The sequence below is a fragment of the Oncorhynchus tshawytscha genome, linkage group LG09, assembly GCF_018296145.1.
Source record: "Oncorhynchus tshawytscha isolate Ot180627B linkage group LG09, Otsh_v2.0, whole genome shotgun sequence".
Taxonomy (NCBI): domain Eukaryota; kingdom Metazoa; phylum Chordata; class Actinopteri; order Salmoniformes; family Salmonidae; genus Oncorhynchus; species Oncorhynchus tshawytscha.
Window position 1 is genome coordinate 45,016,179 of NC_056437.1, and position 60,948 is coordinate 45,077,126.

The following is a 60,948-nucleotide window of genomic DNA, read 5'->3' on the forward strand; positions in this document are numbered from 1 at the left end:
TCTGTACAAACAATAGTGCGCAAGTATAAACACCATGGGACAACACAGTCATAATACCGCTCAGGAAGGAGACGCGTTCTGTCTCCTAGAGATGAACGTACTTTGGTGCGGAAAGTGCAAATCAATCCCAGAACAACAGCAAAGGACCTTGTGAAGATGCTGGAGGAAACAGGTACAAAAGTATCTATATTCACAGTAAAATTAGTCCTATATCGATAAAACCTGAAAAGCTGCTCAGCAAGGAAGAAGCCACTGCTCCAAAACCGCCAAAACAAAGCCAGACTACGGTTTGCAACTGAACATGGGGACAAAGATTGTACTTTTTGGAGAAATGTCCTCTGGTCTGATGAAACAAAAATAGAACTGTTTGGCCATAATGACCATCGTTATGTTCGGAGGAAAAAAGGGGAGGCTTGCAAGCCAAAGAATACCATCCCAACCGTGAAGCACGGGGGTGGCAGCATCATGTTGTGGGGATGCGTTGCTGCAGGAGGGACTGGTGCACTTCACAAAATAGATGGCATCATGAGGAAAATGATGTGGATATATTGACGCAACATCTCAAGACATCAGTCAGGAAGTTAAAGCTTGGTCACAAATGGGTCTTCCAAATGAACAATGACCCCAAGCATACTTCCAAAGTTGTGGCAAAATGCCTTAAGGACATCAAATTCAAGGTATTGGAGTGGCCATCACAAAGCCCTGACCTCAGTCTTATAGAAAGTTATTGGGCATAACTGAAAACGCGTGTGCGAGCAAGGAGGCCTTACAACCCTGACTCAGTTACACCAGCTCTGTCAGGAGTTACGGGCCAAAATTCACCCAACTTATTGTGGGAAGCTTGTGGAAGGCTACCCAAAATGTTTGACCAAAGTTAAACAATTTAAAGGCAATGCTACCAAATACTAATTGAGTGTATGTAAACTTCTGAACCACTAGGAATGTGATGAAAGAAATAAAACCTGAAATAAAATCACTCTACTATTATTCTGACATTTCACATTGTTAAAATTAAGTGGTGCTCCTAACTGACCTAAGACAAGGAATTCTTACTTGGATTAAATGTCAGGAATTGTGAAAAACTGAGTTTATTGTATTTGGCTAAGGTGTATGTAAACATCCGACTTCAACATACTGTATGACTGAACACATTTAAAATCTTTTTACTGTACATGTCTATGTACTGTACTCTATGTGCGAGCGCTCCAACAAAGAATTACAACTACTTTAATACCTACAAATAAACTATAAACTTCAATTTGAGCTTGATCCATTGCAGTCAGACTCACCATTCAGACAGGGGCTGTTGCTGCAGCGGTCCAGTTTCTTCTCGCAGTTGGAGCCAGTGTAGGTGGGAGGGCAACGGCAGGAATAGCCCCCCGTCAGCATCTCCATGCAGGTGCCTCCATTGAAACAGGGCCCATCGGCACACGTCATGGCGATGATCTCACAGTTCTTCCCATAGAAGCCCTGGGGGCAGGTGCATGAGTAGTCGTTCTCCAGGTCCTAAAGAGAGAGATGATTGTCATTAGAGTATTTTTGATAATGTTGAGAGAATTGTCGTTAGACAGACACCTTGACCGAGCTTTGGCTTTCTACAATCCATAGATGAACCATGATTACTGATCATGTTTCTGACATTGTGTCTTATTTAAACATGTTTATTACTGTGTTATGTTACACTGCGTTTGTACCTTGGACACATTTCCATTTTACCTTCAAATGGAAGATTAAGAAAAAAAACAATATAACATGGAATGCCAAATTAACCGAAATACAAAATTGTTTAATTAACACCCAATTGAACATATAAAAAAAAAAATTCTGAGCCAATATTTAACTATCCCTATTTCCTGTAAGCTGTAATATTACTCACATTGCAGCTGCCTCCGTTCTTGCAGGGGTTGCTGTCACACTCGTTGGTCTCCAGCTCACAGTTGGTGCCACCGTAGCCCGGGCGGCAGATACAGGTGAAGCTGCCCTGGCCTGTGTTGGTACAGGTGGCACCATTGGCACACGGCCGATGGTTGGTGCAGTAGTTTAGGTCCTGGTCGCAGAAGAGGCCGCCCCAGCCCTCCTTGCAGTCACACTGCCACGGCTGGACGCAGGTGCCATGGAGGCAGCCCGGGTAGCGCACACACTCATTGCAAGAGGGCCCCTGCCAACCCATTCTGCACTTGCAGTCCCCAGGGGCCTCGCAGTAGCCATGCCTCGCGCTGCAGTCTGCCGAACAGATGGCTGGTGGGAGGGGGGAGGGTGATTACAATGAATGGGCAGATTGGGCACGCTTGCACCCACCCACCCACCAACTCTGTCTGAGCCCCCCCACTGCCGGCCCTCCCAACTGTTTGTTAAGTATTAAACCAAGCAGCTGGTGAGCACTCGACCGTAGGAACAGAAGCCAGGACTTTCTTTTCGCCCTCTGCCTCACACACACACAGCATCTCCAACATGTGTCCCTGGTGAGGCATGGTTCTTTCTCCCTTTGTTATAGGGGAACAAAGGGCAGATCGAACTCCACAAGCCTTCCTTACTATAAAGTCTACAAAGCAACAGGAGGCTTTCTGAGATAAAAGTACATACTTAAGGCTCATGCAATTATGCCTGTCTAAAATAGTAGAGTGGCTGGTTATGGGATTAAATTGAAATCATTGAGGCAGAAGAGTAATCTTAGTTTAGAAATAACTTGGCACAAACATTTTCATAAAATTTACAATTAAAATGTGTTGCACATGCTTAATTATTGGTGTGATTATATGTAAGCCTGTATGTACACATTTTTGCCACCAATCATTCAGGTCTATATACTGCCCCTGTGACACCTTCAAAGAGCATTCATTGTTTTCACTAAGGAGAATGCCAAAATTAACATTTGCCTCATTTATCAATGAATCCTTGTGTGCACTGTGCAGTCTAATTACAATAGGCCTATACAGTGCAGACTGAGACAACCTGGTTGACAGAATCTGAGTCTGGACAGTAATGTAGCCTAAAGTCATTGACGTTAACCAAGTAGATTGAACTTACGATCAGAACAGTAGTTGCCCTTCCAGCCCTCCAGACATTGTTTGTTTCCCTCCACGTCACAGTTGTAGTGGCCCAGAGTGTCATCGCGGGGTCTGCAGTATTCGGCGCAGCTGTCGCCAAAGTAGTACTCGTCACAGAATGCGTGATAGGAGTAGCGCAGCTCGCTCTGCTCTCCGAAGTGGACGTCTTGAGACCAGTCCTCGCCTATGGCCAGTCTTCTTCTGGTAGCCAAGCGGCTGACCAGGTTGTTTTGGTTGTCTGAAAAAATATAAGAAAAGTAGTATTGTAGTAGCCTATTGGCATACTGATTTTTTTTAAAGTAACAGGAAGGCTGTTTAAAAAAGTGCTATAATAAGCCTACTGCAACAACACCTTACCTGTGTATTCTGTAGGGATTTCTGCGTTCCATGCTTCAATGATCAGCGAAAATGTTCCCTGTAATAGAGGTAAATCCTGTATTAAAACGTTTATGCAAGAATGATAGAGTAACATAACATTTATATTTCCTTGTGTAGCAGTATTTATGAATAAAATATGATTTACCGGCCACTTAAAATGGAACGGTATTCTAATAGGAGCGCTGCTGGAAATTGAGGTCTGATCTGCGCTTATGACGTTGGTGTGTCCTGTTCCAAAAGTGCATGGTGGCTCCGCATGGATGACGTCCTCTGAGTGTTTGAGACAAATTCTGAAAAAGATGTGACAGTCCCTATGCCTTCTGCATATGCGCTGAGCAGTGTTGAACGAATGGACTTTCAGCTCGAACACACCAGAAGATGATACCTGCCAAGAGAAGAGCGAATTGGACATTAGAGATATGCTGTGCATAAAGCACGGCAATATTGAATGTTTCCTTATTGTTACACTTCGTACTTACCACTTGCACTACAGCCAAAGCAAAGACACATCTAAGAGGTAGCGAGGCCATTTCCGCCAGGTGTTTGGTTGGTAGCTATACAACAATCCGCAGGTGTTTGCATTCGTTGTGTCCAATAGAAATGTGACAGGCGCGTATTCCCAAAAACTAGGATAGAACAAAAATCCTTGCAGTCACACCATAAAATTAGTATGAAAAGGTATAGCCGTCCAGGCAAAGTCCTCGCTCTTCCCTATGTCCTGGACGCTGGTCTTCACTTGTTTTGGTTCTGGTGGTTAATGAGAGTGAATGAATTTTATACCCCTGATGCGCGCCCCTGTCACGCGTCAGGAGGCGGGGCACGGTAAGACCCAAGGGACAACCACGACGCGTCGGAACATGTGTGTGGATTTGGTGCTGATTAAATTTATCAGCAAAAATAACATAAGGCCTATACTTAGAGCATAATCATATTTGAAGTGTGATTGGCACAATACATATTTTATACAGTTATAGAGCTGCAACAAGCTGCAACAAACACTCAAACGGGACAGTTTTATTTCAATCTCTTCATTTAAAAACTCAATCATGGACACTCTTACTGACTGTTGTGGCTGCTTTGTGTGATGTATTGTTGTCTCTACCTTCTTGTCCTTTGTGCTGTTGTCTGTGCCCATTAATCTTTGTACCATGTTTTGTGCTGCTACCATGTTGTGTTGCTACCATGCTGTGTTGTCATGTGTTTCTGCCTTCCTATGATGTTGTCTTAGGTCTCTCTTTATGTAGTGTTGTGTTGTGTCTCTTGTGGTGATGTGTGTTTTGTCATATATTTATATTTAATTTATGCATTGTTTTTAATTCCAGCCCCCGTCCCCGCAGGAGGCCTTTTGCCTTTTGGTAGGCCATCATTGTAAATAAGAATGTGTTCTTAACTGCCTTGCCTAGTTAAATAACGGTTAAATAAATAAATAAATAAATAAATACAACTAACTAGCCAAATGTCCACGATTTTGGAGTCGAGCTAGGAAATGTGTGACACAAGCATCGAAAACTGAATTGTTAGGCCTACATATTTAATTATTCAACTTCAATCAGACACATAATAATATAGGCCTACAAAAGCATACGATTTTCAACCAGTATAGTGAATAGGCTTATCCAGCCTAACAGCTCTACAGTATCTATACCTACTGGAAACATGTAACAGAAAAAAGTTGTTAATTTATTAAGCACTTTAGCCTACCGGCACAATGATGGTAAATTAAGTGTTAGACGGCATCACATGACAATAAACATTTGGGTTATGAGTGGTTATAACCTAGGCTACTATTCGATATCACCTATTCTTAGGTCTTTCAATTATATTCCAAATAAGTTGTTTTCACAAAACGTTGGCATAAGAACATGTATTGTTCAGTGTCAATTCATTGTTCAGTATTAATTAATTTGTGGTAAATATCGATCTGAAGGAAGTTGGGAAGAATAGCATGATCCGCCCTTCAGTCACAAAATTGTAATTGCTCAGACGCGTGCGGGCAGGTTATGGATGAGACCTTTCATTGTGCGCTTCAGGGATATTCGGGGGTCTATTGTTGAGGTTGAGTCAGGGGAGGGGCACTCTCTCTGGACCCTGCAGCGGGCTAGAGTTTTTGCCTTTGTGTGAACAGCTGTATGGTAATCAATGGCACATGATCTACCGTGCGGTCCTTCTCAATGTGTCCTTCCCAACTGCACACAACGTTCTTAATGCACATTGATTTAGGGGGCATCAACAGGGGTATTTCCAGCATATGTCGTGCTTATTGCAATTATAGCCTACACACTGTTAGAAAAAAAGGTGCTATCTAGAAGTAGTTTAGTTATAGGACTAGGCTACCTTACACCATGCACTTTAAGATCTTTGACCACTTTCAGATCATATGTCTTTCCTGTATTATTAAAATTAACTCTAATAAACCCAAACAATTACTATTGGATATTGGACTACAGTCAATTTAAAATATTACTATAAAATCCAACCAATCAAGTCTTAACAATATGGGTAGCCTGCTGAGTGCACTGTCGTTTTACGCAGAGTAGACTCATTATTCATGGTTTTAAAGTGCGAAGAGATGTAGAAGTCTCCTGATTATTGAGAACAAAACCTTCTATCAAGCAGCACCACTTGAAAAAAAAGTGCTTCACGCGAAAGTGTGTGTGTGTGTGAGAGATTTAGAGGGGAAGGGCCACCACTGCTTCTCGTTCGTGCATTGATATTCTAATGAGCGAGGGGCGCGTGCCGTCACTGACCCACACATCATTCCTGGCACACTTCTCTGCTACAACAGTAAATCAAATAATTCCATGAAGTTGCGCACAAATAAGTCACAAGTAGAGCATAATGAAAGAAGTCCTCAATGGCAAAAAAATATAGAGAAATGTTCAACTGAACTATGTAAAATATAAAGGACACCATGTAAACTTGACACAACTGTTCAAAAGCATTGGAGTCAATATTGGGCAACTCAACAGTAGGAAGGTTTTCCCAATGTTTGGTATACTCAGTGTATATCTATTTATTATGCATGGGAATAGTTTGGAACAGATTTCGAAAATTAAAATCACTTGGAGCTAATTTGCATGGTGTATTTACATTATTTGTTAAATTTGACTAGGCAAGTCAGTTTAGAACAAATTCTTATTTTCAATCACGGCCTAGGAACAGTGGGTTAACTGCCTTGTTCAGGAGCAGAACGGCAGATTTTTACCTATTCAGCTCTGGGTTTCGATCTTGCAACTTTTCGGTTACTAGTCCAATGCTCTAATCACTCGGCTACCTGCCGTCCCATTTTATGTCAAAAAATAAAACAAATGTATACAAAAACACTACCATTCAAATGTTTCGGTCACTTAGAAATGTCCTTGTTTTTGAAAGAAAATTTTAAAAAATGTCCATTAAAATTTTATCAAATTGATCAGAAATACAGTGTAGACATTGTTGATGTTGTAAATGACTATTGTAGCTGGAAACGGCAGATTTTTTATTCAATATCTACATAGCCGTACAGAGGCCCATTATCAGCAACCATCACTCCTGTGTTCCAATGGCATGTTGTGTTAGCTAATCCAAGTTTATAATTTTAAAAGGCTAATTGATCATTAGAAAACCCTTTTGTAATTATTAAACTTCCGACTTCAACTGTACATGTGTAGTGGGGTGCACAGTGTGTTCTTTTACATGTTCTTCACAGAAAATGAGCTAAGGCCAATGAGTCTCAGGATGAAAAAATAATTAATTGTATCATTTTTCTTTTATCAAACATTGAAAATGGGTCCCACAACCCGGACATCACACAAGGGTTAATCTAACACTGCATTTAATGTAAAAATAAATTGGCAGTTGTAGTGTAATGTGTCTAGGTGAAGCAGGTAAGGCGGAGTCAGGCGCAGGACACAGAGATGAGTAGTATTCGTAACTTTCCTCAAACAAAACAACAAAATATTCCAAGAAGGAAAATATACCAGCTCACAATACAATACTTCTTACAATGAACAAACACGCACAAAACCATGGGGAGCCAGAGGGTTAAATAGGGAACATATAATTAAGGAATGGAAACCAGGTGTGTACAATGAAGACAAAACAAATGGAAAATGAAAAGTGGATCGGTGGTGACTAGAAAACCGGTGACGTCTACCGCCGAATGCCGCCCGAACAAGGAGAGGGACCAACTTCGGCGGAAGTCGTGACGTGTAGCCTACCATCCAATGAGGCCTATGCACTGTCATGACGTTGGCCTGGGGGTAGGTTTATGACAGTCATAAATACCTCTTCCCCTCTTTTTCCTCTCTCTACCCTACTGAGGTTACATTTGCAAAACCCTTGGTTAACACAGAGATTCTGGGAACATCAGAAGGTGGGGGGAAATGGACTATATTCTGGCAATCGGATCAATTGAACATATGCGGTGGTACTTAATGAACATGATGTCAGTTCGGTTGTCCTCTGAGACATTCTCATCAATGATAAGATGACATAAACTCTCAATTGGAAAGTCTACACATCAGAGCTATCTGATTCACATGGAATTGTTGTTCAATTTAAATGTTTGAATATGAAATTATTTGTGATGGGATGAAATGTGATTTTAGCTTCTAAAATGTGAGATTTTCATAAGATAAGGGGTTTTCATAAGATAGGGCTCTGCTCAATCAGTGGCCCGCCTCTGTGAAGGGACATGGGCTATAAAACTTTTCAAACACGCCCTCCTCTCCCTTCCTATATAAGCCCTTGACGACAATATAACCTCCTGTTCCGAGGACTTGAGGTCGGCGGTCCTATGTCAGAATGGTTCAGATAATAACTACAGAACAAAGCCAACATCAGCGTGAGCTTTGGTTGCGAATGGTATGAACTTTGAACTCTTATTCACTACAGAAGTGATACCTCCTAGCCGTTGAGTTAGCAACAGCAGATGCAAACGAGGGTTAGGAAGGAACAGACAGAGTATTCCGTCTATCACCCAACGACGTTACTACAACGTACCCAAATGACAACCTGAGACACTCTTCAAAGGACTCGGTTGGGCAACACGGCCTTCCATCTACCACCAACCTACCAAAGCGCAGCTCAGAGTAAATATTTATTGCATTTTCCTTTTCCAAGTGGGCGGTAATTTAGAATGCATAAGATACTGTATTTACGATAGCACAGCTCCTTCCCTTTGTTCCTCAGTCTTCCCGCTCTTTCACTCAAACCCAGCCCCTTTTCTTGTGTGTAACCTGCTGTCATAACTGTTCCGCCCGCTAGGACGTTTTCCTTTATGACATAATGCATAATCAAGTTATGATTTAATTATGTGTATGTGTAATTCTGTGTGATTAGTTAGGTGTTTAGTAAATAACTGGACCAAGGTGCAGCATGGTAAGCGTACATTTTCTCTTTATTCAAAAAATGGCTCCGACAAAACGAAGAACAAAAACCAAACCGTGAAGCTTTGGGCTATGTGCCCTGAACAAAGACAAAGTTAACTTCCCACAAAACGGGTGGGGGAAAAGGGTACCTAAGTATGGTTCTCAATCAGAGACAATAATAGACATCTGCCTCTGATTGAGAACCACACCAGGCCAAGACATAGAAATACAAAACATAGAAAAAATGACATAGAATGCCCACCCTAGTCACACCCTGGCCTAACCAAAATAGAGAATAAAAAGCCTCTCTATTGCTTACCTTTGATGATCTTTGGATGTTTGCACTCACGAGGCTCCCAGTTACACAATAAATGTTCCTTTTGTTCCATAAAGATAATTTTTATATCCAAAATACCTCCAATTGTTTGGCGCGTTATGTCCAGAAATCCAAAGGCTCGAGCGGTCACGACATCGCAGACGAAAATTCCAAATAGTATCCGTAATGTCCAGAGAAACATGTCAAACATTTTTCATAATCAAACCTCAGGTTGTTTTTAAAATATATAATCGATAAAATATATATTTTCAATAGGAGAGGGAGAGACAATGGCTACCCCACTCTGGTGCGCAAGCAAAACTCTGCGAACACCCAGCTATCCACTGACGCGATGTTATATTTCTCGCTCATTTTTTCAAAATAAAAGCCTGAAACTATGTCTAAAGACTGTTGACACCTTGAGGAAGCCATAGGAAAAGGAATCTGGTTAATATCCCTTTAAATGGAGGCAAGGCATCCAATGGAACAGAGAGCTTTCAGGAAAAAATTTTTTTCTCATTTTGTCTGTCATAGTTGAAGTGTACCTATGATGAAAATTACAGGCCTCTCTCATCTTTTTAAGTGGGAGAACTTGCACAATTGGTGGCTGACTAAATACTGTTTTGCCCCACTGTATATAGTCTTTGTATCTCAAAATCGTTGCAATGTGGTTAACCTTCAAAATCTAATTGAAAGTTATGAAAAACTAAAAGATAAAACTCAACCAGAGAGCGACTTTAGATCATGGGAAGTGGCCACACTTGATCGCTGCACTTGAATGATTCCCACTGTGATTGGCTAGGCCCGCTACGCTATGAAACCTCACACAATTGCAGAGACTTTGATATTACCGGCCACAATTAATATTGTGAAAGCTGGCTTTTTCTATAGGAGGCGGACACTAACAACAATCATTTGGGCAAAAGTGAAAGAACTGACCATTTGTAATGGCTTCAAGCTAGCTAGTGAATATTGTTAATTACTGGATAACATACTACTGTGATACAGTGGGGGAAATACAATTATTTTATATGTTCTAACTTAGCAATCTTGTAGCTAGCTAGGTAAGTTAACTAGCTAAACAACTACCAGTAGCCACATCCCATGATGAAAAATAGAAGAGGTTTTACAATCTGAGATCTCGATTGTAAAACCTCTTCTCTTTTTAGTCATAGATACGGCTAGCTACTAAACAGAAAGCTACAACATTATAACCAGCCACCTAAAGCTCGGTTTATCAGCAAATGATAGAACATGACGGGGGTTGGCTAGCTAGTTAGGCTGACGCCTGCTAACTTACGCACCATGCCTCACATTTGTAACTTGTTAGCAAACGTGTAACTTGTTAGCAAACGTTGTTAGCAAACTGTATATAATTTTACTAGCTAGTTACAGTTGAAGTCGGAAGTTTACATACACCTTAGCCAAATACATTAAACTCTGTTTTTCACAATTCCGGACATTTAATCCTATTAAAAAAATCCTGTCGTAGGTCAGTTAGGATCACCACTTTATTTTAAGAATGTGAAATGTCAGAATAATAGTAGAGAGAATGATTTATTTCAGCTTTTATTTCCCAGTGGGTTAGAAGTTTACATACACTCAATTTGGTAGCATTACCTTTCAATTGTTTAACTTGGGTCTACAGTTTTCGTTCAGCCTTCCACAAACTTCCCACAATAAGTTGGGTGAATTTTGGCCAATTCCCCCTGACAGAGCTGGTGTAACTGAGTCAGATTTGTAGGCCTCCTTGCTCGCACATGTTTTTTCAGTTCTGCTCACAATTTTCTATAGGATTGAGGTCAGGACTTTGTGATGGCCATTCCAATACCTTGACTTTGTTGTCCTTAAGCCATTTTTCCACAACATTGGAAGTATGCTTGGGGTCATTGTCCATTTGGAAGACCCATTTGCGACCAAGCTTTAACTTCCTGACTGATGTCTTGAGATGTTGCTTAAATATATCCACGTAATTTTCCTGCCTCATGAAGCAATCTATTTTGTGAAGTGCACCAGTCCCTCATGCAGCAAAGCACTCCCACAACATGATGCACCGCCCCCATGCTTCACGGTTGGGATGGTGTTTTTCGGCTTGCAAGCCTCCCCCTTTTTCCTCCAAACATAATGATGGTCATTATGGCCAAACAGTTCTATTTTTGTTTCATCAGACAAGAGGACATTTCTCCAAAAAGTACAATCTTTGTCCCCATGTGCAGTTGCAAACCGTAGTCTGGCTTTGTTATGGTGGTTTTGGAGCAGTGGCTACTTCCTTGCTGAGCGGCCTTCAGGTTATGTCAATATAGGACTCGTTTTACTGTGGATATAGATACTTTTCTAACTGTTCCCTCCAGCATCTTCACAAGGTCTTTTGCTGTTGTTCTGGGATTGATTTGCACTTTTCGCACCAAAGTACGTTTATGTCTAGGAGACAGAGAGCATTTCCTTCCTGAGCAGTATGATGGTTGCGTGGTCCCATAGTGTTTATACTTGCCTACTATTGTTTGTACAGATGAACGTGGTACCTGCAGGCGTTTGGAAATTGCTCCCAACGTTGAAGCACACTTATGGAGGTCTACAATTTATTTTCTGAGGTCTTGGCTGATTTCTTTTTATTTTCCCATGATGTCAAGGAAAGAGGCACTGAGTTTGAAGGTAGGCCTTGAAATACATCCACAGATACACCTCCAATTGACTAAAATGATGTCAATTAGCCTATCAGAAGTTTCTAAAGCCATGACATAATTTTCTGGAATTTTCCAAGCTGTTTAAAGGCACAGTCAACAAAGTCACAGTATATGTAAACTTCTGACCCACTGAAATTATGATACAGTGGGAAAGTAAAATAATCTGTCTGTAAACAATGGTTGGAAAAATTACTTGTGTCATGCACAAAGTAGATGTCCTAACCGACTTGCCAAAACTATAATTTGTTAACAAGAAATTTGTGGAGTGGTTGAAAAACGAGTTTTAATGACTCCAACCTAACTGCATGTAAACTTACGACTTCAACTGTATGTAACATATTGACGAGGGTTGACATTGGTTATGATTATGAACTTGCATGCATTTCAGTCTCACAAAATTATATGACACAAGATAGGACTCCAAACTGATGTAAATAACAAGTATTGCATATCCAGCAAGCTAGCTAGCTAAGTTTACTAGTAAACAGTGAGGAGAAACAACAATACAACTATATACTGTTGTATATCTCTAAAACTGAAGCTGGTTTTACTGTAAAAAAATATTTGCCTACGCATGCCTGATACATATGGCTGTAGGGGAAATGCTGTCTGCCTTCCTACCTAGGCTCATTTGTAAGGTCTGGTCACTGTGCAAAGGTTGAGGGTTCTGCCATATTTCTTTCTATTTGTCTAGATTTTGTTGTACATATAATCTCTGTCCCTGTGCCCATGTATGCATGTTCAACTAGGCTACTCTAATGTTGATGTTATGCTGACACGGTTAAACTGTTGTTTTTATGTCTTACAGACAATACCATGTGATGCCTGGGCTTCTTCATGGAGTGGATTCTAGATACAGAAACCGACTTCCTTTGCCTGCGTGTGGCATTGTAGTAGAACTGTATCCCATGAACTGTATTCTTCTCGAGGGATTCGATATTATGCTGGATTTCAAGCAGATGACTCACAAGGAGCTGAATGGCAGTTTGATCATGACAACACTTCTTCCTCAACATTACAAGTATTCGCTGAACTTACTGTATGTTTCTTTGGAATGGCATTTTCATTATGATCACCTCCCCCATCATCTGCTGATCGCCAGTTCTCCTAGCTACAGGTTGTTACAAAAGATGTGATTTAAACAAAGATTTTTAGAATCCTTTACTGGAAGTTACTGTATAGGGGTACTCAATCAAATGTATTTATAAAGCCCTTTTTACATCAGCCGATGTCACAAAGTGCAAGACAGAAACCCAGCCTAAAACCCCAAACAGCAAGCAATGCAGATGTAGAAGCATGGTGGCTAGGAAAAACGCTCTAGAAAGGCAGGAACCTAGGAAGAAACCTAGAGAGGAACCAGGCTCTGAGGGGTGGCCAGTCCTCTTCTGACTGTGCCGGGTGGAAATTATAACGGTACATGAACAAGATGCTCAAACATTCACAGATGACCAGCAGGGTCAAATAGTAATAATTACAGTAGTTGTAGAGAGTGCAACAGGTCAGTTTAGTGTAGTTTAGTTTTCGACCAACCTTAGAGATGCCGTCTTCATCATCGCCTCGGGGAAACGGAAGTCTCATAAAAAGTCTGTGTCCAGTTGCAGGAGGTCCATTTGAATTTAGAAAATGCTCCGCTATTAAAATAAATACTTTTTTGCTCCATAAAGTAATCAAACTGTCCCGCCTGCCCCCGCGCTTCCCCCCTGGCGCTCATGGGCGACAGGCTCCCCAGCATTACGCACTCCTGCCTTACCCCGTCAAGAGCATCAGCGATTATTGGACTCACCTGGATTCAATCACCTCTGTCATTATCTTCCCTATATCTGCCTGTTCCCCTGCTGTTCCCCACTTCAGCATTGATTGTCTTATACCCGTGTGTATACCCGTGTGCTGATGCTATTCCTGTCTTGTTCCATGCCTGTTCCGATTAAATTTTGACTCCCCGTACCTGCTTCTCTACTCCAGCGCCGGTCCTTACACAAACAATATGTGCCTCGCCATCATGTCTATTTCAAGTCTTCTCACTCATTGATTGAGACAGGACTCTGTCATCATGACATGCAGCGCCTTGGTGTGAACACCCACCTGTCTCGATGAGGGAAGATTTGAAATCGATAAGATGTCGGCAAAAATCATTGGGTAAATCCCTTTATCTGGTGTAACAATCTGTAACTACAGTTCTCTGCACTTATGAGTCTCTACACATCTGAGACACTGTACTACACTGTTCAAAAAAATTGTTTTGGTATGTATATTTTACCATATAATGTTGTTGAATACCCAGTTATTTTGAGTTAGCATTAAATAGTGTACACTATTTTAGATTTTGACAAATTAACAAACATTCTTTGGATATCTGAATGTCTAGCATCTGTTGACCCATAAATATTTTATGGTGGTTCAACATCATGGCTCTCCAACCCTGTTCCTGGAGAGCTACCATCCTGTAGGTTTTCATTCCAACCCTACTCTAGCACTGTAACATGTGCGCTGGGAGTTGGGAAGCAAGTTCAGGGAGTGCATAAATAAGTTGTGAAAAGTCTTAGGAAAGCAGTTCTTACAGCATGAATTGTTGTGTATTGGACATTGAGGAGAAATTGCACCTCAATCGCTCTCATACACAACAATACATTTACTGTCTAAGCACAACCCTGCACAACCAAAACCCCCTTCCTCATCTCAAAATACTGCATGTTAACCTCCCCCAGCCTGTAGACTTTGACAGATCATTCTTGTCAATAGTAGCCCCTTGCAGGGGAATTTTCTAGCCATTTCTTTGTATTGTGTTTTGAGAATCTGCAGAGAGAATGAGTTGGTTGTGTCATTACTGTTGTAGTCTTGATTTTATACTTTTCAGTGTCCCACACAATCTTGTTGTGCTCCATAACTGGAAGTTGTGTCTGCTCCCTCATACTTGTGTACCCAAAATGCCCCCGCTTTTGGGAATTTTTCAGCAGGGCACTGTGGAATGACTCCAGATAACCTGAGTTTTACAAAAAGAAAAGGTAAAAAGAAAAGGGATAGACTAAATTGATTACATGGTCTGGAAGGTACTCTGTGGTCCTCAGACTACCTCTAACCACCTGCTACCCCATAACACAAACCATACAAACACTACCCAATTCATGTTTATACCATAGTTACTGTCAATTGAGCTAACTTAGCCATCAGCTTGTGAATATTTTGTCCAACCTACCTTCACCTTGTGCAGAACTAGGGGTTGGAAGTGGTGGAATCAGATTCTGTACCACCTACAACTTAACAGACAACAATACACAATTGAATCACCCCTAATTGTATTGTTTGGTTGATTTTATTAGACAATTGTTTTAATACATAAATAAGAGCGCTCCAGCCGGTGACGCCTCCACGTAAAATTTAAGAAAATCATCAAGGATAACACAATAAAGCTTATTTCCATTGTGTTCCTTTTGAAGAGGGAAGAGGTAAGAGGGAATGCAACATGGTTAGGCGGCAATTGTAGTGGCAACAGACAATGACAGACAAAATTGTTGTTGGTTTCATAACATGAGACAATTAGTACAATTCCCTTTCCTAATAAACAACTATGGCATGATGAAGCAGTTTTTCAGTGGCAGGAACAGGAAGACTATGATTTGAGTGGCCCCGCCAGAGCCCGGACTTGAACGAGATCGAACATTTCTGGAAAGATCTAAAAATAGCTGTGGAGCAACGCTCACTATCCAACCTGACAGAGCTTGAGAGGATCTGCAGAGAAGAATGGGAGAAACTCCTCAAATAAGGGTGTGCCAAGTTTGTCGTGTCATACCCAAGAAGGCTCAAGGCTGTAATCGCTGCCAAAGGTGCGTCAACAGAGTACTAAGTAAAGGGTCTGAATACTTATGTAAATGTGATATTTCCGTTTTTTAATTGTTTAAAATTAGGAAAAAAATTCTAAACCAATTTTTCCCCATACCACTTTTATATCTAAAAGGAACAACGTCAGTTTCACTACTTCTAGTGGAATAGTTATGGTTATCCCATACAAGTTAAAGTTACATAGGATAGGATAGGATAGATAACGACTTCACAAAAATCTTGCCTAGAGAAGTTCTGAGGTTACTGTGTGTTTGTTGGTATTTTGAAGTAAACAATGCCATTATTCAAGTTTGAGGGCACTACCTGGCAGGCTGTATCAGCATTCACTGAATGCCAAACTTGCTGGTTCACTATGAGCAGACCAATACAGAATGAAATGTGCTAGTTTTAGCTTGTGGTTTGGATAATTGTGATGTTTATGATAAAAACGTAATGTTGACAATATAGCAATGGCAATATGCTGTGGCAGAGCCAGGGTGAAATTCCCCTTTTAACTCAAGGTTTTAATATATAACCATTACTTTTGAATGTTCTATATTTTCTCTGGTTATTGTTTTTATCGTCCTATGGTCTTTAAATACAGTAATGATGTTTTTATTTTAATCTACGTCTCATACTGTGTATTATACCTTTTCATAGTATAATAGGTCAAATAATCTTATCTCAATATCTCACTCTGTTCCCCAGTTGTTAGCATACCCGTTGTCTTTGTATGCGAACCAATGCGGTGCATATCAATAGGTATATCTGAGAGGTCTTTGTGTCAAGGAGCAGATGGACTCTGTGCCTGGTCTCTCTCCCTCTCTGATGTTGTTTCATCTGTATCCCCTTGAGTGGTGTGACACAAGCCTGCCACAGGGCATGGGAACCTGGGAAGAGGAGTCACGCAGTCACCCAGTCCCTCCCATCACTCCCATTAAAATGACCAGCATCTGTTTGGTTCACAATACAGCCATCCAGAGACCATTACCCCCGCGAGGGAGAGGGGAGAGCTGGGGGAGAATCAGGCCCAGAGCCCCAGACCCTCAGGGGAAAAGCCAGGCTGCTTCGGCCACTGCTCCTAGCCCCTCCTACCCCCCAGCCTGCAGTCTGACTGTGGTACAGGACAAAAGGAGGAGTGGGGATTGTACTGGAGCATGTGGCTGGGTGTGGTCGGTTGTGCAATTGATATGCTGCTCATGTGTCAACGTGTGGATTAAGTATGTGTGCGTGTCTGTTATAGCTATTTTTGTATGTGCGTGTGTAAGGACATGGTACATGTCTTATGACACTGTAATGAAACGAGTGAGAAGTACAAGGTCCCTAACTGGCCACAAACTCTGGTCGCCTGGCCCTAAGACAACTGCCTTAACCACAATCCCAATAAGGATATCTCTTTTGTCAAAGATTGTAAGTCGTGTATCAACTAGGGTCATTACAATACGTGCGTGGATGTGTTTAATAAGTCCCCACAATAATCATAAATGAACAAAAATTTGACCGACTGGGGACATTTTGTTAGTTCCCACAAGGTCAAATGCTATTTCCAGGGGGTTTAGGGTTAAGGTTAGAATTAGTGTTGGGGTTAGAATTACGTTAGGGTTAGGAGCTAGGGTTAGGGTTAAGGTTAGGGTAAGAGTACGGTTTAGGGGAAAGTGTATTTTCAATGGGACTGAGTTGTGTGTCCCTACAAGGTTAGCTGTACAAGACTGTGTGTGTGCAATGCTTAATTTGTAAATGAGCCCGAGAGGGAGGTGACCCGGGGTGCTCTGAGGTACAGGAACGCTTGAAAGAAAAATCACCTTTTATTATAAAGCATTGAATCATGCTTAATCATGTTTTTGCGTAGTAGCATAGATCACTAGAGTAGAGGCGCTTGCAAAAGTTGTGCGCACACATATGGGGAACATGTTTTGTAGCCTAGGGTTCGGGAAAAATGTTGCCTTTATAAACACATTTCATGCAATTCTATTATACCTCACAAAGGCCTGATTTTGCTGTATGATATTCACTGACAGATTTGCCACGCATTCCCGACTGAAGGCATGCCTCGTGATTGGGCTACACACAATCTACAGCTAGGCAATTTTTTAAAATAAACTATTGATAATCTGTGGCTAAATTATAGGCCTGTTCCTGGTGTAGTATTAAGAATAATTTAATTTATTTCTGAACAGACAGCAGTAATTCTATAACTTTGGCAAATGTAGGCTATTTCAATGTATGCGGCACCTCCAGAACCATTTGCTCAGATATGATTCTATAAGGAAATAAATTATGAAGTGCAACGCTGGAAAGGTGAGAGTTGCAGTCTGATGTCAGTGAGTGAGTGAGAGGCTAATCTCTTACCACAGCAATGGCCACACGTTGGTCTATATACCTTCTAAAAAATAAGGGGTTCAACAAGGTTCTTCTAAGATTCTCAAAGTTCTTCAAAGAAGTTTAGCGTTCTTGGCACTGAAAATTGCCCCCAAAAGGTTCTTCCAAGAACCCCATAGGAGGTGGAGTTCATCGTGGGGGTTCTTGCAGGAACCTAACTGCCCAACTGAAACGTTTGCATTTAAATTTGAAAGGACAGCAGGTGCAGTCACTTAACTGAACATTTTTAACTTCTTATGGCTGGAGGCAGTATTGATTAGCTTGGATGAATAAGGTGCCCAGAGTAAACTGCCTGCTCCTCAGTCCCAGTTGCGAATATGTGCATATTATTAGTATATGTGGATAGAAAACACTGAAGTTTCTAAAACTGTTTGACTGATGTCTGTGAGTATAACAGAACTCATATGGCAGGCAAAAACCTGAGAAAAATCCAACCAGGAAGTGGGAAATCTGAGGTTGGTCGATTTTCAACTCAGCCCCTATTGAAGATACAGTGGGACATTGGTCATGTTGCACTTCCTAAGGCTTCCACTAGATGTCAAGCGTCTTTAGAAACTTGTTTGAGGCTTCTACTGTGAAGGGGGGCTGAATGAGAGGGGAATGAGTCAGAGGTCTGCCAGCAGCCACGAGCTGGTCATGCGCATTTACATGAGAGGTAGCTCCCGTTCCATTTGCTTTTCTGAAGACAAAGGAATTCTCCGGTTGGAACATTATTGAAGATTTATGTTAAAAACATCCTAAAGACTGATTCTACACATCGTTTGACATGTTTCTACGGACTGTAACGGAACTTTTTGACGTTTCGACTGATGGACATTATCGAACAAATCAAACATTTATTCTGGAACTGAGATTCCTGGGAGTGCATTCTGATGAAGATCATCAAAGGTAAGTGAATATTTATAATGTTATTTCTGACTTCTGTTTACTGCACAATATGGCGGATATCTTTTTGGCTTGTTGGGTCTCTGAGCGCAGTACTCTGATTATTGCATGGTTTGCTTTTTCCGTAAAGCTTTTTTTGAAATCTGACACAGCGGTTGCATTAACCTCTTGAGCTTAGGGCTGAATTACTGCGCCCTTTGGAGGAAGTCCGTGCCCATAGTAAACTGAAAATATTTTTTTCCAAAATTGCTAATATATGCATATAATAATTATTATTGAATAGAAAACACTCTAAAGTTTCTAAAACCGTTTAAATTATGTCTGTATGTAAAGCAGAACTCTCAGGGCAGCCTTTCTCCCAAACTCTCTCTTGTCAAGAGAAAAGTTGGGTCAACTTTGACGTCACCGCCCCCACCCTTCCCAGGCAGCTACCAATCTGGGAACAGTATGTATTTGTTCAGCGCGATGTCTGCTTTCAATTGGCACGTTCATTGTTTGAATTTCGCGCGCCCTCATCCTTTGGCGGGCGAAAATGCACGGGTCACTCTCAAATACATGCACTCTATTGCGCCCGGCCGATTTGGGGAACGTTCTTTTCCAAGAGACACCAGTTGAAGCCGGTTTGTTTGTTCGTGATGATCATTGTTTTACATGATAAAAACATCATTTTGCTCGATTCTGCACTTAGTTTGACCAGTTTAGTCGACATATAATATGTAATTTTGAAGTTTTGATGCGCAAGAGTGCGGGACCAGAAGGAGCAGAAGTTATTTTGGGTGCATTTCAGCTGAAGCTGTTAGCATATGCTAATACAAAGACGCACAACTTGAAACCAAACGATGTATTAGGTAAGTATGACTCCTTCTACGTCTTCTGATCGAAGAACATCAAAAGGTAAGGGAATATTTATGTAGTTATTTTGGGTTTCTGTGGACTCCAAACGTAGAGGAGACACTGCTAATATCTGAGCGCCGTCTCATAGCATAGACTAGTGAACGAATTCTGTAACGTTAAAAATAAATGTAACACAGCGGTTGTATTAAGAAGAAGTGTATCTTTGTAACTATATGTAGAACATGTATATTTAGTCATGTTTATTGCTTGTTATCTGACGTTATCTGTCGGAGCTATCATCATTTCTCCGGACATTTTGAGTAGCATTTTTTGAAATGTCGTCATTGTAAACAGAGATTTATGGATATAAATTGCATATTATTGAAAAAAAAAATGTACTGTGTAACATGTAATATTACTGTCATCTGATGAAGATTTTCAAAAGGTTAGTGAATTATTTATTTTTTAATCCTACTTTTAAATTTTATATTTTCTGGGACAAAATGGCCGCCGCTTGTCTTTTGTTTTGGTGGTGGTCTAAAATAAATGTGTGCTATGTTTTCGCCGTAAAACATTTTAGAAATCTGACTTGCTGGGTAGATGAACAAGGTGTTTATCTTTCATATGAGCTATTGGACTTGTTAATGTGTGGAGGTTAAATATTTCTAAGAATATTTTTTTGCTTTTTGCGTTATGCTAATGAGCTTGAGCCGTAGTCACGATCCCGGATCCGGGATGGGTAGCATCAAGAGGTTTAGGAGAATTTTATCTATATTTCCATGTATAACACTTGTATTTTCATCAACATTTATAATGAGTATTTCTGTAAATTGATGTGGCTCTCTGCAAAATCACTGGATGTTTTTGGAACCACTGAACATAATGCGCCAATGTATACTGAGATTTTTTGATATAAATATGAACTTTATCGAACAAAACATACATGTATTGTGTAACATGAAGTCCTATCTGATGAAGATCATCAAAGGTTAGTGATTAATTCTCTCTCTATTTCAGATTTTTGTGACTCCACTCTTTGGCTGGAAAAATGGCTGTGTTCTTCTGTGACGTGGCTCTGACCTAAGATAATTGTTTGTGGTGCTTTCGCTGTAAATCCTCTTTGAAATCGGACACTGTGATGGGATTAACAACAAGATTACCTTTAAAATGGTATAAGATACTTGTATGTTTGAGGAATTTGAATGAGATTTCTGTTGTTTTGAATTTGGCGCCCTGCACTTTCACTGGCTGTTGTCAAATCGATCCCGTTAACGGGATTTCAGCCCTAAGAAGTATTAAGATCTCCTCAATTTAAAGTAAGGTTTGTCCATTGTATGATCTTTTCATATTTGTGCAAATCTTTCTAAAATGGACACAATTCAATGAATATCAACCAACAGAGGTAAAAATATGTAGGCTATAATAATATGTTGAAGGCTAGCTGTATTGGGTGCAGATGACTGAACTGCTCACCTTGTGTCTGTCTGCAGGTATACATACCAGAAGGCATACAAAGGTATGTTATGCAGATCACATTTACCATCCTCCTCCCTTACCTCTTCAATGAATATCCCATAGGCCTCTACATTATGGACAATGTATGTGTATAAAAAGTTTTTTTCATTCACATTTACCACAGGTATGAATGTTGTCGTGTGCATGTTTTGTTAAACATCTGTATAATTACTATTTTTGGATTCACAGACTTCACCCTCCCTACACCTCTGGATATAACAGGAACCCTGTTCGATCACCATGCACTGCAAAATCATTCTGGCTATGGAGAACATCAACACTAACATCAACACGCCAGAGGATATACCCATTATACTTGGGGCTTATACAAAATGTAAAAAATATAAATGTATTTTTACAGTGCATATTTAGATTTTTTAATTCTGCTTTGCCACTAAAATCGTAATAAACACTGACAACTAAAAAATGTAGTTATTTTTATGCTGATTAATAATAATAATAAATGGGGCCCCCATAAATGTACCCCAAAAGTTTATTTGAGAAACTATTAAAGGGGGTTCTTTGAAGAACATATAGAGGTTCTCCCACAGATTCAATTTGAAGAACCCCTAAAAGATCTTCCAGGAACCTTTTCTTTTTACAGTGTAGGCTACAATGTTGCACAAATCATAATCCCGGGTCGGCCTGACACAAATCAATTATCAGCACGTTTTCACATTACGTTTTTTAGGAGGCAGCCAGGAGAATTACAGATGAGTCAACTTCAATTAGCCTAACTTATCATTTGCATATTGCAAACAGTGAAAATTATTTTTCATGCCACAGGAGATAACAGATCCTCGCAAATGGGTTCCGGATCCTGTTCCGGCACAAATTAAGCACTGTTACGTTTGTGTGTGTGTCATGGATGTGGCTATTTCATTTTGTATCTGCCATGTCCAAGAAACCAATGGCTAAATACATTGATACCCCTCCCTGTCTTTAAATGGTTTTATAATAAACTATATTTTGATCTGTTCCCAAAACTTCCACACTCCACAGACAAATAATTTACTGGAAATAATTTTTCAATCAAACAAATGTGGTGAAATACATAACATTAAATGGTTTATCAGCTTGAAAAAAATATGTAAATTGGGCAGTCAGAATCCCCGTTGTCTGATTACTTGGTGGCATGATGATAAGTTGATACAGGCCAAGCGTATAGAGAGATCTCCCTGTCTTCACACCTACCTCTATCCACATCCCTCCCTCACTCCCCATATCCCTCTCTCTCCTTGTGGAGCTACTCTGGCAGATGGGAGATGAAAGGGGGAGCAGGGGGGATGGGAGAACAAGAACAGGTGGGCATGAAGAAAGAAAAGGGCTGAGCGGTCAACAGGGGCTAAAAGAAAGGGGGAGGAAACTCCAACTTGTACTTGCAGAGGAGGAAATAAGCCTCCATTTGAGCTCATTTTTCAAAGTAAATAAGTATTGAACATATTTTCACAATCTAGTTTGTCATGAATCTTCCTTTCCCCACTCTGATCCGATGTCTAAAGCAAAGGGAAGTTGGAGAGGTAAAAATCAAACCCAATAAAATTGTATTTTTGGTTGCGGACACATATTTTGTAGATGTTATCGCAGGTGTAGTGAAATGCTTATGTTCCTCACTCCAACAGTGCAGTAATACCTAATAATACAATACGATACACGCAAATCCCCAAAATAAAAAATTATCAAATTAAGAAATATAGTAATATTAGAATGAGCAATGTCCAGAATATAAATATACAGTGCCTTCAGACAGTATTCAAACCCCTTGACTTATTCCACATTTTGTTGTGTTACAGCCTGAATTCAAAAAGGGAATAAAAAAATAATCCCATCTCCACACAATACCCCATAATGACAAAATGGAAACATGTTTCTAGAAATGTTTGCACATTTTGTGAACATGAAATAGAGAAATGTCTCAGTTACATAAGTATTCACAGCCCTGAGTCGATACTTTGTAGAAGCACCTTTGGCAGCGATTACAGCCGTGAGTCTTTCTGGGTAAGTTGCTGAGAGCTTTCCACACCTGGGTTGTACAACATTTGCACATTTTTATTTTCAAAATTCTTCAAGTTCTGTCAAATTGGTTATAGAATTGAAACATTAACTCATGTTCTCTGGAATGCTCTTTAGGTTATATCACCCAAAGACATCGTAAATCTCCTCGGCCAGTGTTATCTCATACAGGCCCATCCTCAGTAGAACACACACAAAATAGTTAACAGAATACTCTATTCTGTCGAATAAAACAACCATTTTAATGCAATACAAGCATTTCAACATAATCTTGCAATTACCCTGACATTTCCTCCAGACGTGACACTTGGCATTCAGGCCAAAGAGTTCAATATAGGTGTCATCATACCAGAGAATCTTGTTGGTCTAAGAATCTTTAGATTTCTATTGGCAAACTCCAAGCGGACTGTCATGTGCCTTTTACTGAGGAGTGGCATCCGTCTGGCCACTACCGCAAATGCCTGGCTGGTGGAATGCTGCAGAGATGGTTGTCCTTCTGGATGTTTCTCCCATCTCGACAGAGGAACTCTTGAGCTCTGTCAGAGTGACCATTGGGTTCTTAGTCACTTCCCTGACCAAGGCCATTCTTCCCTGATTGCTCAGTTTGTCTGGCAGCCAGCTCTAGGAAGAATCTTGCTGGTTCCAAACTTCTTCCATTTAAAAATGATGGAGGTCAATGTGTTCTTGGGGACCTTCAATGCTGCAGACATTTTTTGGTACCCTTCCCCAGATCTGTGCCTCGGCACAATCCTGTCTCGGAGCTCTATAGAGAATTCCTTCGACCTCATGGCTTGGTTTTTGCTCTGACCTGCACTGTCAACTGTGGGACCTTATATAGACAGGTGTGTGCCTTTCCATATTAAGTCAAATCAATTGAATTTACCACAGGTGTATTCCAATCAAGTTGTAGAAACATCAAGGATGATCAATGGGAACAGGATGCACCTGAGCTTAATTTCCAGTGTCATAGCAAAGGGTCTGAATACTTAAGTAAATAAGAGATTTCTGTTCATTATTTTAATACATTTACAAAAATGTCATTATGGGGTATTGTGTGTAGATTGCTGAGGATTTTTAAAATTTAATCAATTTTAGAATAAGGCTGTATCGTAAAACAAAATGTGGAACATGTCAAGGGGTCTGAATACTTTCCGAATGTCGGAAGGTTACATACACCTTAGCCAAATACATTTAAACTCAGTTTTTCACAATTCCTGACATTTAATCCTAGTAACAATTCCCTGTCTTAGGTCAGTTAGGATCACCACTTTATTTTAAGAATGTGAAATGCCAGAATAATAGTTGTGTTTTATTTCAGCTTTAATTTCTATCATCACATTCCCAGTGGGTCACAAGTTTATATATACTCAATTAATATTAATATTCTCACACAAATTATCAATGAACCCACCAGGTACAACCCCAAATCCGTAAACCCAGGCACCCTCATAGATATCATCCTAACCAACTTGCCCTCCAAATACACCTCTGCTGTTTTCAACCAAGATCTCAGCGATCACTGCCTGCATCCGTGATGGGTCTGCGGTCAAACGACCACCCCTCATCACTATCAAACGCTAATTAAAACACTTCAGCGACCAGGTCTTTCTAACAGACCTGGCCCGGGTATCCTGGAAGGATATTGACCTGATCCCATCGGTAGAGGATGCCTGGTCATTATTTAAGTGCCTTCCTCACCATCTTAAATAAGCATGCCCCTTTAAAAAATGTAGAACCAGGAACAGATATAGTTCTCTTCAGACCTGACTGCCCTTGACCAGCACAAAAACATCCTGTGGCGTTCTGCATTAGCATCGAATAGTCCCCGTGACATGCAACTTTTCAGGGAAGTTAGGAACCAATATACACAGGCAGTTATGAAAGCTAAGGCTAGCTTTTTCAAGCAGAAATTTGCATCCTGTAACACAGACTCAAAAACATTCTGAGACACTGTAAAGTCCATGGAGAATAAGAGCACATCCTCCCAGCTGCCCACTGCACTGAGGCTAGGAAACACTGTCACCACTGATAAATCCACTATAATTGAGAATTTCAATAAGCATTTTCCTACGGCTGGCCATGCTTTCCACCTGGCTACCCCTACCCCGGGCAAAAGCCCTGCACCCCCCACAGCAACTCGCCCAAGGCTCCCCATTTCTCCTTCACCCAAATCCAGATAGCTGATGTTCTGAAAGAGCTGCAAAATCTGGACCCCTACAAATCAGCTGGGCTAGACAATCTGGACCCTCTCTTTCTAAAATGATCTGCCCAAAATTGTTGCAACCCCTATTACCAGCCTGTTCAAACTCTCTTTCGTATTGTCTGAAATTCCCAAAGAATGCGAAAGCTGACGCGGGCAGCTCAATGTGAAAGACACGAATGACTTATTCAAAATTTGTGACAGGCACACGAAAAAGTCCACCTTTTAGTGTGTATTACATGATTTTCATCACAACGCATTGTGTGTATTACATGATTTTCTTTCTTCATAACACATTCATGTACATTACACAAATTCCATTTTTTTATGTTATCTAGGCTAGCTAGGTGGCTAACATTAGCTTGGCTAGGGGTTAAGGTTAGGGTTAGGTTTAGGAGTTAAGTTAAAGGGTTAAGGTTATGCTTAGGGTTAGGGGAAGGGTTAGCTAACATACAAGTGGTTGCAAATTAGCTCAAAAGTAATATTACTTTATTATTATTATCAAATTAGCTAATTTGCTCAAATTCTAAAGTTTTCCAAATTCGAACACACAACCTTTGGGTTGCTAAATGTTCACATTACATGCCCACCCATCCTTCCCGACCAACCTCTTTCCTCTCTCCTACCAGGACCCCTATAAATCAGCCGGCTAGACAATGTGGACACTCTCTTTCTAAAATGAAATGCTGAAATGGTTGCAACCCCTATCACCAGCCTGTTCAACCTCTCTTTCATATCGTCTGAGATTCCCAGAGATTGGAAAGCTGCCGTGGTCATCCCCCTCTTCAAAGGGGGAGACACTCTAGACCCAAACTGCTACAGACCTATATCTATCCTACCTTGCCTTTCTAAGGTCTTCGAAAGCCAAGTTAACAAACAGATCACCGACCATTTCGAATCCCACCGTACCTTCTCCGCTATGCAATCTGGTTTCAGAGCTGGTCATGGGTGCACCTCAGCAACGCTCAAGGTCCTAAACGATATCATAACCACCATCGATAAGAGACATTACTGTACAGCCGTATTAATCGACCTGGCCAAGGCTTTCGACTCTGTCAATCACCACAATCTTATCTACAGACTCAACAGCTTTGGTTTCTCAAATGATTGCCTCGCCTGGTTCACCAACTACTTCTCTGATAGAGTTCAGTGTGTCAAATCGGCGGGCCAGGGTTCAATTCTCAGGCCGACTCTCTTCTCTGTATACATCAATGATGTCGCTCTTGCTACTGGTGATTCTCTGATCCACCTCTACGCAGACGACACCATTCTATATACCTCTGGCCCTTCTCTGGACACTGTGTTAACTAACCTCCAGACGAGCTTCAATGCCATACAACTCTCCTTAAGTGGCCTCCAACTGCTCTTAAATGCAAGTAAAACTAAATGCATGCTCTTCAACCGATCCACTGGCTCCAGGTAATCTACAAGCCTCTGCTAGGTAAAGCCCCGCCTTATCTCAGCTCACTGGTCACCATAGCAACACCCACCCGTAGCACGCGCTCCAGCAGGTATATCTCAACCCCAAAGTAAATTCCTCCTTTGGCTGCCTTTCCTTCCAGTTCTCTGCTGCCATTGACTGGAACGAACTGCAAAAATCACTGAAGCTGGAGGCTCATATCTCCCCCACTAGGTTTAAGCACCAGCTGTCAGAGAAGCTCACAGATCACTGCACCTGTACATAGCCCATCTGTAAACAGCCCATCTATCTACCTCATCCCCATACTGTATTTATTTATTTACCTTGCTCCTTTGCACCCCAGTATCTTTACTTGCACAGTCATCTTCTGCACATCTACCATTCCAGTGTTTAATTGCTATATTGTAATTACTTCGCCACCAGGGCCTATTTATTGCCTTACCTCCCTTATCTTACCTCATTTGCAGACACTGTATATATATCTTTTTCATTTTTTCTACTGTATTATTGACTGTATGTTTGTTTATTCCATGTGTAACTATGTGTTGTTATATGTGTCCATCTACTGTGTTTTATCTTGGCCAGGTCGCAGTTGGTAATGAGAACTTGTTCTCAACTAGCCTACCTGGTTAAATAAAGGTGAAATAAAAAATAAATAAAAATATTTGGTAGCATTGGCTTTAAATTGTTTAACTTGGGTCAAATGCTTCAGGTAGCCTTCCCACAATTTGTTGGGTGAATTTTGGCCCATTCCTCCTGACAGAGCTGGTGTAACTGAGTCAAGTTTGTTGGCCTCCTTGCTCGCTAACACTTCTTCAGTTCTGCCACAAATGTTCTATTGGATTGAGGTCAGGGTTTTGTGATGGCCACTCCAATATATTGACTTTGTTGTCCTTATGCCATTTTGCCACAACTTTGGAAGTATGCTTGGGGTAATTGTCCATTTGGAAGAACCATTTGCGACAAAGCTGTAACTTCCTGACTGATGTCTTGATGTTGCTTCAATATATCCACATAATTTTCCTACCTCATGATGCCATCTATTTTGTGAATTGCACCAGACCCTCCTGCAGCAAAGCACACCCACAACATGATGCTGCCACCCCCGTGCTTCACGGTTGAGATGGTGTTCTTTGGCTTGCAAGCCTCCCCCACTTTCCTCCAAACGTAACGATGGTCATTATGGCCAAACAGTTCTATTTTTGTTTCATCAGACCATAGGACATTTCTCCAAAAAGTACGATCTTTGTCCCCATTGCACAGTTGCAAACCGTAGGCAGGCTTTTTTGGAGTAGTGGCATCTTCCTTGCTGAGCAGCCTTTCAGGTTATGTCGATATAGGACTCGTTTTACTGTGGATACACTTTTGTACCTGTTTCCTCCAGCATCTTCACAAGGTCTTTTGCTGTTGTTCTGGGATTGATTTTCACTTTTCACACAAAAGTACGTTTATGTCTAGGAGACAGAACACGTCTCCTTCCTAAGCGGTATGACGGCTGCATGGTCCCATGGTGTTTATACTTGCGTACTATTGTTTGTACAGATGAACGTGGTACTTTCAGGCATTTCGAAATTGCTCCCAAGGATGAACAAAACTTGTCGAGGTCTACAATTTCTTTTCTGAGGTCTTGGCTGATTTCTTTTGATTTTCCCATGTCAAGCAAAGAGGCACTGAGTTTGAAGGTAAGCCTTGAAATACATCCAGTGGTACACCTCCAATTGACTCAAATTACGTCAATTAGCCTATCAGAAGCTTCGAAAGCCATGACATCATTTTCTGGAATTGTCCAAGCTGTTTAAAGGCACAGTCAACTTAGTGTATGTAAACATCTTACCCACTGGAATTGTGATACAGTGAATTATAAGTGAAATAATCTAAACAATTGTTGGAAAAATTGCTTGTGTCATGCACAAAGTAGATGTCCTAACCGACTTGCCAAAACTATAGTTTGTTAACAAGAAATTTGTGGAGTGGTAGTAAAACGAGATTTAATGACTTCAACCTAAGTGTATGTAAACGTCCGACTTCAACTGTATATATAAATATATATACAAAAATGTATATGGGGGATTGGAATTGATGCAGACAATTACATTGATGGAAGCCATTATCTACCACCTAAAAAAATAAAATTAGGCTCCTTAAGAGCACATCTCGGACTGAGCTGGATATAAAGGTGAACTTTTTTAAAATGTTGGTTGATATTAATTGGGGCCAATGTGTGTTAAAATGCTGGTGTAAAGGCTACAACGTTCTACACTTTTGGAATTCTTGATCTAGTTTCTTAATCATTTGATGGGGTGATTGAAATGAAGACAGTCTTGCAGAACAGCCTACACTGCAGCTCAGGCAAGGCTGCCCTCTAGTGACAACATTGTCACGTTCATCCCTGCCTTGACTTGCTTGGTTAAAGCTACAATATACAACTTTTTTGGGCGACCTGACCAAATTCACAAAAATGCGAGATATAGATCCGTCGAGCTCATTGAAAGCAAGACTAAGAAGCGGTAGACCTGTTCTATTTATGCTATTTCTATGCTTCCCTTCTTTTTTTGTGTGTGTGCGTGCATCTTTTACAAATTTTAGTACACCAGCTTCAAACAGCTGAAAATACAATATTAATATAAAAGGACTATGAGAAACAAGATTCTCTGGTATGATGAAACCAAGATCGAACTCTTTGGTCTGAATGCCAAGCGTCATATCTGGAGGAAACCTGGCACCATCCCTACAGTGAAGCACGGTGTTGGCAGCATCATGCCGTGGGAATGTTTTTCAATGGCAGGAACTGAGAGACTAGTCAGGACCCAGGAAAAGATGAATGGAGCAAAGTAGAGATCTTTGATGAATACCTGCTACAGAGCGCTCAGAACCGCAGACTGGGTTAAAAGTTCACCTTCCTACAGTTTAACAACCAGAAGCAAACAGCCAAGACAACACAGGAGTGGCCTGGGGACAAGTCTCTGAATGTCTGAGTGGCCCAGCCAGAGCCCGGACTTGAACCCACTCTAACATCTCTGGAGAGACCTGAAAATATATGTGCAGTGACGCTCCCCATCCAACCTGACAGAGCTTGAGAGGGTCTGCACCAAATACAGGTGTGCTAAGCTTGTAGCATCAAACCTAACAAGACTTCAGGCTGTAATCGCTGCCAGGGGTGCTTCAACAAAGTACTGAGTAAAGGGTCTGAATACTTATGTATTTTTTATATCCATTTTCAATAAATGTGTATTCATTGAAGTGAGGCAGACATCTTCCACAACGCCCCTTATCCATCTCGTGGTCTGCTTTCTCTCTGGTCTCGACCTTCCCTTCCCAAAACAATTCTCAGTACATCACTGGACCTATATCAAATAGACAGCATACAACTAAAAGATGCAGCATTTGAAAAATTATAGAATTCTGATTACAGTATAAGCTGGATAAAAATCAGCAGGTGGGCGCACTAAAGAGGCGCATCAAAAATGAGGTAAAGTGAAGTGTCCACGAATGCGCATTTATATTCGGTTCCCGTTACATTGCATGAAAGAAAAAAAATACAAGCCCTGCAACCTATAACTGCTATTTAAGTAGCTACATTAGGTAAAGTTACCCTTTCGAAAAAAAATGCATGACTTTCTAGCTAACGTTAATGTACACAGCGGTAAACCCTGTTGGTATGGAAAATGGTAGCATATTAGCACTTTAAAAAGCACAATGCCTCAAATGTCGTTTTTCAAATTTGCCCATGTTTATCCACAAATAACGCTAGCTAAACCCATGTTAATGAGTCACGGCTTTACAAAATTGTAGCTAGCTACGCAACGTTTACCACGTATTGTCGCCTCTTCATTCTTTTTACAAGACCGACAAATACCAACAATAAACTTGATATTTCTAATATTACTATGCATGATAGTGTTTACCTTTGAGGGAAATGAAGGTTGTGTAATTTCTGACTAGTGGGAAAACATTGTAGTTGGCTAGCTAGCTAACCAGTCAGATTTCTCACGCTAGTTTGTACGCAAGCTCAGTAGCTAGTTACGTGGTTTACTTTTCTGTGAAAGGAGAAGTACCCGGACTGACCACAATATATGAGCTAGAGCACTGTGTTCGATGCACATCTGAACTATATATATTTTTTAAATACAGTTATCATTCCAGCCATTAGGTAAATGCATCAACCCTTAATGATTGAATGGTCGACAAGTAGGCTTGGAAGTGTTCAAATAACACATGCAATAAATACATTAAGATTTCTTTAATTCCATACATTTCAAAGTAATAACAGCTCAATGACTTATGGCAACATTTACCCAATCATTAAATGGCATCTGTTGGCTTCATGAAGCAATGGCACAAGACAATGTTGTGAGACATGACAAAAATTAGCATTGTATTGGCGTTGTGTAGCTACATATGTGACAGACTATTTCATAACTGGCTTAAATAATTGTTAAATTACTACTATTTGAGAGAGCTCGTTGAAAGGCGAAGACAGCCATAGCCTGTGCAGAGGTTTTCTTGAATTCTAAAGGAAAACAAGCAGATAGTCGTGGGCGAGTGCAAGACTAGCATTGGTATTGAGCAGCCCAAAGAACACCGTGTGCAGGTTTTTGCTACCACAATAGTCTACAAATTGGTCTACAACTCTATATGCTATATTCACATAGTGTAGGTTGCAAAGCATGTAGGGAAACCTGCATAAATTGTTGGGGCTGGTTGACTGACATAGGGGGTCCCTGGAGTGGTCTAAAGCGCAGCGCCATGTAGAAAGAGTGGTTTTGTTTTGTAAACACGTGTAGCCATTTAATGTGCTTAGGAGTACATTGTCAACTGGAGCCACTGCAGAGAGAAAGAAAAACAATTGATTGACATCAACCCTGTACAATGGTGGGTTTTGACCTTGTGTGATATCGTAGGCATTACTCTACAATGTTGTTCCTAAAGTAGTTCTGCTAGGCTAATTACATTCATAAAACCGTCTAATTGTTACAGCTTGTAAGTGTGACATGCTTACCTCTTGAACATTGACCTTGATAGTTCCATTGTTACCCTTGTCTAAGGTTTTGAAGGCACCTGAATCAAGAAGATACTACTTTTAGTGACAAAACTGCCAATTTTCACAATGATTATGTATGTACCCCATTATTTTCAAAGTACCATTAGTTGTGCTGACACACAACAAATGTAACAAAAGTTAATGCATATGTTTTTATTTTTTTACATCGAACACCTATACAGATCTAAAATAACCCTTGCCATTGGGATGAGATAGGAAAGAGCAGGGAATCGGACTTACGGCACATAGCGTCCAGTCTCACAAGGCAGCCAATGCAGTTGTCAAAATCCATGTTCCCATTCTCATCGCTGTATCTGCGAATGATCATCTGGAACAGCTCATCATTGAGGGGAAAGCCTGTGTCCAAACCATAGACATACATGTTTAGGTTTAATGTACATCCTTGGTCCACACTGAAAAGCTGATATCTATAAAGTTGTAAAGAATAACAGAATTGCTGGGTCAAACAACTTTACTTAAGAGATTCAAAATGTATTCATATCAAAAAGTGCAATGTTTCAAGATGTATGCTGTAAAAAGTGTCTGGCAAACAGCCAAAAATGTTTCTGTGCTACATGATAGCTCTTACCTGCCGCCCTGAAAGCATTGGGAAGCTCATCTGCACCAATAACCCCAGAGCCATCAGTGTCATAAGTCTTATACACACCCTGAAAAAAAAACAGTGAAATACATCTATGATTAAATCTCCATGGTTCCAAATTTGTATTATACTTTCTAATACAAAAATAAAATGTATATTAGTGCCAATACTCTCAAACTACTTTGTTACTCTCACCTGCCATTTCTTGATATTGTTCCAGAGGTGTTTGAACTCATGGAATCCGAGCTTCCCAGTACTGTCACACTGCAACAGCGTTAAGGTTAACAAAAACATGACACCTATAACAATGCTGTGTACACAAAACATTAAGAACACTCGTTCCTTCCCTGACAGACTGACCAGGTGAATCCAGATGAAAGCTATGATCCTTTATTGATGTTACTTGTTAAATCCACTTCAAAATCAATGAAGGGGAGGAGACGGGTTACAGAAGGATTTTTCAGACAATAGGGACATGGATTGTGTATATGTGCCATTCATAGGGTAATTGGGCAAGACAAAAAAGATGCCTTTGAACAGGGTATGGTAGTAGGTGCCAAGCACACCAGTTTGAGTTTGTCAAGAACTGCAACGCTGCTGGGCTTTTCAACTTCAACAGTTTCCTGTGTGTATCAAGAACAGTCCACCACCCAAAAGGACATCAAGCCAACTTGAGAACTGTGGGAAGCATTGGAGTCAACATGGGCCAGCATCCCAGTGGAATGCTTTTGACACCTTGTAGAGTCCATGCCCTGATGAATTAAGGCTGCTCAATATTAGGAAGTTACCTCATTGGTTTGGTGGAGGCATGGGCTAATGGGAGTTTCCACCATATTTCTTTTTTTTTGTTTTGAATTTGACCCCTTTTACTCCCCAATTTCGTGGTATCCAATTGTTGTAGTAGCTACTATCTTGTCTCATCGCTACAACTTCCGTACGGGCTAAGGAGAGACGAAGGTTGAAAGTCATGCGTCCTCTGATACACAACCCAACCAAGCCGCACTGCTTCTTAACACAGCGCGCATCCAACCCGGAAGCCAGCCGCACCAATATGTCGAAGGAAACACCGTGTACCTGGCAACCTTGGTTAGCGCGCACTGCTCCCAGCCCGCCACAGGAGTCACTGGTGCGCGATGAGACAAGGACATCCCTACCGACCAATCCCTCCCTAACCCGGACGACGCTAGGCCAATTGTGCATCGCCCCACGGACCTCCCGGTCGCGGCCGGTTACGACAGAGCCTGGGCGCGAACCCACGGACTCTGATGGCACAGCTGCGCCACCCGGGAGGCCTCCACCATATTTCTTATACGAGTAATTTTATTTCTAATCATTAAAGGGAAGTGAACAAGTGCACACTACAAATCTAAAAGCATTGGATTGGTGGAGGCATGGGCTAGGTGGAGTTTCCACTTTATTTCTTATACCAGTCATTGGGAGATTCTCAATTTGTTTTGCTCGACTCGTTGCTTCCACTACTCGTCTCCTTTGAAAAAGGCCAAAGGTAAATCGAGGAGCGGAAGAAAGGAAATCAGACTCCACCACACACATCAGGCTAATTACGTTTACAGAGGAGGAATCCCAAAATACACGTGTAAAGTGGTAAAAAGAAATGTAGCTGGTTGTGCCAGACATTTCATATATAAAAGATAAGTAGTGTATTGACCTTAAACATGTGCATGTTCTTCTCATTCGAGAAAACAACAGATGATTCAAAGGGGGTGTGGGCAGATTTCAAAATACTTTGTGATAGGAAACATCAGAATGTCCTTGGCTGGAGGAGGCTATCAGAGGTGCAAACTATTCCGTTCGCCTATTAACAAATCGACATCCCTACATATGGTGACCACTTATCGGTTTCCGGGTCACAGAAAAGAGGATGGAGTAGTCGAGGGGAGGACAAACATTACCAATTGAGAATTCCCCCATTTCCTTTCAAATCAGAGAAGGGAAGTGAACATGTGCACAACTACTTCTCACAACTCTAAAAGCATTGGATTGGTGGAGTGAGAGTTTCCACCATATTTTTTTAAACCAGTAATTTCCTTTCAAAATCACTGAAGGGACATGAACAAATACCCACTTAGGAAGGAATTTCGACATAGCCATAGAAAAGGTCTAAGAACAAGGGGGAGGTTATGAACAACCTATGCTTTCCAAAAGTGTAGGTCAATTTAAATAATCCATGTGTTATATGATGGATAGTTTTAATTGACCTAAACTCGAGAAACATGGCTTGAGAAACATGGGTTGTCAATAAACCTTCCCCCGCTGAGACCTTTTATATGGCTATGTCTGAATTCTCTCTCCATCCTTATGGCACTAAATTCTGGAAATGATATTTTTGCATCAACATCAGATGCATTACCGCAAACAGGTAATAACAGGAAGGATACATCCATGACTGCAACCATGCTCCTGCAGGACTCAATGCTAAACCCGTCTGTCTTCAGGTCACCATCTGAAATTCAAAAGCAGCCAGTTCACTCACTGGATTACCATGCCCTTAATGACTCACAAACAAAAATCAATCTCACTGAGAAATTCATCACAAATATTACATCTCAAACATGGCTTTCTGAGAGAGGGATTGAATAACAGGTATACACTTAATGCACACAAGCACAGGCAAAAGCCACATGAACAGAGACAGAAACATAGCTTACGTTTGGAAATAATTCTGTTCAAGATGTTCATCAATTCAGTTGGGCTCACCTCCATGTCCTTAGGGAAAAGTTATTCCGTTTAATTACTCCAACATCGAAGAATACCACGTATAAAGTGTCTTAATATTCAATAGTGAATTTGAGCCATACATACTTAAAAGCAGAAATAATTACATGAAGATCAAACTGCTATGTTGCATCAATTTCAGCAGTCACTGTGCCTTTCTAATGGCATTGCCATAAGGGGTTTACATTGCCTGTAGCATTGCCACAAGGGGTTTACTTTTACAGGGGTATTATGAAGGTAAACTAGAATAGGAATGTGTGAGAAGTGACAGGGACCTATTGTACTCACATCTCCAGCCAACTGCTGGAAGACTTTGCGAAACTGTCTTTCCTCGTCACTCTCATTCTGCTCTGCGTACGCAAGTGGCCTTCGTGGTGCGGGCTGCACGATAACATTTGCACTTCAGGTTACTATTATCCATAACAAATGCACATTTTCAGCAAAACCGTATGCTCTAGTGATAACTTGAATGATAAAATATCGATGCCACTCACTGGGTCAGAGGGCACAAACACAGCTGGATCAATATTGCTGCAAAAGACACAGGAAATTAACAGGTTAGTCACTTGGTAGCATTCCTAAGAGATAGATAGGGGACACACACTTGTGGACACCGCTTCAAATTAGTGTATTCGGCTATTTCAGCCACACCCGTTCCTGCAGCCATGGAATCGCCATAGACAAACATTGGCAGTAGAATGACCTTACTGAAGAGCTTTGAACGTGGCACTGTCATTGGATGCCACCTCTCCAACAAGTCAGTTTGTAAAATGTCTGCCCTGCTAAATTAAGTGCTGTTATTGTAAAGCCTTGGTTTCATGCATGTTATCAGAAGCCTCCTCCCTAAGTTTGTTCTATTCGCTGCTTTAGCACACTCCGCTAACCCTGATGTCCTAGCCGTGTCTGAATCCTGGCTTAGGAAGGCCACCAAAAATTCTGAAGTTTCCATCCCCGACTACAAAATGTTCTGTCAAGATAGAACTGCCAAAGAGTTGCAATCTACTGCAGAGATAGCCTGCAGAGTTCTGTCATACTATCCAGGTCTGTGCCCAATCAGTTTGAGCTTCTACTTTTAAAAATCCACCTTAACAAAAATATGACTCTCACTGTTGCCGCTTGTTATAGACCCCCCTCAGCCCCCAGCTGTGCCCTGGACACCACATGTGAATTGATTGCCCCCCATCTATCTTCAGAGCTCAGACTCTTAGGTGACCTAAACTGGGATACGCTTAACACCCCAGCCGTCCTACAATCTAAGCTAGATGTCCTCAATCTCACACAAATTATCAAGGAACCTACCAGGTATAACCCGAAATCCGTAAACAAGGGCACCCTCATAGATATCATCCTGTCCAACCTGCCCTCTAAATACACCTCTGCTGTCTTCAACCAGGATCTCAGCGATCACTGCCTCATTGCCTGCTTCTGCTATGGGTCCGCGGTCAAACGACCACCCCTCATCACTGTCAAACGCTCCCTAAAACACTTCAGTGAACAGGCCTTTCTAATCGACCTGACCCAGGTATCCTGGAAGGATATTGACCTTATCCCATCAGTAGAGGATGCTTGGTTATTCTTTAAAAGTGCTTTCCTCACCATCTTAAATAAGCATGCCCCATACAAAAAAATGTAGACCTAAGAACAGATATAGCCCTTGGTTCACTAAAGACTTGACTACCCTTGATCAGCACAAAAACATACTGTGGCGTACTGCATTAGCATCGAACAGGCCCCTTGATATGCAACTTTTCAGGGAAGTCAGGAACAATATACACAGTCAGGAGAGCAAAGCCTAGCTTTTTCAAACAGAAATTTGCATCCTGTAGCACTAATTCCAAAAGGGTTTGGACACTAAAGTCCATGGAGAATAAGAGCACATCCTCCCAGCTGCCCACTGCACTGAGGCTAGGAAAAACTGTCACAACTGATAAATCTACAATAATCGAGTTTCAATAAGCATTTTTCTATAGCTGGCCATGCTTTACACCCCCCCCCACAGCAACTTGCCCAAGCCTCCCGCATTTCTCCTTCACCCAAATCCAGATAGCTGATGATCTGAAAGAGCGGCAAAATCTGGACACCTACAAATCAGCTGGGCCAGACAATCTGGACCCTCTCTTTCTAAAATGATCCGCTGAAATTGTTGCAACCCCTATTACTAGCCTGTTCAACCTCTTTCGTATCATCTGAGATCCCTAAAGATTGGAAAGCTGCTGCGGTCATCCCCCTCTTCAAAGGGGGAGACATTCTAGACCCAAACTGTTACAGACCTATATCCATCCTGCCATGCCATTCTAAAATCAAGTTAAATAGATCACCGACCATTTCGAATCCCACCGTACCTTCTCCACTATGCAATCTGGTTTCTGAGCTGGTCATGGGTGTACCTCAGTCATGCTCAAGGTCCTAAACGATATAACCGCCATCGATAACCGCCATTCGACTCTGTCAATCACTGTATTCTCATCGGCACACTTGATAGCCTTGGTTTCTCAAATGACTGCCTCACCTGGTTCACCAACTACTTCTCGGATAGAGTTCAAGTGTGTCAAATCGGAGGGCCTGTCGTCCGGACCTCTGGCAGTCTCTATGGGGGTGCCACAGAGTTCAATTCTCGGGCAGACTCTTTTCTCTGTATATAAATCAATGATGTTGCTCTTGCTGCTGGTGATTCTCTGATCCACCTCTACGCAGACGACACCATTCTGTATACATCTGGCCCTTCGTTGGACACTGTGCTAACAAACCTCCAAATGAGCTTCAATGCCATACAACACTAGCATTTAAAAGCAGTTGGAGGCCATGGAAGCAGTAAAACTAAATGCATGCTCTTCAACCGATTGCTGCCCGCACCTGCCCGACTAGCATCACTACTCTGGACAGTTCTGACTTAGAATATGTGGACAACTACAAATACCTAGGTGTCTGGTTAGACTGTAAACTCTCCAGACTCACATTAAGCATTCCAAAATCAAACCTAGAATCAGCTTCCTATTTCACAACAAAGCCACCTCCACTTAGTGGGGCAAAAAAGTATTTAGTCAGCCACCAATTGTGCAAGTTCTCCAACTTAAAAAGATGAGGCCTGTAATTTTCATCATAGGTACACTTCAACTATGACAATCACATTGTAGGATTTTTAATGAATTTATTTGCAAATTATGGTGGCTAGGCGCCTTAGTTCCAGTGAAGGGAAATCTTAACGCTACTGTATACATACATACTAGACAACTTCTTGGCAACAGTTTGGGGAAGGCCCTTTCCTGTTGCAGCATGACAATCCCCCATGCACAAAGCAAGGTCCACACAGAAATTATTTGTTGAGATCGGTGTGGAAGAACTTGACTGGCCTGCACAGAGCCCTGACCTCAACCACATTGAACACCTTTGGGATGAATTGGAACACCGACCGTGAGCCAGGCTTAATTGCCCAACATCAGTGCCTGACCTCACTAATGCTTGTGGCTGAATGGAAGCAAGTCCCCACAGCAATGTTCCATTATCTAGTGGAAAGCCTTCTCAGAAGAGAGGATGCTGTTATAGAAGTGAAGGGGGGAGAGAGATTCCATATTAATGCCCATGATTTTGGAATGAGATGTTCAACAAGCATGTGTCCACATACATTTGATAATATAGTGTATGATGAGCGACTGATTTATGGTCCGAGGTTACTATGTGAAGAATCATGCTCCTTTCCGACATAGCTTGGCTGTTGCAACGGTACAATCAGTTTTAGGAGTGGCATTGTCCTAAAATTAGACTACTTTCATTGCCCTTCCTCCCCCACAACCTATACAGCCTCCTCAACCACCTTCACATCTGGCAAAGTCCAGGAATTAAAAAAAAAAAATTTTTTAGCCAGAAACATGTAGAGACTACATTCCTGTGGTGAACATAAGAGATGATGATTTAGAAGATCCCTACCTTACGACATCAAGAATGCCACCGATGAGTCTTTTGGCCAGAAACATGTTTAATCAATTGAAATGTGTCAACCTGTGAGAAAGAAAAAAACATTAAAAACGTTAGTCGTTTTTAAACGTAGTTTATATTTAAACACACCTCAAATACAAAGTCAAATACATCATGGAAATCATACGGCCATTACAAGAATAATGGAAGCCTACTAAGTCAGCTAGGATAGGCCAATGACTATGGGGATAGGCTAATTACTCAAGTTGACACATGCCATGGGAGGCACACCCGCTGCAAATGTTTCGCCCTAAGTAAGACGCATTTGGCAAAAAAAAACACCCCTTTCAGAGTGGTCTGCTAAAAAGGACTAAATTAATCAATATTACCCTTGAATGATAAATTGATGTTTAACTCACGACAGCTAGTTAGGGGGCTAATTTGCCGACCACATCGACGTTAACTAGCGAAGTTAACTTAATCAATGCTACGAATATATTTAATGGGAAGGCTGAACAGTCGGTACGTTTAAATAATGTTACGATTACAACCCAAAACTGCATGGCCTTTTTCGCAAGCCTACAAACCAACTACTAGACAGGCTAGCTACTAGCTAGCTTGCCTGGACAGGAAGAGGATGGCTAGCAGTGTGTTAAACTGTACTAACTAGTTAACGTTAGCTAGCTAAGAATGCTGACGTAGTAGGCAAACGATGCTACAATAACACTATAGTCAAATCGACAAAAGTATTCAACATGTTAGTAGTAGCTACTTACCAGACTTGGAGGTGCCAGTGATATTGTAAAAAAAAAAAAAAAAAGCAAGGAGGCTGTCACGCACATTATTTTAGTAAGCCAATGAGGAGTGATGCCGTGCACATGTCATGTCTGCAACTGGGGACCTCTTAGTTAAAGTGAACGTAAGTTATTTGCGTAGAGCTTGCTGCTTCTTTGATGAGGTGTAACAGCGGTTAGCATCCAATGTTGCATTACAGCCACATACTACACTGGAGTAAAACTAACTCCCTTATACTTTGCTTGAATTTTTCTTTATTTTATATATATATTTTTTAAACTACCCTCTAACACTACACTCACAAAAAAAAAACACTACCCTACTCCACAATTTAAATATATTTAGTCCTACCTCAGGCCAACAACCTGAAAGGATGAGACACCACCACTTAACACACCCTGTAAATCTTCTAATGTCATGTCTCCCACACCCAACTACCTCTCTGCAGCTGCCACCACAACCTCAATTTTCTGTGACTTACGTTCCTCCAGTACAGTTGATAACCATTGCTATAAATGCTAAAAATCCAATTTTACTCTAACATATCACTTTTTGGCCCATCCCTCTGTACTGGTACATATCTACCTCACACCCCTCCTCTCAGAATCCCTCCCCCTTGACCCATCTTCCTCTACTTTCTTCACTGTCTCAGCATATGACAACTTTTGCACTAGTCTAACCATGAAAACATCAACCTGCCTCTCACACGGGCCATTTCTGATCCCCAGCCCCATGAGTACCCCTACAATTAACACATACCACTACTTTCCCCAACGCTACAATTCATAAACCTTTATAATTTCAATACTAGGATTCTAAGTGCTTGTTTCTTGGGCTTCAGGAATGACTGAAAAAGTTCCGCAGGAAAAAAGTAACTGATTGAAAGTATATTGGTGAACAAAAGCCATGGTCAAGGCTATGTCCACACCAGTGCAATGAGTGGAGCTTATTCCGGTGGTCTGATATACACTTTTGAACGAGAGGCGTATTCTTATATTTCCCATTTTGCAGACGCTTTTATCCAACGTGAATTACAGTCATGCATGCATACATACTACATATGGGTGGTCCCGCGAATCGAACTCACTACCCTGACATTACAAGCACCATGTTCTAACAACTGAGCTACAAACAGCAGACAACAACAAAAAGCGGTTTGCAGTTTCATTCCTACCACTGAACCAGTGTTTGAGTTCTGTGGTAGCAAATATCAAGTCCCTTATCTCTGGTATATCTTGGCATGTGTCAATCAAGACTAAGTTTAAATTGTGTGCAGTGGAATGGACATATAATGCACAATGTCTCAGGAAAGACTGTCTGGGTTGGCAATACTCACTATAGAAAACAGTCGGGCCCGCACCCTGGACCTACAGGCCGTGGTGACTTCAGGAGTCTCAAATTGCATTAAATTTGATTTCATTTATTTTTAATATTGCAGCCTATTTGTGTAGGCTATTAGCCACATTATTCCAAATGTGAAACAGTGAGGAAGTATTCTACATGTACATAAAGGCTTCACCGCATGAAGCCTCGATAAAAACTTGCCTGATCCGAACCGTTTCAAAACATACTGTACATACAATGGGTTTCCAAAATTCAAGGTTACCAAAATCCTCGCTTGCATTTTGTAGTGTCTCTTGGCATTATGGTTAGTGCTATCCGGGATCCTTGTGACCACCCTACCCTAAACAGGGCGGTGGAGGTCATGAAATTTTGTCTGGTTATGGTCATGAAAAAGACTGCTGGTCCCACAGAAATTGACCGATAATGAACATAAACACGTTTAGCATCTCCAGGCCTCCACACATACAAGCTGCTGATGCACACCTTTGAAACATCCACATAAAAAAAGTATAATAAGTCAATTTAACATAGTGCCTTTAGGAAGTATTAACACCCCTTGACCTTTTCCACATTTTGTTGTGTTACTGCCTGAATTGAGAATGGATTAAATTGAAGAAAAAATATTACTGTCCTACACACACACAAACAATACCCCATAATATTTTCACATTTTTTACAAATTAATAAAAAATGAAAAGCAGAAATGTCTTGCAAACCTAAATCAATTCAGGAGTAGAAATTTGATCATATACAGTTCATATTCGCTAGATTGAGTAATTTGGCAACAATTGTGAATGATACCATCCTTAAAAATGTCCAAGAAATAAAAAATATATGGGCTGCATGATGCAACTACAGGCTACTGATGAGAAAGTCGCAAAAAAAAGCTTGCGCTCTGTTCCTTGCCTTAGGCTGCACAGCTGTTCTCTCATCAAGTGATCATATTTTCACCAATCATACTTTTCTCAATTTAATCTTTAATGTGCAAAACTAGTTTTGATTTAAGAAGGGCCAGTTATCAAATGGGCAAGAACAGGGGCAGGGGAAAGAAGACATCATCCGTATGTACTCCAATAGTGAATGGAGGCCACTTTCCCACCGATATATATATTTTCTCCAATGATGGGTAGGCTACTTCAGTTTTCTAGCAGAGCATGTGCTTAATATGAGCAGCTAAGAAATACATATAGTAGCAGCAGGGATCCTCTTTTTAGTGGCAACCACAAAAACTTTGCTTTCACACGGGGTTGCATATAGAAATGTCTGGGCTTATAAGAACACTTACTCCACTCCACGCATCAATCAGTTTGAGGAGCATGCACTCGCAGTGTGACAGGTGATATTCCGCCCAAACTGTATGCCATGGGCTCTCCAACCCTGTTCCTGCAGCAACCCATTGCTTAATTTGGGAAACCAAGTAAAATCTGTTGGGGAACATCGATACTAACATGTTTTCACAACAAAACATTTAATTCAACCGTTGACAGCCCCTCTCTCTGCATGGCCGAGAAAGGAATGAAGGAGAGAAGAGCTGTAGTGGTGAGAACTGTAGTGGTGAGATTCTGTATAGCTAAAAGGTGTAAGGTGTCATGTGTAAGCCTAATAAATTATGGAAATATAAAGAATGCACTAGGTTTTTCAGAAATCAAATACAACATCACTATAATTGTAGGCTAACTCCGTAAGCCGCCCTGCACAATCAATGAACCAACAGCTTCGCCTAAGCCTATACGTTCTCTCCTAGACTCGTGGACAAAGTTTGGAGTGTAGCACAAGGCAACCAGTCCACCCAGTATGCATAATAATACAGTCCACACTCAAAAGGCAATTACTAGAATTTGTTTAATTTTGAAGTGTAGGCTAGACCAATTACATCTGATATCAGTTTTGTTTTATGTTTTTCTGCCGTGCATAATATGTGGTAGGCTATATATTGTATAAACGGCACAATCATTTAAATTTGTTTTTTAAACCTTTTTAGCCTTGCATATGCGTAAGCTCGAATATGTGTATGTATGTTTTGAATTAATCATCACCTTAGAAAGTGCTGTCCATTTCATTGTTTTGGGCTTTGAAACGACGACCATGTTTTCCACTCAGTTTCAATCTGTTGTTGAAATTCTTTCTTCAAATTGATCATCACAGTGAGGTGAGTTTTAAAAGCACAATACTGTTTTGAAGATAAGTGTTTGTGATTTTCAACTGTATTTGCATTGATGTCAGAGTGGTTAGAAGGACAATAGAGCCCTGAGTACCAGGCCATTGGTGACCTGAAGGTCATTAGCAATTTGGGTACTACCAACCAGGGCCTAAAACAAACTTTTCTGTATACCAGCCACTGTGGCAGGTATAATTATTATTATTAAATCTACTAGCCACTCAGATTTTTTTACCAGACAAAATATAGCTTTGCATAATTACACACAAAAAAAAAAACATGAGCATGCTTAGTAATGTTTCTAAAACAAATGTATTACTAGTAAGAATGTTATATATTGACCGAGTTAATATTCGGTGACCTTTGAACCAAAATAACAGAAAAAAAATTCTGCTGCCCATTTAAGGTTACCTTGGTAACAGGGCCACTCAAGTCATGTGTGCCTGTGAGAATCTCACTAGTAGAATCCGACAATGTCTGTTTTTGCTAGCAGTGGAAGCAAACTCCAACATTAAAAAGAAACCTTGTTTCTGAACAAAACAATGTCAATAGCCAAGAAAAACGGGGACCGTCTCACTGTAGTCGAATTGAGTAAATTAGAACAATTTTTATTCCTGTGCGCATTGCTTCTAAAAACAAACCTTTTAGCACTTCACACATGGTGCTCATAGCCCCCTAGACAGGTAGAATTGCTGTGCGAGGTGGGATAGCTATAACATTAGGATTCAGATTTCATTGTGCATTACCAGATATAAAACAAAATGGCATTTATTTTGGTATAAATCACAACTGGCACTTGTGCCCATACTTGACTATTTTTATGAAATGCTCACACTGTAGAGCCCTGAGTGTTACCACCTGCCAACGTGGCTAGTGAATTACACATTTAAGGCCCTGCTACCAACGCATGTCCAGAAGACAGAGGAGATTACCGTGACCGTTGTCGTTGTCATGTGGAACTTTACTGCAGCCATGACTAACTGCCGGTGTGGCGTTAATATATCCACTGCAACAACCCTACCCGTTTGAAATTTGGGACATCTCAAGGATCCCATTTAAACTTTTCCTTGGCAGACAATGAATGACATAATCAAGTCAGTCTGTATCATGGTGTCAATTTTTTCCCAAGTCCTCAAATGTCACTTCCTCTTGTCATTTCCTGCCCAGGAGCAGATTGGCCCTCATGACTATGGGCACGTGACGCACGGTGAGGGACACCCTGGTGCCTCGGGTTAATGTGGCCCCTGGCAGGACCCCGGTAGCGAGCAGGTTGGCAACCCTTTCAGTGAGCGAGTCGTGGTGCGTCCCCTGGATGCCGTGGAGGAGGCGCTGGTACATGTCGTCCTGGAGGATGAGGAGGCTCCGCGGCCGCACCAGCAGAGACAGGAGGTAGCGGCTCTCCTCAGTCTGTGGCACCTCATCCAGCTGGGGATGAAGTGAATGACAAGACGTTAGTGAACTAGTTCCACCAATTCGGTGCCTTTTGAGAAGTGTAACTTGGTAAAAAATTAGAATAATAAATCACATCATAACATTGTCAAGAAGAGCACATGTTCAACTTCATAAAAACAAGTTCCCTTTTTAAGAGGTTAAATAAACTATAGTAAGAGTCTATTGAGTGCCAAATAAAGTAACAGGGTTGACAATTTATTCTTAAAAATCAGCCATGAATCCCTTTATGACATGGGGACTAGAATCTTGTTGTGTGCAACAGCGAGTGGAATTTGAACACGCTCTTCACCCCCAAAAATGTAATTGTTAAAACATTTCTAGCCTGTCTATCCATGGATAGAAAACAGGGTTGATGTATTATGCTCGAACCGCTCAGTTTTCCAATACAAAACACAAGAAACTGTCCAAAAAGAGAAACAGCTCACCTGCTTTTACTCCATTTTTTATTTAACCTTTATTTAACTAGGCAAGTCAGTTAAGAACAAATTCTTATTTTCAATGAAGGAACAGTGGGTTAACTGCCTTGGAAATAAGCAAACAGGAAACCACTCACCCAGAGGCGGCGCTCCTAGTGGCCGGAGACTAATGCAGGGAAACTTAAATCAGTTCAATCTCATTCCTATCAACATGTTAAATGTGCAACCAGAGGTAAAACATTTTCTAGATCACCTGTACTCCACACACAGAGAAGCGTACAAAGCTCTCCCTCCATTTGGTAAATCCGACCACAACCCTATCCTCCTGATTCCTGCTTACAAGCAAAAAATTAAAGCAGGAAGCACAAGTGACTCGGTCTATAAAAAAGTGGTCAGATGATGCAGATGCTAAACTACAAGACTGTTTTGCTTCCACAGACTGGAACATGTTCCGGGATTCTTCCGATGGCATTGAGTACACCACAATTGTCACTGGCTTTATCAATAAGTGCATCGAGGAAGTCGTCCCCACAGTGACTGTACGTATATACCCCAACCAGAAGCCATGGATTATAGGCAAAATTAGCACTGAGCTAAAGGGTAGAGCTGCTGCTTTCAAGGAGCGGGACTCTAACCCGGAAGATTCTAAGAAATCCTGTTATGCCCTGCGACGAACCATATACAGTGCCTTGCGAAAGTATTCGGCCCCCTTGAACTTTGCGACCTTTTGCCACATTTCAGGCTTCAAACATAAAGGTATAAAACTGTATTTTTTGTGAAGAATCAACAACAAGTGGGACACAATCTTGAAGTGGAACGACATTTATTGGATATTTCAAACTTTTTAACAAATCAAAAACTGAAAAATGGCCCCTTTACTTTCAGTGCAGCAAACTCTCTCCAGAAGTTCAGTGAGGATCTCTGAATGATCCAATGTTGACCTAAATGACTGATGATGATAAATACAATCCACCTGTGTGTAATCAAGTCTCCGTATAAATGCACCTGCACTGTGATAGTCTCAGAGGTCCGTAAAAAGCTCAGAGAGCATCATGAAGAACAAGGAACACACCAGGCAGGTCCAGATACTGTTGTGAAGAAGTTTAAAGCCGGATTTGGATACAAAAAGATTTCCCAAGCTTTAAACATCCCAGGAGCACTGTGCAAGCGATAATATTGAAATGGGTATCAGACCACTGCAAATCTACCAAGACCTGGTCCGTCCCTCTAAACTTTCAGCTCATACAAGGAGAAGACTGATCAGAGATGCAGCCAAGAGGCCCATGATCACTCTGGATGAACTGCAGAGATCTACAGCTGAGGTGGGAGACTTCCATAGGACAACAATCAGTCTGATATTGTACAAATCTGGCCTTTATGGAAGAGTGGCAAGAAGAAAGCCATTTCTTAAAGATATCCATAAAAAGTGTCGTTTAAAGTTTGCCACAAGCCACCTGGGAGACACACCAAACATGTGAAAGAAGGTGCTCTGGTCAGATGAAACCAAAATTGAACTTTTTGGCAACAATGCAAAACGTTATGTTTGGCGTAAAAGCAACACAGCTCATCACCCTGAACACACCATCCCCACTGTCAAACATGGTGGTGGCAGCATCATGGTTTGGCCTGCTTTTCTTCAGCAGGGACAGGGAAGATGGTTAAAATTGATGGGAAGATGGATGGAGCCAAATACAGGACCATTCTGAAGAAAACCTGATGGAGTCTGCAAAGACCTGAGGGGACGGAGATTTGTCTTCCAACAAGACAATGATCCAAAACATAAAGCAAAATCTACAATGGAATGGTTCAAAAATAAACATATCCAGGTGTTAGAATCAATCAAAGTCTAGAGTCATTTGGAAAGAACTCAAAACTGCTGTTCAAATTCCATCCAACCTCACTGAAGCTGTTTTGCAAGGAGGAATGGGAAAAAATTTCAGTCTCTCGATGTGCAAAACTGATAGAGACATACCCCAAGCGACTTACAGCTGTAATTGCAGCAAAAGGTGGTGCTACAAAGTATTAATTTAAGGGGGCTGAATAATTTTGCACGCCCAATTTTTCAGTTTTTGATTTGTTAAAAAAGTTTGAAATATCCAATAAATGTCGTTCCACTTCATGATTGTGTCCCACTTGTTGTTGATTCTTCACAAAAAAATACAGTTTTATATCTTTATGTTTGAAGCCTGAAATGTGGCAAAAGGTCGCAAAGTTCAAGGGGGGCGAATACTTTCGCAAGGCACTGTACAGGCAAAGCGTCAATACAGGGCTAAGATTGATTCATACTACACCGGCTCCGATGCTCGTCTTATGTGGCAGGGCTTGCAAACGATTACAGACTACAAAGGGAAGCACAGCCATGAGCTGCCCAGTGACACAAGCTTAATCACTTCTATGCTCGCTTCGAGGCAAGCAACACTGAGGTATGCATGAAAGCATCAGCTGTTCTGGACGACTGTGTGATCACGCTCTCCGTAGCCAACGTGAATAAGACCTTTAAACAGGTCAACATTCACAAGGCTGCGGGGCCAGACGGATTACCAGGACGTGTGCTGACCAACTGGCAGGTGTATTCACTGACATTTTCAACTTGTCCCTAATTGAGTCTGTAATACCAACATGTTTCAAGCAGACCACCATAGTCCCTGTGCCCAAGAACACGAAGGCAACCTGCCTAAATGACTACAGTCCCATAGCACTCAATTCGTTAGCCATGAAGTGCATTGAAAGGCTGGTAATGGCTCACAACGCCATTATCCCAGAAACCTTAGACCCACTCCAATTTGCATACCGCCCAAACAGATCCACAGATGATTCAATCTCTTGCACTCCACACTGCCCTTTTCAACCTGGACAAAAGGAACACTTATGTGAGAATGCTATTCATTGACTACAACTCAGTGTTCAACACCATAGTGCCCTCAAAGATCATCACTAAGCTAAGGATCCTGGGACTAAACACCTCCCTCTGCAACTGGATCCTGGACTTCGTGATGGGTCGCCCCCAGGGGGCTGAGGGTAGGTAGCAACACATCTGCCACGCTGACCCTCAACACTGGAACCCCAAGGGGTGTGTGCTCAGTCCTCTCCTGTACTCCCTGTTCACCCACGACTGCATGGCCAGGCACGACTCCAACGCCATCATTAAGTCTGCAGATGACACAACAGTGGTAGGCCTGATCACCGATAACGATGGAGACAGCGTAAAGGGAGGTGGTCAGAGACCTGGCCGGGTGGTGCCAGAATAACAACCTAACCCTCAACGTAACCAAGACTAAGGAGATTATTGTGGACTACAGGAAAAGGAGGACCAAGTATGCCCCCATTCTCATCGACAGGGCAGTAGCGGAGCAGGTTGAGAGCTTCAAGTTCCTTGGTGTCCACATCACCAACAAACTAGAATGGTCCAAACACACCAAGACAGTCGTGAAGAGGGCACGATAAGGCCTATTCCCCCTCAGGAAACCAAAAAGATTTGACATGGGTCCTGAGATCCTCAAAAGGTTCTACAGCTGCAACATCGAGAGCATCCTGACCGGTTGCATCACTGCCTGGTACGGCAAATGCTCAGCCTCCAACCGCAAGGCACTACAGAGGGTAGTGCTAATGGCCCAGTATATCACTGGGGCAAAGCTGCCTGCCATCCAGGACCTCTACACCAGGCAGTGTCAGAGGAAGGCCCTAAAAATTGCCAAAGAACGCAGCCAACCCACTGTTCTCTCTACTACCGCATGGCAAGCGGTGCCGGAGTGCCAAGTCTAGGACAAAAAGTAATCTCAACAGTTTTTCCCCCCAAGCCATAAGACCCCATGAATAGGTATTCAAATTGCTACCCGGTGTATTTGTATTGTGTGTTCCCCCCAATCCCTCTTTTAAGCTGATGCGACTCTCTGCTTATCATATATGCATAGTCACTTTAACTATACATTCATGTACATACTACCTCAATTGGCCTGACCAACCAGTGTTCCCGCATATTGGATAACCGGGTTATCTGCATTGTGTCCCACCACCCAACAACCTCTCTTTTATGCTACTGCTAGTCTCTGTTCATCATGTATGCATAGCCACTTTAACCATATCTACATGTACATACTACCTCAATCAGCCCGACTAACCGGTCTCTGTATGTAGCCTTGTCACTTTTATAGCCTCGCTACTGTTATTTTTCACTGTCGTTTCACTGTTGTTTTTATTTCTTTACTTACCCGTTGTTCACCTAATACCTTTTTTGCACTATTGGTTAGAGCCTGTAAGTAAGCATTTCCCTCTAAGGTCTACACCTGTTGTATTCGGCGCTCGTGACAAATAAACTTTGATTTGACTTGAATGTTCAGGGGCCTTGTCAAGCTTTTGTTTCCTAGTCCAACGCTATAACCACTAAGCTACCTGCCACTCCTATATGATGAGCATTACATTTTGATGGTTTCTGTTGAATTTATTTCCCAAAAGGAAGAATTTCACCATATTAAAACAAGAGTTCAGTTCACGTAACAGGGTTGACCTTAAAGATAGATGCCTCACAAGTCCTCAACTGGCAGCTTCATTAAATAATACCCGCAAAACACCAGTCTCAACATCAACAGGGAAGAAGCGACTCTGGGATGCTGGCCTTCGAGGCAGAGTTGCAAAGAAAAAGCCATCTCTCAGACTGGCCAATAAAAAGAAAAGATTAAGATGGGCAAAAGAACATAGGCACTGGACAGAGGAACTCTGCCTAGAAGGCTAGCATCACGGAGTCGCTTCTTCACTGTTGACGTTGAGACTTGTGTTTTGCGGGTACTATTTAATAAAGCTGCCAGTTGAGGACTTGTGAGGTGTCTGTTTCTCAAACTAGACACTAATGTACTTGTCCTCTTGCTCAGTTGTGCACCGTAGCCTCCCACTCCTTTTTCTTCTGGTTAGAGAAAGTTTCTAGGCTGTTCTGTGAAGGGAGTAGTACACAGCGTTGTATGAGATCTTCAGTTTTGGCAATTTCTCGCATGGAATGGCCTTCATTTCTCAGAACAAGAATAGACTGACGAGTTTCAGAAAAAAGGTCTTTGTTTCTGGCCATTTTGAGCCTGTAATTGAACCCACAAATGCTGATGCTCCAGATACTCAACTAGTCCAAAGAAAGCCAGTTCTATTGCTTCTTTAATCAGACCAACAGTTTTCAGCTGTGCTAACATAATTGCAAAAGGGTTTTCTAATGATCAATTATCCTTGTCAAATGATAAACATGGATTAGCTAACACATCGTGCCATTGGAACACAGGAGTGATGGTTGCTGATAATGGGCCTCCGTACGCCTATGTAGATATTCAGCTACACTACCTTTTGAACGGTAGTGTAGCGGAGTCTACCTTTAAAACGAGGGACAGACGTAAATTAATCACATTAAATAAATTCTTAAAAAATGACTGTCAAAGCAACAAAATAACTATGGCTCTACAATGATGGAGACGCTTGGGGATTCGTTGGGCTCAAGTCTTCCAAGAAGTGACTGGGTTGATGGAGGGACGTGTCAAAATGCTGCATTTTGGCACTTTAGCAAGCCATTATTCATATAAAAAAAGATGTTGAATTCTCCATGTGGTCTATATATTAATTGGGGCGCCATTTCATAACAGGCTTTTAAAAATTCTGTTGAAAGAAATAGAAATGCCATCTTTTTGTAGGCACTAACTCCTCCACGGTTCGTTGGACAAAGCCTATGAGGAAAATGAATGGCATTTTTGTAGGGTTTTGGATATAAAGGTCTGTGGTAAACACAGGCTGAGGAGATCTTACATGTTTTGCTCTATAAGATCATCTTCATCAGCTAACTTTGTGAATTGAATCATTTTTAGTAATAATATATATTTTTTTAAATCACAAAAACGCTTCATAATTCATAAAAGGTCATGTTAACTGACTGCTATCATCTCATAGATTAAAAAAAAAATAAGATCTCCTAAGCCTGTGTTAATCTCAGACATTTTCTACGCTTATTCCAAAACACCTATTCTTTCCCCATTCATTTTTTCCCATAAGGATGGCGGAACGAACCAGAGGTAACGTTTAAATGTATTTTAGGACTACAAACTGGCAAGCTCTATTGGTGCACAATTTCTTCTTAAAATATATAAAGGACGCAACAGGCACTCTTGTCGTGGAATGACCCAGTAATACTGTCGTGTAATACTATATGTCTGCATGTCATCTAGTGTCTGTATAAACAGTGCATTCGGAAAGTATTCAGACATGTTGACTTTTTCCACATTAAAGCATTATTCTAAAATTGATTCAAAAGTTTTTTTCCTCAATCTACAAACAATACAACATGACAGAAAAACATTTTTTTGTAAATGTATATAAAATTTAACTGAAATATGACATCTACGTAAGTATTCAGACCCTTGATTCAGTACCTTGTTGAAACTCCTTTGGCAGCTATTACAGCATCAAGTCTTGGGTATAACACTACAAGCTTGGCAGACCTGTATTTGGGGAGTGTCTCCCCTTCTCTTCAGATCCTCTCATGCTCTGTCAGGTTGGATGGGGAGTGGCGCTGCACAGCTATGTTCAGGTCTCTCCAGAGATGTTCGATCGGGTTCAAGTCCGGGCGACCCTCAATCCTGCCTAGTCTCCCAGTCCCTGCCACTGAAAAATATCCCCACAGCATGATGCTGGCACCATCATGCTTCACCGTAGGGATGGTGCCAGGTTTCCTCCAGACGTGAGACCAAAGAGTTCAATCTTGGTGTCATCCAGAGAAGCTGGTCTGACCAGAGAAGCTAACTCCATGCAGGCCGTCATGTGCCTTTTACTGAAGAGTGGCTTCCAGCTAGCCACTCTACCATAAAGGCCTGTGTGGTGGAATGCTGCAGAGATGGTCGTCCTTCTGAAAGGTTCTCCCATCTCCACAGAGGAACGCTAGAGCTCTGTCTGAGTGACCATTGGGTTCTTGGTCACCTCCCTTTTCCTCAATTTGGCCAGGCGGCCAGCTCTAATAGGAGTCTTGGTGGTTCCAAACATCTTCCATTTAAGAATGATGGAGTCCACTGTGTTCTTGAATGATGCAGACATTTTTTTTGTACCCTTCCCCAGATCTGTGCCTCAACACAATCCTGTCTCGGAGCTCGTTTGACCTCATGGCTTGGATTTTGCTCTGACATGCACAGTCAACTGTGGGACCTTATTAGAGGTCGACCAATTAATCGGAATGGACGATTAATTAGGGCTGATTTCAAGTTTTCATAACAAATCGGTAATCATCATTTTTTGGACACCGATCATGGCCGATTACATTGCACTCCACGAGGAGACTGCGTGGCAGGCTGACTACTTGTTATGCGAGTGCAGCAAGGAGCCAAGGTAAGTTTCTAGCTAGAATTAAACGTATCTTGTAAAAAAAACAACTACACATGGTTGATGATATTACTAGGGTAACTAGCTTGTCCTGCGTTGCATATAATCGATGCGGTGCCTGTTAATTTATCATTGAATCACAGCCTACTTCGCCAAACAGGTGTTTTAACAAGCACATTCACGGAAAAAAAGCACTGTCGTTGCACCAATGTGTACCTAACCATAAACATCAACGCCTTTCTTAAAATCAATTCACAAGTATATATTTTTAAACCTGCATATTTAGTTAATATTACCTGCTAACATGAATTTCTTTTAACAAGGGAAATTGTGTCTCTTCTCTTGCGTTCTGTGCAAGCATTCAGGCTATATGCACCTGGCTCGTTGTGAACTGTCAGAAGACTATTTCTTCCTAACAAAGACAGCCAACTTCGTCAAATGGGGGATGATTTAACAAAAGCGCATTTGCAAAAAAAGCACAATTGTTGCACGAATGTACCTAACCATAAACATCAATGCCTTTTTAAAATCAATACACAGAAGGATATTTTTTAAACCTGCATATTTAGTTAAAAGAAATTCATGTTAGCGGGCAATATAAAAATAGGGAAATTGTGTCACTTCTCATGCGTTCATTGCACGCAGAGTCAGGGTATATGCAACAGTTTGGGCCGCCTGGCTCGTTGCGAACCAATTTGCCAGAATTTTACGGAATTATGACATAACATTGAAGGTTATGCAATGTAACAGCAATATTTAGACTTATGGATGCCACCCGTCAATAAAGTACGGAACGGTTCCATATTTCACTGAAAGAATAAACGTTTTGTTTTCGAAATGATAGTTTCCAGATTTGACCATATTAATGACCTAAGGCTCATATTTCTGTGTGTTATTATATTACAATTAAGTCTATGATTTGATAGAGCAGTCTGACTGAGCGGTTGTAGGTAACGGCAGGCTGTAAGCATTCATTCAAACAGCCCTTTCCTGCATTTGCCAGCAGCTCTTCGCAATGCTTCAAGCATTGCGCTGTTTATGACTTCAAGCCTATCAACTCCCGAGATTAGGCTGGCAATACTAAAGTACCTATTAGAACATCCAATTGTCAAATGTATATGAAATACAAATGGTATAGAGAGAAATAGTCCTATAATAACTACAACCTAAAACTTCTTAGCTGGGAATATTGAAGACTCATGTTAAAAGGAACCACCAGCTTTCATGTTCTCATGTTCTGAGCAAGGAACTTAAGCATTAGTTTTTTTACATGGCACATATTACACTTTTACTTTCTTCTCCAACACTTTGTTTTTGCATTATTTAAACCAAATTGAACATGTTTCATTATTTATTTGAAACTAAATTGATTTTATTGTTGTATTATACTAAGTTAAAATAAAAGTGTTCATTGTTCATTCAGTATTGTTGTAATTGTCATTATTACACACACACACACAAACACATATATATATAATATATATAAAGTATATATATATTATATATATATATATAATATATATAAAGTATATATATATATTATATATATATATATATAATATATATATATATATATAATATATATATATATTATATATATATATATATATAATATATATATAAATAAATTGTTTTTAAATTCAAATGTTAAAAAAAAATAAAATTAAAAAGCCGATTAATCGGTACCGGCTTTTTTTGGTCCTCCAATAATCGGTATCGGCGTTGGAAAATCATAATCGGTCGACCTCTAGACCTTATAAAGACAGGTGTGTGCCTTTCCAAATCATGTCCAATGAATTGAATTTATCACAGGTGGACTCCAATCAAGTTGCAGAAACATCTCAAGGATGACCAATGGAAACAGGATGCACCTGAGCTGATTATTTGTATTTAGTCCATTTTAGAAGGCTGTAACGTAACAAAATGTGGAAAAAGTCAAGGGGTGCAAATACTTTCCGAATGCACTGCATCTGTATATTGCGCGTGTGAAATGTGCTCCATAGATGAATTATTATAACATGTTAGCATCTATTCAGATATTTATTAATGAGAGCAGACACAGTACTGTGTTGGGAGCTTACCTCCTGGGCGCTGATGGGCCTGTAGAAGTCCAGCAATGTGTGGGAGCCCAGGCTAATGGTCGTCACTGTGGGATGGTACAGAGGCCCGTCCTCATGGGGCTGTGACAACACACACACAACCAACCCCCCCTGCAGTAAGCAGTAGCCAAATCACCACCTACCAGGTGCTGGTCATATACAGTACCAGTGAAAAGTTTGAAAACACCTACTCACTCAAAGGCTTTGATTTATTTTCACTATTTTCTACATTGTAAAATAATAGTGAAGACATCAAAACTATAAACTAACACATGGAATCATGTAGTAACCAAAAAAAGTGTTAAAAACTAAATGTATTTTATAGTTGAGATTCGTCAAAGTAGTCACCCTTTGCCTTGACAGCCTTGCACACTCTTGGCATTCTCTCAACCAGCTTCATGAGGTAGTCATCTGGAATGCATTTCAATTAAAAGGTGTGCCTTGTTAAAAGTTCATTTGTGGAATTTCTTTCCTTCTTACTGCGTTTGAGCAAATCAGTTGTTAACCTCTTGAAGCTAGGGGGCACTATTTTTATGTTTGGAAAAATAACGTTCCCAAAGTAAATGGCCTATTTCTCAGGACCAGAGGCTAGAATATGCATCTAATTGACAGATTAGGATAGAAAACACTAACTTTTCCAAAACTGTCAAAATATTGTCTGTGAGTATAACAGAACTGATGTTGCAGGCGAAACCCTGAGAAAAATCAAACCAGGAAGTGGCTTTTATTTTGAAACCTCCCATTGCTCCATTTAAAGGGATATCAACCAGATCCTATCGCTTCCTCGAGGTGTTAAGTCTTCAGACATAGTTTCAGGCTTTTATTTTGAAAAATGAGCCAGAAAGATAACATCGCGTCAGGTGGTCACACAGGCAGTGATCACTGAGATCCTGGTTGAAGACAGCAGAGGTCTATTTTAGAGGGCAGGTTGGTCAGGATGATATCTATGATGGTGCTCATGTTTACGGATTTGGGGTTGCACCTGGTAGGTTCCTTGATAATTTGTGTGAGATTCAGGGCATCTAGCTTAGACTGTAGAGTGGCCAAGGTGTTAAGCATGTCCCAGTTTAGGTCACCTAAGAGTACAAGCTCTGAAGATAGATGCGGGGCAATCAATTCACATATGGTGTCCAGGGCACAGCTCGGGGCTGAAGGTGGTCTTTAACAAACGGCAACATTGAGAGAGTTGTTTCTGGAAAGGTGGATTTTTAAAAGTAGAAACTCAAATTGTTTGGGCACAGACATGGATAGTATGACAAAACTCTGCACGCTCTCTCTGCAGTAGATTGCAACTCCGCCCCCTTTGGCAGTTCTATCTTCTCAGAAAATGTTGTACTTGGGGATGGAAATGTCAGAATTTTTGGTGGCCTTCCTAAACCAGGATTCAGACACAGCTAGGACAGGGTTGGTAGTGTGCTAGAGCAGGGAATAAAACAAACTTAGGGAGGAGGCTTCTAATGTTAACATGCATGAAACCAAGGCTTTTATGGTTACAGAAGTCAACAAATGAGCATGCCTGGGGAATGGGAGTGGAGCTAGGCTCTGCAAGGCCTGGATTAACCTCTACATCACCAGAGGAACAGAGGAGGAGTAGGATAAGGATACGGCTAAAGGCTATAAGAACTGGTCGTCTAGGGCATTCGGAACAGAGAGTAAAAGGAGCAGATTTCTGGGAGCGGAAGAATAGATTCAAGGCATAATGTTAAGACAAGGGTATGGTGGCATGTGAATACAGTAGAGGTAAACCTAGGCATTGAGTGACGAGGGGGGTTTTGTCTCTAGAGATATCATTTAAACCAAATGAGGTCACCACGTGTGGGAGGTGGAACAAAGAGGCTAGCTAAGGCATATTGAGCAGGGCTGGAGGCTCTACAGTGAAATAAGACAATCACTAACCAAAACAGCAATGGACAAGGCATATTGACCCTTAGGGAGAAGCATGCGTAGCCGAGTGATCATAGGGTCCAGTGAATAGCTAGGCGAGCTGGAGAGACAGCAATTCAGACAGCTAGCGGGCCGGGGCTAGCAGGTGGGGCTTCAGGGGACGTTGCGACTGAGGAGCCTGTTGAAACCCATCAAGATCCTACTGACGTAATCCGCCCGAGGGGATCGGCGGGGCTCCGTGTCGGCAGTAAAAGGGTTCCAGGCCAATTGGCAAAATAGGTATTGTAGCCCAAGAAGTTGCTGATGGACATCTTCAGCTAGCTGGGAGATGGGCCTAGCACGAGGCTAGCTCCAGGGTAACTGGTGCTTGCTTCGGGACAGAGACATTAGCCAGGAGTAGCCTCTCGGATAGCAGCTTGCTAGCTGCGATGAGCCAGGTGAAAAGGTTCAGAGATTACTTACGGTAGGAATCCGGAGATGTGGTAGAGAAAAAGCAGTCCGATATGCTCTGGGTTGAATAGCGCTGTGCAGATTGGCAGGAGTTGACCGGGCTGAGGTTAGCTGATAACCGCTAGCAGTGGCTAACTGACTACTAGCTAGTTAGCTTGCTAGCTTCTGTTGGGGGTTCCGGTTCTAAAGCATAGAACATTTCAGATCCATTCCACAATAGTATTGGGTGAGGAGAGTATGTTGAAATTGAGGTTAAAAATATATAATATATATATATATGGATTCTGATGATAGACATATCTCAACATCAACTGTTCAGAGGACACTGCGTGAATCAGGCCTTGATGGTTGAATTGCTGCAAAGAAACAACGACTAAAGGACACCAACAAGAAGAAGAGACTTGCTTGGGCCAAGAAACACGAGCAATGGACATTAGAAGGTGGAAATCTGTCCTTTGATCTGTTGAGTCTAAATGAGATTTTTGGTTCCAAACTCTGTGTCTTTGTGAGAGTAGGTGAACGGATGCTCTCCGCATGTGTGGTTCCAACCGTGATGCATGGGGGAGGTGGTGTGATGGTGCTTTGCTGGTGACACAGATTTATTTCAAATTCAAGGAACAGTTAACCAGCACAGCTACCACAGCATAATGCAGTGATACGCCATCCCATCTGGTTTGTGCTTAGTGGGGCTAACATTTGTTTTTCAACAGGACAATGACCTAAAACACACCTCCAGACTGTGTAAGGGCAATTTGACCAAGGAGAGTGATGTAGTGGTGCATCATATGACCTGGCCTCCACAATTCTTGACGTCAACCCAATTGAGATGGTTATGGTTTGGGATGAGTAGGACCGCAGAAGAAAGCAGGCAACAAGCGCTCAGCATATGTGAGAACTCCTTTAAGACTTTTGGAAAAGCATTGAATGTCAAGAGTGTTCAAAGCTGTCATCAAGGCAAAGGGTGGCTACTTTGAAGAATCTAAGATATATTTTGATTTGTTTAACACTTTTTTGGTCACTACATGATTCCATGTGTTATTTCATAGTTTGAAGTCTTCACTATTATTCTACAATGTATAAAATAGTCAAAATAAAGTAGGTATACAACCTTTTGACTGGTACTGTACAAAATTAACAATGACACAAAAGCAGAGAAGTACCACACCCGATGGAATGTATTGAACGCTTATTTTCACACACACACAAAAATGCACAAGAATATTGGTGTCATCACACAGTGCTAATGACTGAAGCTGATGTGAGGACCATACCATTATTCCCTCCCCTGGCTTGTATTCATTCACCAGCACATGATTGGCAGTCTTCCCAGCAAATGCACCAAGAGCAGATATTCTCTCGCAGTACTTCAGGAGCCAATCAGGAAGCTTCTCTCCAAGCATCCCTTTCGGACGAGGCAGCCCACCTGTATTAAGTACATAGGCGTAAGAATAGCATTTCACCCAGCAGTCATATCATTCCCAGTTCACCTCACATTCAGTTATAAATCACTGACATACCCCAGTTCTGGAGCCTTCTGTTGGATAACTGTGTCCATTTAGTTTTTGGTGCCTTATACACCTGGAACAGCATTAGAAAAGGCATTTCATGATGTCATGTCTAGTTGATGTTATACCTAAACATGTGTAGTGCATCTGTCACCCCCTTCCCTTGTATTCCATTACCTGTTGTAATAGTTGAGACTCCTCATCCTCTGTTATGAAATCTGGAATGTAGTAAACCGTTGGTGGAGCCTAAAAATGTAAATATCCATACTCAGATTAATATCCATTGCACATTTTAACCTTTTCATATAATGTATGCCTACCTAGATAGAGCTAGACTAGTTAGTAGCAATGATAATATGATAATGTTTTCCCTTTCATCTGTGCTAGCATAAGATGCAAGCTAGTAAAATAATGGCCAAGTAGCTAAATCTATTAGCATTCTATCTAGCTAGATAGCATTTTTTTTACACTGAACAATTTTAAAACACATGTTAAATGTTTCATGAGCTCAAATACCCACAAAAGCATATTTCTCTCAAAGTTTGTGCATACATTTGTTTACATCCCTATTAGTTAGCATTTTTCCAATGCCAAGATAATCCATCCACCTGAGAAGTGTGGCATATCAAGATGATTAAACAGCATTATTACACAGGTGCACCTTGTCCTGGGGACAATGAGAGGTCACTTTAAACTGTGCAGTTTCGTCACATGACACAATGCCACAGATGTCAAATTGAGGCAGCATGCAATTTGCATGGTGATTGCAGGAATGTCCACCAGAGCTGGTGCCAGAGAACTGGATTTGAATTTCTCTACCATAAACTGCCGCCGTCATTTTATGGAATTTGGCAGTATGTCCTCCTGGCCTCACAACCACGGACCGCGTGTAATCACACCAGCCATATGAACAATAACTCAAAATATTTGAAATTGTGTTTATTTTTGTTCGGTCGTGTTTAAATTCAGAGAAGCTCAACCTCAACTTGCTCTCGAAAACACAACCGTTTTCAGCCATTAGCTTTGCCCACAACAATCCCTACCCTGTGTTTAAACGTTTACAAACGTCAATATTCACCGCTTGTGATATGGCTTTAGAAACTGATCTTTCATCAGCGACAAAGAATCATTCAAAATGAAAAATATATACTTTTTCACAGATCTATACAGCTCTATGGGTGCCTCAATTTGACGAAACTACATTTCGAGTTATGCTCACACACAGGTGTTCAGAGCATGCTAGATAATAGCTAATTAGTACAGGTAGTAGGTTGCCTCTTGTCTTCCGTAAACAAGCGCAGTAACATGGAGATATGGCGTGTGGGAACACTACATCAAGGCGTGTATCAACGTAAACCTTAACGCAAGCGACGCGTCTTAATCTTCAGATTGAGCGTCGCTTTTACAAAATCCCCCGTAAAGAACACGCCTTCGCCCAACGACTTGTGTAACGTTAATGTAATGGAGTCATGCGCAAGGGCTAACCCTCAACTAGCTGACAAACACTGACACCAGAAGTACATGAGAGGGGTGGTAAAAGCTTTTCTTACGTCTCTCACGACATATCGTTCCAAATCCTCAAAAATACTGCATGGGTGTTCCATATCTACTCGTGAAAGTTGACATGGAATGCCTGCTAAACGTAGTTGTGATAGTTGGAAGGCGCTAAATTAGCAGCTTGCTAGCTAGTAACCACACGTGCACCTATACCAGCCTTTTCCCTGAATATAAAAATACTTAACCGTAGCTACTATGAACACAAAACAAAGTCATGTGATATGACAAACAAGATTCATCGATAGCTAATTGTTATCGAAGCACTTCTCTTGATACGTTTATTAGAATCTTCTTCTAAATCTTGAACAGTTGACTACAATCAATATGTAGTGCAATACTGCCACCTACTGCACTGGAGTATATCGCAAAGCAGAGGGCCCTTGGTTCAATCAGATATGTGATCATTGGTTCACTCAGAGATGCGGTCATTTCTGTCTAGCTCCCGCCTATCTTTTCTTTTGATTGGTGGATACTTATATGATAAAGCCCGAGAAGCCAGTATTATGGCACGGGTGTTGTTAGGCCTAAAACGAAGTCGAGGGCCGGCAAACCGTGCCAATATATCCTCCAAACACTGGCTTCGAGAGCATTATCACTTTTATTCAACGGGTTACCAACACATGATTGACATATTTTCACATTTTTGTTGTTGATTTTATTCATTCTATTTCATACTTCCACAAGATATAGTCCCGAAACAAATCTAGAGTTGTTTCACGAGTTCCTTCTATCGGTTTGGTTGCCAAGAGACGCGTCCCTGTCAGTCTTTTTGTTCTGTATCAATGGACGAAACCCAGTTCTTTCTAAATGTCCCATTGTCATACTGGCTTT

At 41.2% G+C, this 60,948-nt stretch overlaps 3 protein-coding genes across 4 annotated transcripts in view; all 3 read right to left on the reverse strand.

Annotated features, from left to right (window-relative positions):
* Positions 1-4,342, reverse strand: part of LOC112258020 (delta-like protein B) — a 7,918-nt gene extending 3,576 nt beyond the window's left edge. Inside the window, exons 1-6 of the mRNA XM_024432070.2 lie at positions 3,905-4,342; positions 3,571-3,810; positions 3,405-3,462; positions 3,028-3,285; positions 1,877-2,238; positions 1,290-1,506 (exon numbers count right to left, since the gene is read on the reverse strand). Of these exons, the coding sequence (XP_024287838.1) occupies positions 1,290-1,506; positions 1,877-2,238; positions 3,028-3,285; positions 3,405-3,462; positions 3,571-3,810; positions 3,905-3,955 (1,186 nt within the window). The 5' untranslated portion in view covers positions 3,956-4,342. The remainder of the gene's footprint in view (positions 1-1,289; positions 1,507-1,876; positions 2,239-3,027; positions 3,286-3,404; positions 3,463-3,570; positions 3,811-3,904) is intronic.
* Positions 4,343-31,063: 26,721 nt separating this feature from the next.
* Positions 31,064-40,038, reverse strand: capns1a (calpain, small subunit 1 a). Its single transcript, XM_024432089.2, has 11 exons — positions 39,902-40,038; positions 39,138-39,209; positions 35,708-35,744; positions 35,502-35,594; positions 35,147-35,204; positions 34,877-34,941; positions 32,676-32,744; positions 32,469-32,547; positions 32,120-32,236; positions 31,838-31,896; positions 31,064-31,662 (listed from the first exon to the last, which is right to left on the reverse strand). The coding sequence occupies exons 2-11, from the start codon at positions 39,182-39,184 to the stop codon at positions 31,636-31,638; spliced, it is 651 nt and encodes a 216-aa protein (XP_024287857.1). The 5' UTR covers positions 39,185-39,209; positions 39,902-40,038; the 3' UTR covers positions 31,064-31,635.
* A 3,966-nt stretch (positions 40,039-44,004) lies between these two features.
* On the reverse strand, positions 44,005-60,428 carry alkbh6 (alkB homolog 6). Of its 2 annotated transcripts, none has more exons than XM_024432087.2 (6): positions 60,111-60,428; positions 58,738-58,806; positions 58,573-58,633; positions 58,327-58,478; positions 54,704-54,802; positions 44,005-44,847 (listed from the first exon to the last, which is right to left on the reverse strand). In XM_024432087.2, exons 1-6 carry the CDS (start codon positions 60,162-60,164, stop codon positions 44,575-44,577), a joined length of 708 nt encoding a protein of 235 aa, XP_024287855.1. In that variant the 5' UTR covers positions 60,165-60,428; the 3' UTR covers positions 44,005-44,574. The 2 variants fall into 2 exon arrangements, with proteins under 2 accessions (XP_024287855.1, XP_042182875.1); XM_042326941.1 differs by lacking the exon at positions 60,111-60,428 and adding an exon at positions 59,711-59,852.
* Between the last annotated feature and the right edge of the window lie 520 nt (positions 60,429-60,948).

Coding starts and splice junctions, on each gene's coding strand:
- capns1a (XM_024432089.2), bottom strand. CDS start 39,184: ATGTTTCTGGCCAAAAGACTCATCGGTGGCATTCTTGATGTCGTAAG. Junction 35,745..39,137: donor GGCATTCTTGATGTCGTAAG/GTAGGGATCTTC, acceptor TGTCTTTTGCAG/CAATATTGATCCAGCTGTGT. Junction 31,897..32,119: donor GAGACTGGACGCTATGTGCC/GTAAGTCCGATT, acceptor TTCTTGATTCAG/GTGCCTTCAAAACCTTAGAC.
- alkbh6 (XM_024432087.2), bottom strand. CDS start 60,164: ATGGAACACCCATGCAGTATTTTTGAGGATTTGGAACGATATGTCGTG. Junction 58,479..58,572: donor CAGAAGGCTCCAGAACTGGG/GTATGTCAGTGA, acceptor TACTTAATACAG/GTGGGCTGCCTCGTCCGAAA. Junction 44,848..54,703: donor GGCCCATCAGCGCCCAGGAG/GTAAGCTCCCAA, acceptor CTTCATCCCCAG/CTGGATGAGGTGCCACAGAC.